General features: G+C 37.6%; 3 protein-coding genes across 3 annotated transcripts; 2 read left to right on the forward strand and 1 right to left on the reverse strand.

Annotated features, from left to right (window-relative positions):
- Positions 1–23,230: 23,230 nt before the first annotated feature.
- LOC148851865 (auxilin-related protein 2-like) lies at positions 23,231–43,352 on the forward strand. Its single transcript, XM_088944067.1, has 8 exons — positions 23,231–24,437; positions 29,036–30,668; positions 30,759–30,894; positions 31,040–31,137; positions 31,313–31,378; positions 31,651–31,740; positions 39,021–39,197; positions 42,832–43,352. Exons 1-8 carry the CDS (start codon positions 23,746–23,748, stop codon positions 42,868–42,870), a joined length of 2,931 nt encoding a protein of 976 aa, XP_088800193.1. The 5' UTR covers positions 23,231–23,745; the 3' UTR covers positions 42,871–43,352.
- A 9,722-nt stretch (positions 43,353–53,074) lies between these two features.
- On the forward strand, positions 53,075–53,951 carry LOC148851866 (pathogenesis-related leaf protein 6-like). The gene has a single exon (XM_088946189.1). The coding sequence runs from the start codon at positions 53,136–53,138 to the stop codon at positions 53,637–53,639; it is 504 nt and encodes a 167-aa protein (XP_088802315.1). The 5' UTR covers positions 53,075–53,135; the 3' UTR covers positions 53,640–53,951.
- Positions 53,952–60,894: 6,943 nt separating this feature from the next.
- LOC148851867 (amino acid permease 3-like) lies at positions 60,895–62,760 on the reverse strand. Its single transcript, XM_088944068.1, has 4 exons — positions 62,514–62,760; positions 62,193–62,407; positions 61,961–62,100; positions 60,895–61,862 (listed from the first exon to the last, which is right to left on the reverse strand). Exons 1-4 carry the CDS (start codon positions 62,516–62,518, stop codon positions 61,209–61,211), a joined length of 1,014 nt encoding a protein of 337 aa, XP_088800194.1. The 5' UTR covers positions 62,519–62,760; the 3' UTR covers positions 60,895–61,208.
- Positions 62,761–72,089: the final 9,329 nt, after the last annotated feature.

A 72,089-nucleotide genomic window follows, 5' to 3' on the forward strand; every position in this document is an offset into this window, starting at 1 on the left:
TTTTCATATTTAAATATTAAAATATATGTATATATTTTATATATGTTTATATTTTAATTTTTCTATGAAGGTTAAAATGGTAATATATTAACAGCCGTTAGTGTCTTTAACATCAAGTTAGTAACATGGTGAGTTTTAGACATTTTGAAAAAGTTGTGAGTTTAAGAGATACTGAAAACTCATGGTGAGTTTTTTACATTTGCCCTTTAAATTATTATTATTGTTGATAACTATAAGTACTAAGTATAATCAGGTCTAATTAGGTCAGACCCGATTGTCCTGATTACTGATTGGTTCAGTTTTGGTTCCTTCATATTGTCCCGATCATGGTTTTTAAAACCGGACCGGACTAGACGGCTGGACCGGAAAACCGGGAACTAGTCAGGTGACCAATTCTGTTTTTTCCCAAAACCGGATTTTTGCCAAAAAAATATTGATTTAATCAACAAACCACTAACCCGGGTGGTTAAACAATTCGAACAATTCAATCCAAGAACCGGACCCCTAACCGGTTCATTATCCAGGTTGGTTTTAAAAACCTTGTCCCGATTAATAATCGAAACAGGACTTTAACACTCTTAACAAGAATACGGAAGAGACATAAACACCCTTTATGCGTGAGAGAGGCCTAAAAAAATTATATGAGGGAGGTTCCCCAAAGGATAGGAGGATCCACTCTCATGGCGTCTAGTTTATGTTTGCTTTTGCTTTTGCTTTAAGAAATATTTCTTTAAAGAAAGAAACCATGTAACGTCCACTGTGAAGCTTTTTGATAGAGATATAATGAAAAGACAAATAGTTTGTATTATCTCAAAAGAAAGGTGGCTCAGGAATGTCATTCTCAAGGTTACAGAGACATGAGGAGAAAGATCTCCCACCTACTCATCTCTGCTACCTCTCTCTCTCTCCATTACTTTAAAAGGAAAAGGTAGAGAGCTATTGGACATGCGACTTTGTATTGACATTGATCTTACCACCATAAGCAATTTGATTGCTACTTAAAAGCATATTCAACTAATAAAAGTGCACTACTCGAACTTTCAAGGAAAAAAGAAACTCCTCATATATATAAATGGTCAAGATTGTCTGCTCACCAATGAGGGGCGTTTGGATGGTGCAAGTTGTTTTTTTTTTTCTTTTTGTTAAAATTATAAAGATCCCACCATATTATGGGGTTAGTGCATGATAAATACCTCCTAAATTTTTATTTGTGATAAAGACCCCTTAAACTTTCACTATTCAGTTGTTTAATTTTGTTAATCCTCAAATTACACTTTTCTTATTTTTTTAAATGATTTATGATTCGATTAATTCTAAATATAGCATTGAAGTCCACTCAATTGCTCCAATAGATTCTTGCATGCATATTCCTGGTTAGATTCAATATTCAAACGAAATGGTGGAGGTTTCTTTCTAATAGATATAAATTTATTAATTTATCATCTTCGTCCTCATAAATTAAGATTGAACCATAGCAATTCTGAACAACCCCATACCTGATGGGTTTGGGTTGCATTTGAAACTTTCCAACAATTGAGTCATGTCTCTGTGCGACCAATGACAACCATCTCAGCATTGTCCAACATACATGAAGACATCTGCACCAGCGCAGAAAGAAAGAGAGCAGCAATGGTGATTCTTCCATTCCACAAGCATTAGAGCCCCCAATAGTGCAATGGAGACAACACGAACGGACTTTAGGTGGGTCAACCAAAGGGTCCTTGATCCTGCTTTTTCGTTATGCTTGGTCTTTTCTGTAGTTGTGATTCAAGAAAGATGATACCTGAAAGACATTTGTGTTTTTTCATATGCCACTTAACAGTTGATTAATGATAAGTATTGGATTGGAACATTTTGAAAGTTAAGATACTGAATTGTCATATTTTAAAGTTTTGGGACCAAAGTGTCACTAGGCCCAAAGTATAGGGTACTAAGTGGGAATTTTCCCATTTTTCTATGTAAATGAAACGAGTCTTATTATTTTAGTTGGTTTCATTTGGAGATGGAGGTATTTTTGGTCAATTAGGGCTTAAGGCTATGTTTGGTTTGAAGGAAAAGAAAGGGAAACGTGTACATGGTTTGTATAGGTTTCCTTACTTTTCCCTTCCTTTCCTTACCTTTCCTTCAAACCAAACATAGCAAGAAAAAAGGACAAGGAAAAGAAAAATAAGGAAAGTTTAGGTGGGCATTTTGATAATTTAATACATTTTGTCACTATTTTAATTAATGTTTTCAAAACTAGATTGGACCGGATGGTCAGACCAAAAAACCAAGAACCGGTTCCGTTTTATCCCAAAATCGTCTTTTGGCCAAAAATCGTTGATTTGGTTAGCAAACAACTGACCCAGGTGGTCGAACCATTCAAACCATCCAATGTTTTTTGTTCGCTTTTTTAATTTTTTTTTGTCAAAACGAACTGATCATTCAGTTCAAACGGTCGGACCGTTTGACCCGAGAACTAGACCACTAAACGGTTTGTTGTTCAATTTGATTTTAAAAACCTTGGCTTTAATGGCTAGGGGGTATTTGTTGCAAAATAAAAGTTTAAGAGGTTTTTGTTGCAAATGAATGCTAGGGGGGTTTGTCATTTACCCTTTTTATTTGGGGGGGTGGTAAGGTTGTTCACGGGTCGAGTTGGGTCGGTTTACTGAGATTTTTCCAACCGACCCGACCTGGTCGGGTTACCTAAAATTGAAATCGACCTTGTGTTAAGCAAAACCGACCTAGTCGATTTGAGTCGAGTTGGGTCAGTTTTGACTCTAAGTTCAACCATGCTTGAGAGTCAAATTGTATTAGAGATTGTGCTTGAGTTGAGGAAAAGTCAAACTGTATTAGAAAAAGAAGACTGAAATTTGTATATTTCAAGAAACCTTCTAATTTAAATAAAAAATGACATCTAATTATAATTGTAATTGGTTGCCTATTTGGTGTAAAAGACCATAGAAACTAGGATCCTTTGATTATTTTCTTTAAACTTTTCCAAAAAAATTCATTGTCTATTTGTCTTACAATACTTGCCATTAATGTCATTCCTAACTAGAATACTATAAATTAAGTTAGGTTGTAACTAGGATAGAGACAACTTAGTTAAGTAGGAACTAAGTAGGTTGTAACTACTAATTAGGAACTAACTACTAACTACTAAGTCGATTTGGTTCGGGTAATGAAAACCGAAACCGACTTGAACCATCAGTTTATAATTTTTTACAACCCGAAACCGACCAGTATTAAAGAAAATCCAGCTAAATCGGGTTGGGTCAGTCCGAATCAGTCGATTTGGTCAGGTTGAGTATTCTTATGAACAGCCCTACGGGGGTGAGATTTATACAATAGTAGAATGTTGAATCTTGTTTTTAAACCCACGGTTGATCTAGCAGTTTTTTGGCCCATTTGGCCCACAAACCATTTACTTACCAAAAAATCAATTGTTGGCAATTTCAGTATTGGGAGTGTAAAATGTATTGCTATTTACTTGGCTCAATCTAGATTTCAGTTCAGTAATTATGAGGGTCTCTATCATTTAAACCCTAAAACCCCCAAACTGTTTAAGTCGGTAGATTTAAAAGCCAATCCGTATCATACATATGTACTGCTACGTTCAATATTTAACTTTACCTCCCTGGTCAGAGGAAGATCATAAGTCAGGCTTCTACTCTCGTTTTCTCTTTTTGTATTTTTAGTCATTTTCATTATTAATAAAAAAAATTATTTGTCATGTTTATGTTTGTTTAATATAAAAAAATATAATACTATATTAATTATTTTCAATATTAATAATAGTAATTCTTATTTATCATGTCTATTTTTTGTTTAATATAAATAAAAATGTATTATTAGAGATGCATCTAACTTTTAAAAACATTATTCTAAAATTGCTATTATTTTGATTAAGATTGTAAGATTAATTTACATTATAGTAAACTTCTCAAAGATAATATGCCTAGTTTATTCCTATAGATGTATTTATAATTAAGCTTTTGGGAGTGAATGGAGAAGAATTTATGAGACAAAACTATAGCTTGTTGAATTTCTTTTAATCCAAGTACAAGAACAATCTCCATCATGGTTTTTAAAACCAAACCGAAAAAAACCAGAAACCGGTCATCTGACTTGTTCCATTTTTCCTCAAAACCGTTGCTTTTGGTCAGCAAACCGCTGAATTGGTCGATTAACCATTCAAACCGTTTTTTAAATTTTTAATTTTTTTTAGAACAGGCCAGTCGTTCAGGTTAAACGGCTGGACCGTTCAAACAGATAACCGGACCCTTGACCAGTTCGATCACCGATTCAATTTTAAAAATCATGACAAATAAGGAATCTATTGGACATTAAGGGGTCATAAAAACGAGCCTAGATCTCCTGCACATTGTGCACACGAAATCCAACAGCACATTGGGAATATCTCTTGTAGATGTTTCTAAATTCATAAGTAGATGTTCCCAATGTTTGGTTGAATGCCCCTACTTGCAGAGTGCATGCAGAGTTTTGGCATGCAAGAGATCCCATTGTCATAAAAACAATCTTTTCATATTTTATATAGCACAATAAGCCCATAAGAATCATCATGGGGTATCTCTAAATATTAAGAAACCATCCAGTAAGCTACAAGTGAATTACTTGATACTTAATTAGATAGGACTTCCTCCGGCTAAACCAACCATTCAACTAACTCAAGATCTATCTATCTATCTATTTATTCAAAACATAAAAGCAGAAGTATCTATTGGCCTGTTTGGTTTATGAAAATAGGGGTTTAGAATTAAAATGATATATTCTAATTCTAACTGTTTCCCCCTCCCTTAGGAATGAAATTCCATTCCAACATATTCTAATTCCAATTCCAGTTTCCATCTGAGCCAAATAGGCTGTGGGATTCTAATTCCGACTCCAATTGCGAATCACATAGATTCTAAGAATGTTCCCCTTTTCACTAATTTCTCTAAGTTTTCTTTTTTTTAGAAAAATCCCAATACGGCAATATCACACTGTCAGATAGAATCAAAATAGGATAGGAATATATCAATCTTTAGTCTTTTTATATTAGTTTTAAATTAAAACTGGCACCTTTTTTATTTAAATAGCCTTCTAATAATGTGAAATTGTTTTGATATTGTTGCCCCTTACAGGTTGTATTTGGTTGCAGTACAATTTTATTTGCACTAGTACAAAAGCATGGGAGTGCAAATGAAAATGCAAATTCTGGTTTAATTTTGTTTTGGGCCTTACTTTATTCGGGTTCAGATCTTATTTTACTTAATTTGTACTTCAATCAAACAATATAAGGTAGAATTTGAAAAAAATAAATAAATGAAATCCAAATTTGCACAACAACAAAAAAACAGCCTAAACAGCAATTTTCATCTTCTAATTGGATTTAATAAGTTCAATGAAAGTCTCATAACATAAAGCCAACCTTAAGGATAACATTGTCATGCTAAGCCCTAAGCTACTCAATCCTAAATTGAGACCGGATCAACTGCCTAAACAGCTTCCAACATGGTCTACAGGGCCCCAGATCTGCTGCCTACCAGTTGATCCCACATCTCCACCCAACAAGACGTTACAGCTGCACATTGGGAATATCTCCCTTGCCATTTATGGGGAGATGTTCCCAATATACACAAGGGTGTTCTGTGCTTAGAAATGTGGGAACAATTTGTGGGTAGTAGATCTAAAGTGGGCCTGGGACTAGATCTAGTAGGCATAATATAGTAAGCAAGTTCAATGAGCACTTGATAAATATTCTGACAGGAGTTAAAAAAATTTCTTATTGTTCATTGAACGTACTTACAACTTTGTGCCTAGTCTCATGTACATCTTACTGTTAGTTTCGTATGCCCTTAGCTTCAATCAGAATGATGTACTTTATGAGTTTATTGTAAATGAATAAAAATGCATATATGATTCATGTTCCCTTGGTATGTTTTTGTGTAATACCCTTAAACTGGACACTTAATGAAACTCATGTTAGTTTAGAATGTTCACAGCCAGTGAGTCAGTCTGGAGAGACCTATCCTAATAAGGCTGACACTGTAGTGCCACTAAGTCAGTTGGGGTGGCCTGTTTCAGCTGCTAGGGTGAGACCCTAGGCACATACAGTGTAGGATTAATTGAATCTTTGAACTGAACCAGATTTCCAGTATTGCCCTGGACCTTGGAGACTAATGGGCAAAACTGGAAAGTTACACCCGACCCCTAGACTCGATTATGATACTGCACTAGGTGTCGAATTGGGATGTCTTTGATGTACCAATCAGTGAGATCCTTAGCAGGGGTAACCTGGCTATGTTGGGACAGTCTGAGAATTCATGAGTGGGTGATCATAGTGACAGGATCAGCCCCTTTGTCGGACAAAGGTAATGACCGGGGATGCATTCTCACTGATGGAAACCAATACTGTCGGCAGTCGATTTCATTTGTTGAGATTTGTTTTGCAAAGTATATTTTATATGAGATATAAAAGTATATATATTATGGTTTCTAAAATGTTTGCAAGAAGGTTTTAATTCCCAAAATCCATATAAGCAGAGAGTGCAACACTGTTCCTTGCAGCCAAGGGAAAGGTCCTCTCTTGTCAGGCAGTGTATGATCATTATGGGCTGAGAGGTTAAGTGTAAGACCATTGAGGATAATACCTGATGGCTTGGCCCACAATCCCTGGGTGTTATAAGGTGGCTTGGCCTAGGGACCACTTAGGGTAAGTGTTGGGCCCATAGAGCCCATTTGATGGGTTTCAGGGGGTGCACTGTCCATAACAATGTATTCGGTCATGCCTTGTAACAAAGGCTGGGCCGGACTCATGTGGCTGATGTGTAGATCACTGCTTGGGTCCCACGCCATACAAGGAAGCCCAACTAGGCAGCAGTTATGAAGGTTAAGTGAGCACATAAGCTTAATGGGCCTAAAGCCCATTTCGAACCGGACTTATTTAATAAGTTAAATATGGGCGAATTCTGAGATGGATCAGCAGATAGGATAGAGTCTTAACTCTATCCACTAAGAGAGTCCAGATCTGAATATGATTCAGATCTAGAAACCTTCTAATGAAATTAGGAAAAAGCTGATCTAATATGCAGATAAGATAAGGGTTTATCCTTATCACCTAAAGAGAGGTCTGATCCAAATATGATTTGGATCAACAGCTCCTAATTGGATTAGGAGCTGATCTTTTAGGGTTACAAAAGAAGGATGGGGTGGCAGCCTTTAGATGAATCACATAATCAAATCCTCTTTAGAGCTGAAACCATAGAAGAAAGATTTCTGCAATCCCTGCAAATATCTTTCTTGCCGCCTCCTTCCTGTAGTCGCCAGACATCCAGTTCGATCTCCAGTTGTGGGAGAAGTCAAGATTTGATCTTGACATCAGTTCTTTGAGAAAGAATTGACAGGAAGTTGTGCTCACGTGCCATCCTACTGCTTCTTGTGAATGACAGGGTTCTTGGAAAAGAACACTGTTGATTCTACTCCATCCTACACTGTGCCATCTTCAGTGGGAGCAATCTTTGGATCCTTCCTTGGGCGTAAACACCTTCGTTGGGAGATATTGTTTCTCCGTATCAGGTATAATTCTCTCCTACTCCTTTTGGTTCAGACCTGGTTCAATTTATGGTTCAAGATTGATCCTTGAAAATATGATCTTATAAATATGGAATGTGATTCCCAGTTGAAAGGGAGGGAAAATTTTTTGAAATTTGCCCCTTTATTTCGCAAGATTTGGGCGTCCATACGATGGATCTCCCATCCCTTCAGTGGTATCAGAGCCATGGTTCAAATCTTGAACTAGTTTGTTTCAAATCTGAACCTGTGCAAATGGGCAGAAAGCGTTCTACCCAATTTGCGCAGATATGGGTTTTGGGAAATTTGCTCCCAAAATTATGGGCGAATAATCTGAAATTAATTTTATAAATCTGATTATTATTTAGAATTGTTCTTTATGATTTTCTTGATTTATGGGTTGTTCGTACAAGAGGATATTGAAATCTTGAGTTGCGTAGGGAACCTACGTTTTTTGCAGGTTATGGATTATTTTGTTACATTTGGTCTATAAAATATATTTTTTTATTTTTTAGACTGAATGTATAGGTATTCGATCTAATGTAATTATTAATAGAAATTTGGATTTCTAATTATTTTATTTTGGATCGAATAAGGCGGCACAAAGAAGGAGATTTCCCAGAAAAAGGAGATTTCGCAGATGAGAGAATTGAAATCTGCAATTTGTAGTTTATGAAACTGCAACCAGTGATCTAACCTTTGTTTTGCAAGAAGGATTGTGCGAACAGCCCGGATAGACTAATTCTTGATCGTTCTTTTATCAGTATTTAATTTCAGATTATTTTTCTTGAATTAAAGATTTAATTAAAGATTTATAAAGATCAAACACTAGACCCCCATTCAAACCAAGATTGGTTCAAATTGTTTGGACCAAATCTTGGGTTTAATAAAGGCTGAAAGTCATCCCTAATTTTCCCACTAATGGGCCTGAGGATTGATATTTAATTAAGTAATTAATTCAGCCCAATCTGTAAAGGCTTAGTTTTAAATAGTTAAAACTGCTAAAAGCCCACTTAACACATAAAGCTATATGGGTTGAATGTTCAGCCCATATACCTAGATAATATTAATGGTTAATATTATGGATTCAAAATGGGCTTCAAATGGGCTTTACAGATAATTAATTGATTGGATCAATTTATCCCTGCATGAGATGTATGGATGTGTGATGTGCTACGTACATGGGCCAAGGCCATAACTGTTTGGCCCATGCTCATTCGATAGTGGATCTTGCGCATACCATGGTTGAATGCACATCATTGCCATGGTGTCCCTTTTGGTCATTGGATGACCTCCCTCAGTGGTGGGCCCCACACCTCATGGAGAGGTTACGTGCGAAACCCTAGCCGATTAAGGCCCACCGAAATCTTACTTAATGAAAGTTAGTGGGAGCCACTTTGGTTTGACCTATATTAAACTAGGGCGTAATTAACTGTTCCCTCATGCTAATATGAGTGCATGTGATAGGGAGATTCATATGATAAACTCTCTAAAGGCCTTCCATCATTAGCATGAGAATGAGTCCTTCAGTAATGACGAAACGCACCAGAAAATGGGTTATTCATTTGCTGTTGGGCTTGTCTAAGTGTTTCATAAGATGATAGGGGCGTCATAGACCGATGTGGGAGGGGCTTCACCAGAAAATGGGAACTCTCTCACGGTACCTTGGCGTTCATGAATATGATGGGTAAGCACTCACTGGACAGAAAGGTTTACCTGAAAACGACTCTGAACCTTGTTTGATAGAGACCAAAGGGAAAACTCATATGATGAGTGGATATGATCCTTCACAAAAAAGTGGTGGGGTTATGCAGCTGAAACAGTTGGCTCCATGCACCCTATGTGATTTCCCACATTTCCAGAGACAACCCACAGTTTCCAAAATTATGGGCAGAAGGTGTTCTACCCAATTGCGCAGATATGGGTTTTGGGAAATTTGTTCCCAAAATTATGGGCGAATAATCTAAAATTAATTTTATATAAATCTGATTATTATTTAGAATTGTTCTTTATGATTTTCTTGATTTATGGGTTGTTCGTACAAGAGGAGATCGAAATCTTGATTTGCGTAGGGAACCTGCGTTTTTGCTGATTATGGATTATTTTGTTACATTTGGTCTATAAAATATATTTTTTTTTATTTTTTTAGATTGAATGTATAGGTATTCGATCTAATGTAATTATTAATAGAAATTAGGATTTCTATTTATTTTATTTTGGATAGAATAAGGCGGTGCAGAGAAGGAGATTTCGCAAAAAAAGGAGATTTCGCAGATGGGAGAATTGCAATCTGCGATTTGTAGTTTATGAAACTACAACCAATGATCTAACCTCTGTTTTGCAAGAAAGATTGTGCGAACAACCCTGATAGATTGATTCTTGATCGTTCTTTTATTAGTGTTTAATTTCATATTATTTTTCTTGAATTAAAGATTTAATTAAAGATAAAACCTTAGACCCAATTCGAACCAAGATTGGTTCAAATTGTTTGGACCAAATCTTGGGTTTAATAAAGGCTGAAAATCATCCCTAATTTTCCCACTAATGGGCCTGAGGATTGATATTTAATTAAGTAATTAATTCAGCCAATCTGTAAAGGCACAGTTTTAAATAGTTAAAACTGCTAAAAGCCCACTTAACACATAAAACTATATGGGTTGAATGTTCAGCCCATATACCTAGATAATATTAATGGTTAATATTATGGATTCAAAATGGGCTTCAAATGGGCTTTACAGATAATTAATTGATTGGATCAATTTATCCCTGCATGAGATGTATGGATGTGTGATGTGCTACGTACATGGGCCAAGGCCATAACTGTTTGGCCCATGCTCATTCGATAGTGGCTCTTGCGCACACCATGGCTGAATGCACATCATTGCCATAGTGTCCTTTTTGGTAATTGGATGACCTCCCTCAGTGGTGGGCCCCACACCTCATGGAGAGGTTACGTGCGAAACCCTAGCCGATTAAGGCCCACCGAAATCTTGCTTTATAAAAGTCAATGGGAGCCACTTTGGTTTGACCTAGATTAAACTAGGGCGTAATTAACTATTCCCTCATGCTAATATGAGTGCATGTGATAGGGAGATTCATATGATAAACTCTCTAAAGGCCTTCCATCATTAGCATGAGAATGGGTCCTTCAGTAATGATGAAACGCACCAGAAAATGGGCTATTCATTTGCTGTTGGGCTTGTCTAAGTGTTTCATAAGATGATAGGGGCGTCATAGACCGATGTGGGAGGGGCTTCACCAGAAAATGGGAACTCTCTCACAGTACCTTGGCGTTCACGAATATGATGGGTAAGCACTCACTGGACAGAAAGGTTTACCTGAAAATGGCTTTGAACTTTGTTTGACAAAGGCCAAAGGGAAAACTCATATGATAAGTGGATATGTTTCTTCATAGAAAGGTGGTGGGGTTATGCAGCTGAAACAGTTGGCTTCATGCACCCTATGTGATTTCCCACATTTCCAGAGACAACCCGTAGTTTCCAAAATTATGGGTAGAAGGCGTTCTACCCATTTTGCGCAGATATGGGTTTTGGAAAATTTGTTCCCAAAATTATGGGCAAATAATCTGAAATTAATTTTATATAAATCTGATTATTATTTAGAATTGTTCTTTATGATTTTCTTGATGTATGGGTTGTTCGTACAAGAGGAGATCGAAATCTTGATTTGCGTAGGGAACCTACGTTTTTGCAGATTATGGATTATTTTGTTACATTTGGTCTGTAAAATATTTTTTTTTTAGACTGAATGTATAGGTATTCGATCTAATGTAATTATTAATAGAAATTAGGATTTCTATTTATTTTATTTTGGATCGAATAAGGCGGCGTAGAGAAGGAGATTTCGTAGAAAAAGGAGATTTCGCAGATGGGAGAATTGCAATCTGTGATTTGCAGTTTATGAAACTGCAACCAGTGATCTAATCAAATATGGTTGTGGACTGATGTTTGCTCTTTTATCAGAAAATGGAAAACGGACAATTTGCAAAATTGCTTGATGACAACAAGTTGAAGGGCCCAAACTATGCCGACTGGTACAGAAACCTTATGCTAGTCCTAACTTCTGAAAAGTTAGACAAAATGACAAAGAATCCTGCCCCAAAGCATCCAAGTGATAGGGCTTCTGAGGCCCGAAGGAGAGACTATCAGGAATGGGAGGAGAAAAACTCCCTTGCCCGGTGTTGCATCATTGCCTCCTTAGACAACCCAATACAGAGGCAGTTCGATCAGATCGAACTTGCTAAGGACATATTGGATAGTCTCAAGATGATGTATGAAGAGCAGAATCGTTCTACTCAACAAAAGGTCTTGAAACAGTTCATGACCGCACAAATGTCCAAGGGCCAACAAGTTCATGACCATTGTCTTCGGATGATGGGATATACCAACAAACTAGAGGCTCTTGGATCCAGGCAAGACCTTGCGACCCAGATAGATGTTATCCTTAATTCTTTGCCTCCTTCCTTTAATCCGTTCATCATGAACTATAACATGAACAAGTGAATGTCAGCTTGCAAGAGCTCAGCAATATGTTGCAAAGATCTTGGAGAAACCTCCTATATACTGGGTTTTCGACTCTATAGAGATAGATTGAAGCGGATAATAGGATTATCCCAATCTGCTTACATTGACAAAATAGTCAAAAGATACAGCATGGAAAACTCCAAGAAAGGAAGTGTTTCTTTCAGGCACGGAGTCACTCTCTCCAATCTATTGAGGAGGCGAAGGCGAAAGCCGTTGAGGATTATATTGCCTCGCCACGCTTTGACGACATGATGGTGGGCTCATACAGACGGGGTTTTAAGTTGAGGAGATGGATGATAAGGAACACGTACACCGACCTCGATATCAGTGCCATAACCACCTAGCGCATCACTGAGGAGATGGTTGCCGCAGCTAATGATGCAGATTCCGAAGACGAAGCGGGTCCTTCGGGTGTTGTCGAAGTCCCTTCTAAAGGCGTTGAAGATTGACCTCTGGGCTTGTGAGCTCGTTCGTGTTTTTTGTTTTTTTTGTTTTTTGTTTTGTTTTTTTTTTTTTGCTTTTTCCTTTTAAACACTGTAAAGAAAACATTTAGCAATGAAGTACTTTTTGTTCAAAAGTTGTGCAAATATCCTCTTCTTGCTGAAGTGAGTATATACCTGAGCTGCTAGACTTAAGCCCCGAGGCGAGTTAACATAGTAAGGCTATGTGCCTAATCTGTTCTCCGCCCGGGCTATGTACTTTGGGTTCCATACTTGTGCAGATTGCTTTCGTTGATGACTCGGTATTCCGCCCCTTTCGTTGGTAGTGGCTCAGGGCCCGCTTAGTTTGATGATTTATAGGTAAAATCGTCTTAAGTTGATGATTTTCCAAGCCCGGGGTATCTGTTTACCCTCCAGGGTCTCGAGCTCGTATGCTCCCCCGAGTACTCTCTTTACTCAGTAGGGTCCTTCCCAGTTTGGGCCGAGTTTGCCAATGTCGGGCTCAAGTACCATGATTTTGCAGAGGACCAGGTCGCCAATGCGAAAGTTTCGTTTCTTAACTCTGGCGTTGTATTACCGAGCTACCCTTTGCTGGTATGTTGCGGTTCTGATGTATGCAAGGTCCCTCACCTTGTCAAGTAGGTCGAGGTTGGTATGTAGCTCAACGTTATTAGCATTGTCGCTTTATGCTTCCAACCGAAGTGAGGGGATTTCGATTTCGGCTGGGATGATTGCCTCTATGTCTTAGGTGAGGTTGAAGGGAGTTTCTCCAGTGGCGGTCTTTTCTGTAGTTCGGTATGCCCATAGGACATTGGGCATCTCATCTGCCCATAACCCTTTAGCTTGGTCTAGCCTAGCTTTTAGTCCGCAGAGGATAGCTCCGTTCATGACTTCTGCCTGACCGTTTGCTTGTGGGTGCACAACCGACGTGAAGTTTTGCCAGATCCCCATTTCTTGGCACCACTCTTGGAATTTGATGTCTTCGAACTGCTTTCCGTTATCAGAGATTAGCACCCGAGGTAGCTCGAATCAGCACACTATGTTCTTCCAGAAGACATTCTGGACGTTTCAAGCTATGATGGTTACAAGAGTCTCAGCTTCAACCCACTTGGTGAAGTAGTCTACTGCCACTACTAGGAACTTCCTTCCTCCTGTTGCTGGCGATAATGGCTTGAGTAGGTTGATACCCCATTTTGCAAAGGGCCATGGGTTGGTGAGGTACTTGAGGTCAAGGGCGGGTTGATAGTGAATATTGGTGTGCTTCTGGCACTTCTCGCACTTCCTGATTATCCCAACGACGTCTGCTTTCATTGTTGGTCAATAGTACCCCTGTCGTAGTGCCTTCTGAGCGATGGCCTTGCCCCCCAAGTGTCCACCACATAGTCCTTCATGAATGTCGCGGAGTACGAGCTTGGCTTCGGGAGGTCGCAAGCAGCGCAGGTAGGGAAGCATGTAGGATCTTCGGTACAACCGTCCGTCTATCATGACGTACTTGGCTGCCTTACACTTTACCCTCCTGGCGGCATTGCATTCCGCGGGGAGAGTTCCATGTAGTAGGAAGCTCGCGAGTGGATCAATCCAGCTCGGTTATGCTTGGGTGACAGGAGCGACCTCCTCTGCCCCCCGGAGTATGCTAGGCTAAGGTAAATCCTCTATGTACACAATTCTCATGGTGTTGTCACTGGTGTTGGCTAGCCGAGACAGGGCGTCGGCCTTAGTGTTCTCTGACCTTGGGATTTGCTTGATGAAGTGTGATTGAAAGCTAAGCAGTGCCTCTCTTACCTTTGCCAAGTAGGCGATCATAGCCAGCTCATAGGCTTCGTATTCCCCTGTAACTTGGTTGACCACAAGCTGGGAATCGCTGCAGATAACTATGTGTTTTGCCTTCACCTCTTGCGCCAGAGCTAGCCCTGCTATCAACTGCCAGTTCGGGTGTCATAACCTCCACTGCCAGTTGCCAAGGCCGCCTCTGTTCGTCTGGGATGGTGGTGGCAGGTGGCCATTGGATGGCGGCGGTCATGTGTCAGTCCTCTGATCGTTCAGGTGTGCTGCCTCCGTGTACGATCTCCTGGGCATCAGGTACGATTGCTCAGTCAGGCGATTTGGAGCCGAAGTGGTCTTTTAATGTGAAGTGTCGAGTTCGGATAGGAGTATGGCCCGAACTACCCCTAGGTGGGTAGTTTGGGTTTTCTGCCTTTGGTGCTCTTTGTAAGGCTCAGGAACTCGAAGGGAGGGCTCGGGACTCTTTAGTTCAGAGCTCGGTTTGCAGGTTCCTTCAAGGGAGCTCGACACTCTTTAGCTCGGAGCTCGGATTGCAGGTTTCATCGAGGGAGCTCGACTCTTTAGTTTGGAGCTCGGGTTGTGGGCTTGCAGCCGTGCCGAGATGGCGTTTCTGCCAGGTCACTCTCGGTTGCTTCCACGTGTCGCATGGCCAAGGGGTCGGGTCAAATCTTCCTCCATCACTTTCAACCATGATTCAGATACAATTTTGGTAAATTAGCTATTTGACTGAAAGTCAGAAACCCAAGAGGAGGTAGTTAAATAAGAAATAGTCGATAAGGGTAGCTTTTCGGCTCTAATAACAACAAAAATCACATTCTAGAAACCCTATATAAAAAGACGAGATCTAAGGCTGTGTTTGGTTTATTGGAAAATAAGATTTATGAATTATTTAGATTTTATTTGATTTTTCAGAAAGTAGGCAATTGGGATTTGGGAGTTAACCTTTGGATGATCAGTTATTCCCTTTATATAATAGATTGTCTGCATTGGCTATATCATTCATCTCCATCTCAACGTGCGAAAAGTAGGCAAATCTGTCTATATTGGCAATATTGCAATCTTTATATTGATTGAAAATTTCCAACTTTTTAATGAAATTAATCCCAAGAGAAAATGGCTTGAGTGGGCAGAATGGGATTAAAGCTTGATGAACTTACCCAAGTTTATGCCAGGCCGAAGTTTCTTGTTTAAAGCCCAAGAGCTGAGATCATCAGGAGACAGGCCATAGCCCACATAATCTACTTCATGGGCTGGTTTTCGAAGAGCCCAACCCATATTTACACCCCCACCCCACCTACTTTGAAATTTGAATTATTTAACTTGTCAATCTAAAAGTCTAAGGGAGTGTTTGATACAGTGGTATTGTGATGCGTTTGTATTTTGGGTTGATCAATATAAATTTGTGAGAGAGAATTTTTTCTACCTGAAATGTTTTGAAAACCTTCTGAATTGATCAACATAAATTGTTATTTTTATCTAAAAATCATTCTTTTTGGACGGGTGATCACCTTAAAAATTTATTAACTATTATAAAAAGTAAGAAAAATAATACAATTTATTTTTAGACCTAGTTTGCCTTGCCTCATGCCCGGAATACAAAATGCTCTCCCTGAGACTCTATCCAGCCCGTGGTTTAAGGAAAAAGGAAAATACAAATCAGAAACAATCATAGGCCAAATGCAAAACGGAAACAACTCCTACATGACAGAATATTATGAAAATCCTCAAAAAAGAGGCTGATGAAAATCCCTTGGACTATTATAGATGGACATGAATCAGATGAGATCGGCTTCAGTCAGTCCAGGAACATCTTCGTACTTCTATACTTTATTTCATGGAAAGATATTCCCAATGCAAAGGCTATAATAGATGTTTGAATGGGTTTTGCATCAACTGAATCTGGTTTCGAATTGAATGCATCTCATCAATACCTTTGTTGGTCAAGAAGTCCAAACATTCATTTCCTTACACATACAATTTTCTCAAGGTTTTTAAAACTGAATTGGACAACGAACCGGTCAGGGGTCCAGTTCTCAGGTTGAACGGTCCGACCATTTGAACCGAAAAGAATGGTCCATTCTGATAAAAAAATAAAAATTTAAAAAATTAATAAAAAACGGACAAGCCATTGGACAGTTCAATGCTCGAATCAACAATTTACTAACCAAATCAACGGTTTTTGGTAAAATAACAATTTTGGGGGAAAACAACCCTGACCGGTTCCCGATTTTTCTAGTCTGACTGTCTGGTCCGGCCCAATTTTGAAAACCATGATTTTTCTAGTTGAAAAGACACTTAGATGTGCCAACACGTATTTCTCACAAATTCACATTGACCAACCCAATACACTATTTCTTTCATCCGATTTCCAAAAGAAACCAATATACCCCTGCAATACAACGCCATTGTACCAAACATCCCCTTAACTTGTAAAGTGCAGCTTGGACGAGCATGGGCAACCTAGGTCCAATCCTTAGAACTAGCTTCCTGTCCTAATCTTAGAGCTATAATATCTCAGCTTGCCAACTTCTGAGCCCAATGTTCTGGATAGATACGAGACCAATTTAAAGCCCATGCTCAATAATTCACAATCTCATATTGGTCTGGGCGGTTAGGGGGTCCTACCGTCCTAGGTCTGGAGACAAAGGACTTTGTTGCCACCTCTCCTAAACGGCCGAACATTTCAGAACCATCAATCTAGCGGATATACCTGAAACAGTATTAAAATCAAATGTTTTTAATCATCTGATTTGCTCATTGTCATTAAGAGAATGCTAAACCTAGCTAAAACCAGTTGTCAAAGATTAAAATATTGATATATTTGATTCTCTAAGTAGGTATCGGTAAGGGTGTCAATGGACCAATTTTAGATTGGACCTCGTCCGGTCCAAAATCAATTTGAATGGATTGGACGAATCAACAACATATATTGGATTGGACCAATCCGGTTCAAAATATTTATTAGATTAGATTGGACCTGATCCGTCCGTAATAAATTTATATTGGATTGAGTTAGACTAAGCCAATATCTGGTCCATTGATATAAGATAAGAATATAGGTGTCAATGGACCAAGTTTGAATTAAACAAATCTAAATAAAAAATAATTAAATAGATTAGATTGTCCAAACATTAAATTGGACCAGTCCAAAATGGTCCAAAATATTCATTTGATTGGATTGGACTTGGTCCATTTATAATGGACTCACATTGGACTGGATCGGATTGAACCAAATCCAGTCCATTTGACACCCCTAGGTATCAGTGCATATTAATATGACTGGTACCCATTTTTTATTTTTTATTTTTACTTTTGTTTAGTTTTATAGGCATTAGAGGGTCCATCCAATATTTTAAAGTAGATATTTAAAAAACGGCCGTATTGGTATATAGGAATGGTAATGGGGCGGGGATCATATTCCCTGTCCCCGACCCCAATTATGAAATTAACCCTGTCCCCATCCCTGATCCCCATCGGGGATAAAACTTGTCCTTCATCCCTAATCCACGACAGAGATGGGTTCCCCGTGGGGACCCGAATCCCCAAAATTTTTTAGATAACAATATTTATTTGAAAAATAAGTTTACTTAAAATAAATAAAATTTTTAAATTATAAATAATTTTTAAATATGTTTCGATATATATATATATATATAATATTTAATATAAATAATATAATAATATAATAATATATACATAATCAGAGTCAGGGTGGGACGGGGACCTCAATCCCCGCCCCCGACCCAATGAGGTTGGGGAAGTCAGGTCCCGGTCGGGGATGGAGAAAATTGCCATCTCTATTGGTATATTCATACATCCAATATGGGGTGTATTGTATCAATATTTTAATCATTGATGCTAGGAATTGCATCCCATTTAATAAGAAAATTGTATAGCCATCACTCAATATTAGTCTCAGCTATTTGGGGTTTTGGAGACTGTCTATTGAAAGCAAAAAAGTGTGCAAACATGCTGAGAATAGGGCATCCAGTCTCACACCAAGAACAACTCCCTATGAATTCTAGTACAAATATGAGAGATATTCCCAATATGCAACCGGATGCTGTCACACACTTTTCACTTATAGCAGATTTCAATTGAGGGTTTTGTGAGGAGGCTCAATACAAACATAACATGGGATTTCTTATACTCAAACCTCCATTTTCATGCTTCGTTAGCATGGGATTTTACCATTGCACTGAGTAATAGTCCCTTCCGAGACACATAATAGCTCAAATCCGGAGCAGGTTAAACTTAGAATTTACACTATTATATTTCCTCTCAAGTCAGATTGCCTAAGAGGTAACCAATGATATTCATTGTCCAATTAAATCATTAAAAACCAGATGTCTCTAGTTTTAAAATTAGGGGGTGCAATTTGGGTCAGGTTGGGTTGGGAATTTATATAATGTTTTGTTCTACAACATATGTAATTGAAATTCTTCAAATTGGGCAACCCAACTTGCGACCCTGTTCGGCCGTTTTTACAGCAAAAACAAAAAGAATTGCAACCCTGTTCAATATATGGTACATTTGGCAAGATAGTGTTTGGCATAGTTGCTTTCTTTCCATTGCAGATTGACTATGTTTCTACCATAAGGCCATTTGGTAAAGGCAATGATGTTGTGGTGTTTGGTGTCTTCTTTCTTGTTTTTAAAAGACTTTGTTGCAATTGAGATCCGACAACTCAAGAAAAAAGTATTCTGCTTTTTTACTTCCAATGCGGCATGATAGAAGGGACATAGATGCACGCCCCATTGTTTTAATTAGGGGTGAGCAAAATAACGACCAAAAATGAATTGAAAAATCAGTTAATCGAACGGTTGGTTTAGTTTCGGTTTGATATTCTTAAAAAAACTGATAGTTTTGGTTAGCCATTTAATAAAAATTGGTGGTTAACCGAATCGACCGATATATACATAGTAATCTATACTTATATAATATATATATATATATATATATATATATTTGAAAATCAAAAATACACTTTGGGTAGTAGACTTTTTGGACTTTCTCTTTGAAAGTTTCAAAAAGATCTTTGAAAATAAAAAATGGAAAGTTTTAAAGAGAAACTTTAAAAGTTTCAAGGAGAAAGAGAAATTTTCGGCCTTGCTAGAGTACCAGATTGGAGATTGTTAGTTTGTCAGTCTTGAAAATCGAAAAGTTTCAAGCTTTAGCCCTTTCTTCTCTTTTGTCTCGGCGGTTTTCTTTCCACCAGCAGTTTCTTCGAATCACACTCTCAATCTCTCACAATCTCACTCTCTCAGACTCTTAGTTTCTTCCCCAACAGACCAACGACCTCCAGTGCTCTGCCCTCCGACCAAATCACCGACAGTTGGCATCTCCTCTCAGATTCAGCCTTCACTCTCTTGGGCTGGTATCTGGCGTCTTCTCTCAAATATGAAAACTCAATCTCTCATCTCTCATCTCTCAGTCTCTCTCTCTCATTCAACACTCACTCGACACTCAGACTCACTGATCTCTCTCAATCTTTTCTCTCTCAATCTTAGTCACTCATCTCTCTCACTCTCAGTTCACAGTTCGTTCACTCTCTTTAGACCATCGGCAAGGAAGGTTCCGCCCCCTTTTTTTTAATATTGAGGGCATAAAAAACTGAAAAACTGAACCATGGTTAACCTGTTGCATCGGTTCGATTTCGGTTTGATTAAATTGAAAAATTGAACAATTCGATTCGATATAGAAAATCACCCCACGATTCGGTTAACCGAACCGTGAACAACCCTAGTTTCAATCATCCTACATTTGCTATTATACATGAATGAATGGACCTTACATAGTATCAATACTTATCGTGGCATAACATATTAACATGTGTATCGATTTTCAAGCTCATCATAAATTAATAAATAATAGTTTGGGTACTTCAATTGTTTTATATGTTAAATAATGATCAAACCAAAATAAATAAATAATATATTAACCAACAAAAATTCTTGATACACTAATTTTTTCATATTAAGAGTATTCATATTTTGAACCTTTGTTTCATTAAAAATGTGTTTTTAGGGTCTGTTTGGTTCATAATCAGAATCAAAATTGAAATAAGCTAGATCGGGATTTCATTCCCAAGGGAGGGGGCATTTCTTCAAATGAGGGAATGTCATTCCAGCAGGAATGGGAATAGAGTTCCAATTCTACCCAACCAAACAGTTAAGAATCGGAATGGGCCCTTAGTTTTATTCCAATTCTATACCCCTATTCCCTTGAACCAAATGGGCCCTAGTTTTTACTTCTTCTTTTTTTGTGTATGTGTGAAAATGCTGATGCAGCAAGTTCTTTAGACTCTGTTTGGAAAGAGTACAAATACAAATATATACAAATACAAGGTTTTGACTCGGCATATTTGTATTTTTCCAAATTGACTGTAGGTTGTGTTTGGTTGCAGTGCAATTTTATTTAAACTAGTACAAATGATAAAAATGCAAATTCTCATTTAATTTTGTTTTGGCTTTTACTTTATTTTGATTTATGTGTTAATTTACTTTATTTATACTGCAATAAAACAAAATAAGCTAAAATTTAAAACAAAAATAAGTGAGAATTTACACTCAAATATTTTGTACTGCCATAGTTTTGCATTAGTGCAAATTTATTTACATCACAACCAAACACAGCCTTAAGCATAAGAGAAAGTGCAAGTCATGCTGTGTTGGGTTGGGTTGACTAGCCTATCTAAGATCTTTCAAACTTGACTAACCCGACCAGGCCTCCTCATCAAACCCAAGCTCAGCCTGATTTAACAAGCCAGGAGGGAAGAACAGTCCAGTAAGTGGTTTTCCTATCATATACTTTCATAATTTGAACAATGGCACGTTTAGCCCTATTAAGGGATCTATTAACATGAACATAAGTTACAGAAGAGAAATTGGCTGATAAAGGTCCAGATTTGATACAAAATATAGTTACAATCCCTGGAGATAGAAGATATATAATCTATTGATTGCATTTGTGGGTAACATGGAATCAGATTCATAGTTATGATCCTAATTCCACTGCTCTTTAGGTTGCATTTGGTTTGAAAGAAAAAGGTAGGAAACCATTCAAACCTTGTACACAAGTTCCAAAGCTTTTATAATCATGATAATAATGTAAAATGAATAGAGACAAGTTTGATAAGAGTCAAAGATGGTTCTTATGCCCCAAGGAGAAGAGAACCAAACACTTATAGCATAAAAACATTGGTATAAAACATGCAAAAGATTCTCCTTCTGACTACCACAAAAAAGAACACAAATAGAGAAAGCAATAAAACCTCTAGCCAATAAAACATTAGAGGTTCCAACTTCCAACCCATTTATCTTTCTGGCACCTTCAATTTCCAAACTTGTTTTTTTTGATAGAAAAGGTAGAATTAGCCAAAGTTAAACCCTATGAACTCATTTGTCTTTCTAGCACCTTCAAGTTCCAACACATTATTATTATTATTATTATTATTTTATATTATTTTTAATAATGTTATATGATATTTTTTATATATTTTTCATTTTTGCTATTGTTTTATTAATATCTTTTACTTTTTTACATTTTTATTATATTTATAATATTTTTTACTATTTTATCTTTTTAATTTTATTTTATTCTGTGATATTATTTATCAACCTTTTTATTATTTTTAATATTTTATTGTATCAATTCACAATATTTTCTTTTCTATTATTTTATAATATTTTCAATAAAATGCACAAATTTCAAATGTCACAACATTTGGATTATCAAACAACTCTGTCTGCAAAAGCAAAAAAGTACTTTTTCATTAAATGCTTTAGAACTCTTTTAAAAGACTTTTTATGTTTTAGATTTCAGACTTCAGATTATCAAACGCCACCTTAGACTTGGTCCGAAACTCCAAATTACTTTATTTCCTAAATCCTCATTAAAAGACCTTTCATGCAGAAGTTTTTTTGGTAGGCAAATTCAGACATGGCTTTAGGTTGGTTCAGGTGATCAGGTCCAACCCAACCTAACCCGCCCAGGTTACACAACCCTAATTATTAATTTATTACACACATGGACATGGGAGTGTTGTTCAAAATTCAAAAAAGATAAAATAATTATAAACTGAGAAATCTCATGCAAATGGCAGTCTTTAAACCATCCACGAAATCACCATGTCAGCTTTCTAACATGGCTCGTGCCACGAGAACACTTTTTGAGTGATTAACAAAGATAATGACCAAAATTGCCACGTGGCTAAAAGGTAATCAATAACAATTGCCACGTATTTCTCTGCGTTCTCCAGGTAAGCAATATGAACCACCCATGACCCAACTACAAAACAAAACATTTCGTGTACCATCCAAGGGGGCTATAGAACTTTGCCTGTGAAAATCAGGTTCTGATCCTGTTTGCAGACCCATTTCCAGGATACATCCAGATCCAGCTCTAGATATGGCCCACTATTCAAGCAATCAAGAACTTTTTTTTTTAAGCGCAAACCGGAAACCTTGTTGAGTGGGTCAATACACTATAATCGGGTCGGATCAATCCACATGCAAAATAATGAGATTATGTAAATGTTAGATTCGACACCGAATGAAACTCGACATATTGGATTCAGGACATATTCTGATTTAATCGAGTCCACTAAAAAATTTAAAATATTATAATAATATTCAATTGGATTTTAATTGGATTAATGGGTTAAATCCACATCTGTTCTAATTATTAATCGGATGCAATTTCTAACATCAACATTCGGATCAGGTATGTCGAATCCGGTTTTGGACTTTTCCGAGTTTATAGCCTTCTAAATCGTAAGGCAAATAAATGTTTCTTTTTTTTTTCATTTGTTAATTTATATAAAATAATTGTAATAAATAAATAATTTCCGAAATGATTTTCTTTTAATTTATGACTTTATAAGTTATGTAAGAGTTCCACCCCCTCAAAAAAAAAGTTAATTAAGAGAAACGCCGAAAGAACTAATCGTTTTCTGGTGTTTCCTGTAATTATTTTCAAGGAAATAATTCGTTTTCATTTTTACGTGAAAACAGACACGGCAAAGTAACAAAGAGAAGGAAAATGAAGGAAGAGAACACGGAATAAGGGGGGAGAGAGAGAGAGAGAGAGATTCAAAAGGGCAGCGCAGGCATTCCTCCATCACCACCGTCACCTTGGGTGCCACCCCCGGAAGCCCCAGAGGACGAGGACTTACACCCACAAAAGCCCTTTAACAGCCGTCGATCGATTCTCTCCTCCCTCTTTGATCTTCACATTCCCATTGTATCTTCTATTCTTTCCACCTTCATCTCAATCACATCACCTGAGATCGACTGTGGCTGCACAAATCCTCAACCCTGTTTCGTCCTAATTCGCTGCGAACAACAAAAACCTCTGCTTTTGGATCCTCTCTTTCCAGCTCAATTACGCCCGGATCTGGGGAAACAGGAATAAACTGACAAATCATGGATGAGTTTCCTGGACTGTTGGCGAGAGATTTTGGGTTCAGACCGCAGGGCAAATCGGCTCCAATGGCGGCATCCAAGGGAACTGGGAGCCTCGGAAGTGGTGGAACCCTAAATTTTGGGATCGGATCGGGGGGTGACATTAGATCCTCCTCATTTACGTCTCGGTCGAAATCCGGATGGAATTCGAATTCCGTTGGTGGGTCTTTCCTTGATGATCATGATGGGCTCTTTAGGCCTTCTGGGAATCAGAAAACCCAAGATTCTGGAGGTTTAGGGGGTTACGATGATGTCTTCGGTGGCCCTCCCAAGTACACCAATCGGTCGGACAGTCGTGGTGGTGCCTCTTCTGCTTCTACGTTTGATTATGATTCAATCTTTCAGGGTTCAAAGGATTCTGGTTCAAAGTCTTCATCTTTACCCGTTTTTGATAAGCCTGTGTATGATGATGATATATTCAACGGGTTACCGGGGACGAAGAGCTCGTCTTCTGTCAAGTATGATGATGTGTTCTCTTCGATGTCGTCGCCTCCTAAGCAGACTGCATTTGATGACTTGCTGGGAAATTTGACTGGAAAGGAGCCAGAATTCAAGAGCTCTAGTGGAAAGAGATCGGGAAAAGTGGAGAAGGATTTGCCTGGTTTTGATGATTTAATACCTGGGTTTGGTGGGAGCAGCCCCTCGAATAACAGGTATGGTCTGGGTCAATTGACTCAATTTTCAAGTTAACAAATTGATGATCCTTTTAAGATTTATGAATTCTGTTGTTTTTTCCTAGTGAGTGTAGTTTATTGCACGGTTGCACGAATTCTGTTATTGATCCCACTTACAGGATTAGAATTCCATTTGGTTGGTTTGGTATCTTGGGTGAATGCCCGGTTTGCATTATTATATAAAACGCAGGATTCTGGGGTCACAACACACTGATTCACAAATTATTCGACTTACCTAGTTCTGAATCCATATTTGAAAACATCAATGTAACTAAGATCCTTGTTGGAATCTGGATCGAGTAATTTCTAATAGAAATATATAGATATATGAGGTTCACCTGAATTTTGTTTTTTTGTTCTTTTGTTTTTTTGTTTTTTGTTTTACCTTGTTTGGTCATTTAGAACAAATAAATACTTATTCATGCTGACATTTGAAGTTGAGTGCATGTCTTTAATTTCATTTCATAGTATTGTTTAGAAGCAACTTAATATTGCTGGAATTGAAAAATATCACAAAACTGTTACTTCAACAGTAATATGATCTCAGGAGTTACGCAACCACATAAGTTTTTGTTCTCATCGCTTTTGTTCTTCTCCATGGTCATATTGGTTCATTTATACTCCTTGGGTTACTGGTTGTTTTTTCATTCACATCACTGTAAAAGAAAAGATTTTCTCATCAACTGTTTATGACGTCTTACAAGAGAACCATTCTTTTCCTCTTGCTTGTGTGCGGGTTTCTAATCCTTCCCCACCCTTGTCTCTTCCTTTGTCTTTTTGCTCTATTCTTGTTATTTTCCTGTATCTATCCCATGGATAGATGATGATGAATTGAGATCATCTTTGACTGCTGATGTTGTTGAGTGGTTTTTTTTCTATATTGCAAAAGGGGCAATATAATATCATTAAGGCTACAAAAGAAGATTATACATATCGTATGTGGTCTAGTGATATTGTCTTGCTTCTGGTTCTGGTTTGGTGAAAGCTTTGCTTGTAGAGGTTGTTGGAATCCCTCAAGTAGTGATAGAGGTTATTCATCCAAGACAGTGGGAACACCATATAAGTTTTGATGTTGCTAGAATAGGTTTGGAATCCCTCAAGTGGTGATAGAGGTTATTCATCCAAGACAGCAGGAACACCATATAAGTTTTGGTGTTGCTAGAGTAGGTTCGGAATCCCTTTTCCTCCGGTTCTCACCAATCAATGATTTGTGATTCTGATATCTTTAGTGAACAATGGTCGTGTCCTGTTTTTGGTCAGTTGATGCCCATGCTAGCTATCTGTTTCAACCCGTTTGGAAGGCTCCTTGGAGATGGTGTAAAATGGAGGATCACCCTGGAGTATTAACGTTTTCATTTTATCAAACACCAAAGGAAATTGTTGCGACTGATGCCAGAGCAGTAAAGGAGGAGTGCTTTGATTTGTCCAGTGTTCTTTGCAACATAGTGATGGGATTTTTTTGGGTGAGCCTCCGATGCATGCTCTATTGGTTTCGTTTATTGGTGGCATGATTTTAGGCACAATGTGAGCTCCTATAATCGATGTTTTTGATGTGGTTATTGGACATTTATGGGAGCTTATCCTTTAGAACATTGACAGTTTGTATCTTTTATGTGGGGTTATGGTTGGATGGGCATTCCAACCACCCCAATGACAGCCTTGTTCAGGATATGTTCTTTTGGATTTGAGGTAGTGAAGTACAGTTTTGTAGGAGAAGGTTTTGGGCTTCCCCTTCATCCACATAAGCTATTTTTGATTCATTTAGTGTTGTTAGATGGTGGGCCTTGGTGCAACGTGGGTTGCTCAATTATGACCTGGGTGATCAGGATTCAAATCTTGGAAAGGAACCTCTGTGTATCTGCAAGGGTAAGGCTGCATACATTTGTCCCTTCCCAGACCCTAAATCGGCAGGAGCCTCATGCACTGGGCTGCCCTTTTATATATAGCTTGGTGATTCTTTTTTTTGGTAACTTGGCATCTCAGGATTTTGTTGAGGAAATTTCATTAAATAGAAAAAGAATACAGAAGAAAGATGATAAGATATCACCCGAGAAGGGACACAATCACTGAAACCAACATTCAGACCTCAAAATCCCCTTAACAATTCAAAATTACAGCACAACTCACAAGCAGAAAGACACAACATACCAGACTGGCTCTTGGGGACTAGCTCATTACCTGTTCGAGGCCAGAGACATTCTGAACACCTTGTCTGTAAATCTAATCTGTATTCCCAGAGAACTAAATACTACAGCTGATGGTTTGGTTAAATTGGGTACCTTAAGGAAAAATCTGTATAGTGAAAGAAGTTTGCCTTTGTAATTTCTTTTTGCTGGTTTTATTGTAGTATGTATATCTCCTCATGTACCTCTCTTTTTATTTTTTAATTACAATCAGTTAACTCTTCTTCTTCTTCTTCTTCTTCTTCTTCTTCAAAAAAAAAAAAAAGACTAAAGCAAACACCAAAGGAGAACCCCCAAATGCCCCCATATCCTTAAGAACCCCCAACCTAACACCTGACCATGGACAGACCACTACTTGCAAAAAACGAGCCTCAATCTTCTTCCACAAACACATCCTCCTGGCCTGTATCATCCCCGTACCATACCTCACCTCCTTCCATAGAAACTTCTTTAATCAACTTTTCTGCCCTACTTTCAAACTCCTCAAAGGTCCTAGCAAACTCCTCACCACCCCAGAAAAACAGATTGAGATTTTACCAACTGTGACCTCTCTTTCCACTAATTTCTGAAGAGGCGCACATCCTAAAATGCTGTCCTTTTCTTCATTACTTTGCAACATCAACTTCTTGTCAAATTCAAGACCATCAACACTCACCTTGTTGTCCTGTTGCTCCTTCCTGAATGGAAGTCCAATCTGAACCTGCTTCGTTGTTCCCCTACGATCATTGCCAGATGGCAAATTGCCTGTCGGACTTTTTTCTCCTATAAACCCATTTGTAGTTTTTTGTAGGTCATGTCCCCACTAGACGAAGCTTCAACCTAGAAAATATTTTCGTCACATGCACACCATTAGGATTTCTTGAGCCACAAAATTTCTTACTGATGGCCCCATCAAATGACTCATCAATCTTCTCTTCAACCTTGCTTCTTCGACCCAAGTCAACACCCAACCTTCTGATTTTCACCTCTTCAAAACAAAGATAGTCACCAGCATGACTCACATCCTGACAATCCTCACTGCCACCTATGCCTATAGCCCTCTTTTCTCCAGTTTCACCTCCACTCCCACTTCAGCATCGCCATTGAGCAGTAATTCCTTATTTGTGTTCTGAGTGATCACCATGGCACTAATGGCTTTTTTGGCACCTAGAGGGAGATAGTTCCTTACTTGGTGCAGGCATTAACTCTTCTTTATAATTTGTGGTTTGCTAAAGAGCTTTACTACATATTCATCTAATGGAAGGAGGCTCAAGTGATATTTTAGGGGGCTGACAAGAATCAGTTGCTGTTTAGGTCATGCTATTTGAGATCTCAGAGCCTTAGCTAATGTTTTTTTTTCGATCAGTAACAGAAAGCTTGTTCATAGGCTCAGAGCCTAAGCTAATGCCTAGAACAGTTTGTTGATTTTTGCTGAAGGAGGCAAACCAGTTTGTGTATGAGTCTTCCAATTGGTCATGCCTTTTAAAGAATCCTCTTGGACTATTTTTGTGTTTGAACCTTCTTTTATTTTATGATCTTTTGTATTTTCTGTTTTTTACTTACTAAATTCTTTATCTGTCCAAAAAAAGGATAAAAAGAAAAAGAAAAAAGAAGTAAATAAATTTATTCCCTTTGCCTTTTATGCTTGCTTTGTATCCAACCCCCACTAAAAAAGAACAAGAAAAGAAAAAAACTTCATAGATATGCTACACGTCATCGCTTCTTACCACTTATCAAAAAAAAAATCAGTCTTACAAGCAGTATTTTAAAAGGCGTGGGAAGCGTACGCCTGGAGACGTGCCTCCAGGTGAGGCGCCCCCAAAACGCTCTGAGGCGTATGCCAGAGGCACTGAGCCGTTGATACCTCTGGAAAAGAAAGGGAAGGGAAGGGAAGAAAAGATAAGGGGAAGGAAAGTGGCCGGGGGCAAAGCTCCCGGGCCCCCTTGGCTGGGGGGCTTTGCCCCCCAGACCCTCCAGCCCCCCTTCCTCCTTATCCCACTCCTCTTAAGGAGGCTTATGCCTCCTTGTGTTTGGGAGGCTTATGACTCTTACATTTTGAACTACGCCTCACGCCTCTAGGTAGTGGAATGCCTTGCGTCACACCTCCACATTTTAAAACATTTCTTACAAGTAAGTTAGAATTCTATTTAACATCTATTCATTTTATCACTTGAGGTGCTGCCACTCTTGCTACTTTCTAGATGACTTTCAACCTGCCTTATATCCATTTTTGAAGCTTTGCCAGTGAGCCATGTGTTCCAAGAAGCTTTCATGTTTGTGTGTGGTTTTATTGGTTAAATGTTTATCATAGGTCTGGTCTTTTTTCTGTTTGAATATCTTATTATATGGTTGCTCAGATACATTAAAAAAGTGAATTGATATTTTAGTCTCAACTGCATCATATTTTCTGTTCAGGGGAACTTCGAAGGCCAGTCAGCGTCAGCAGTCTACTGTTCCTTCAAGTAAATCAACTGCCAGTATGATGGAAGACCCCTTTGTAGTTTTAGAATCAACTTCTACTACAGCTTACTCATCCTCAGACATGTTTACTGATCCATTGGAGCACATGAGTAAGACTAGTAATTCTGGAAGCACAAAGATTGATCCTTCTATTGGCAGGGGAGTATTTGACGATATGGATCCTCTTAATGGGCTGGGGAAATCAGTGCCATCATTTTCATCTGAGATGAATAATGTAGCAAGTGATAAAATCCCTATAAAGACAGGATCAAATATGACTGCTAGACATACTTCCGCTGGCAAAGAACCAACTGAAAAGCCTTCAGCAAAGGTTTCCTACAACACCTCCCAAAAGAAGGTTTCTGTCGATAATTATCAGGATTCTCATCAAACCCTATTTGACATGCCTACTGCATCATCAGACTCTCAGAAGCCAAGTTCTCATTCTTCACATGTACATACTAATTCCAATGACAAAAGTCAGGTAGATATGTCTCCACGATCTGAAGAAAATATGGAAGCAGCTGATGATATATGGCTCACTGTCTCTGAGGTTCCTCTTTTCACACAACCAACAAGTGCTCCACCACCCTCAAGGCCCCCTCCTTCTAGACCAGCTCAAGCTTCAAAGACAGATAGAGGTTCATTTACTGCTGTAAATACGAAAAAGAAGGTTAATGAGTCTTATTTCCCAAATTCTCCTCAAAACTTCCAAAGTAATGTCCCTGATTCAGTGAAGAATCAAGGTGTATCTTCAATAGATGAACTTGAAGACTTTGCCATGGGCAGGCCTCGAAGTAATGCTGATGAGAATGTAGATGTTTTTTCCAGTGAAGAAGACATGGAGAGAAATTCAGCTGCAGCTGCTATGAAAGAGGCTGTGGATAGAGCTGAGGCAAAATTTAAACATGCTAGAGAAGCAAGGGAGAGAGGATTTGCAAAGGCTAGAAGTAGAGAAGCTGCACATCTGGAGAAAGATGAAGCATATGAACGCGAACAGAGGGAAAGAGAGGAGAAAGAGCGAGAACTGAGAGATCGTGAACGGGAACAGAAGGAAAGAGAGGAGAAAGAGAGAGAACAAAGGAGACTGGAGAGGGAAAGGGAGAGACAACGGGAGATTGAGAGGGCCGCAGTTCTAAGGGCACAAGCAGAAGCACGTGAAAGGGCAGCAGCAGAAGCAAGGGAAAGAGCAGAAAAGGCAGCTGCTGAAGCTCGCCTAAAAGCTGAAAGGGCTGCTGTTGAAAAGGCTAATCAGGAAGCACGTGAGCGTGCTGAGCGAGCTGCAGTGCAGAGAGCACAAGCTGAAGCACGCGAAAGGGCAGCAGTGGAAGCCAGAGAAAGAGCAGAAAAGGCAGCCATTGCAAGGGCAGAAGCAGAAGCACGGGTTAGAGCAGAACGAGTTGCTGTTGAAAGGGCTTCTGCAGAGGCTCGTGAAAGGGCTGCTGCAGATGCTCGTGAAAGGGCTGCAGCAGCAGCAGCTGCTGCTGCTGCAAGGGAGAATCAGCAAAAGAATGGAAATGATCTGGAATCCTTTTTCAGTATGAGTGCTCGAGCAAACAGTGCTCCAAGGCCAAGGCCTACCACTTCGGTGAGAAGATGTAGTTGTCACATTACAGTCTTATTCTGAATATTGTTGCAAAGCTGACAGATGATATAATTTACTTACTGTATGTTTTAGGACCCTGTTTTTGATACCCAATTCCAAAACAAGGGAGGGCCAGATGGAACACGAAAGACATCATTTACTTCGTCCAGCATGAGGAAGGCATCTTCCACTACGAATATTGTTGATGATCTTACTTCGATTTTTGGAGGTAATTTTGATATTGATATGTGAATTTCACTTGTAAGATTAAGATTCTTCCTGGACATCGTGAATTTCACTTGTAAGATTTAAGATTCTTCCTAGACATCATGCCTCACTATTATAATTGGTTCAACTATTTTTGCTTGGAACAGGTTCCCCGTCATCTGGGGAATTTCAGGAAATTGAAGGTGAAAGTGAGGAAAGACGAAAAGCCAGATGGGAACGCCACCAAAGGACTCAGGAGCGCGCTGTATGGGCTTTTTACCTTTCTAATTTTGGATATTTTGTTACTGTCCTCATAATTGATGGATAGCAAGATACATGTTCTTTACATGCTATAAAAGTATTCATTTCTGACTTTGATCTGTGTCTTTTAAGAATTGTGATAAGACTGGAGGTTTTAATTATTTAGCTTTTTTGTTCAGGCAAAAGCACTAGCTGAGAAAAATCAGCGTGACCTTCAAACCCAAAGGGAGCAGGCAGAGAGACATGTAAGTCTTGCACATATGAAACTATTGTATGGTATCATGGGGATTAAGTATGATTTGGCTCCGCAAATTTTGAATTGGCTCAAAATCTTTATTCAGTTTTCTGTTATTTCTGAACTTACTCTTATGGTAAATTTATATATTTGTTTTGGATGTTGGCTTTGGGATGATCCTCTTTCTATTATCATTTTTATTGGGTTTAAACTTCTTGGTTTAACAAGTAAGTTGCTTTCTTTGCATTCATTGCCAAATTATTTTATCTTAATTTGTTTCAGAGGATTGCTGAAACACTGGATGTTGAAATAAAGCGTTGGGCTGCAGGGAAGGAGGGCAATTTACGTGCTTTGCTGTCAACATTACAATATGTAAGTTTCTTGTATTCTATATTTACTTCTGTTCTCATTAAATTGGATGCTTGCTAAGTGATTGTGGGAGTGGATTTGTGAATTTCTATTAATGTTCTGTTGTCATTCTTGTTGTTATTTTCTGACAACTCATTGGTTGGGATTTTCTAGAGTCATCCAACATGAAATCATAGTTTTTTTTAGATAAGTTCAACAGGAAACCATAGTACATATCATTGTTTCTCTCCGTTGTGTATTGAACACTGAAAGGTTTTATTTGGTGAAGGTTGTGTAAGAAGCAAGCCTGCATTTGTTATAAGCATAATTGGAGGGCCCATTCCCGGGTCGAACAGTCTGACCGTTCGAACCGAACGGATGGCCCGTTCTGGCAAAAAAATAAAAATAAAAAACGGCCAAACTGTTGGATAGTTCGAATGGTTCGACCGCCTGGGTCAGCGTTTTGCTGATCAAATCAACGGTTTTTGGTGAAATAACAGCTTTGGGGTAAAATCTCCCGGTTTTTCCAGTCCGACCGCCCGGTCCATTCTGGTTTTGAAAACCATGCAGCATATAACTAATACTAGTATATAGTATATTACATCACTCTCCCTCAAGTTGGGGCGTAAAATGTCAATTATCCCCAACTTGTCACAAATTATAATTCTGCAAGGAGTTTAATCCCTTAATATAAACATCTACAAGTTGTTCTTCCGAGCTAATGTATGGAGTGCACACTTCTCCTTTCTCAAGTTTCTCCCTAATAAAATGTTTGTCAACTTCAATGTACTTGGTTCTATCATGGAGAACTGTATTGTCTACAATGTTGATAGCAGCTTTATTGTGACAATAGAGTGACATAGGGTCATCAAAGTGAAAACCCAATTGACCTAATAGGTTCTTGATCCACAGTAGCTCAACAACTTCACGTGACATGGCCCTATATTCTGCTTCTGCACTAGATTTGGCTACCACATTTCATTTCTTACTTCTCCAAGTAACAAGATTTCCTCCTACAAAGGTACAATCAAGGTTCAAAGTATCGATATGATACACCCCGTATTGGGCGTATCGTATCATATCTTTTGGTCTTGATACACCTATTTACAGTTGTTTCGGGACCCTCATTTATTTTAGTAAAAAAACACTTAAAAAAACATCTTCAAAAATCAAAATTTGAACAAAAAAACTAAAAAAAAACATATTGAGCGGTGATTTTTTAGTACCGATACACCCGTGTTGATACACAGGGGCATATCGATACTTTGAACCTTGGATACAGTAGCCACTAGTGGATTTCCTATCATCCAAAGAGCCGATCCAATCAACATCAGTGTAGACCTCAACTTTCATGTGAACATGCTTCTTGAAAAGAAGACCTGTCCCTGGGAATTTCTTTAGATATCTAAGCACCATGTCTGCTGCTTCTACTGCCTTGGGAGCATGCATGAACTGGCTGAGAACTTCCACGGCATATGCAATGTCGGGCCTAGTCATAGATAAATAGAGAAGTCTACCCACAAGTCTTTGGTACTGTTTTGGATCTTTCAAGAGCTCACCATTACAATCCCCAAGTTTGTGATTCACATCTATAGGAATATCAGCTGGTTTGGCTCCAAGTTTTCCTATATCTTTTAGGAGATCTAGGGTGTACTTCCTTTGGGAAATGAAGATACCCTGTTGAGAGCGGGTGGCTTCAATTCCAAGGAAGTAACACAATGGTCCTAGATCCTTCACTTCAAACTGTGTAGCCAGAAACTTCTTTAACCTTTGTACCTTTGAGACCCAATCACTAGTGATAACAATGTCATCCACATAAACAATCAAGGCTGCTGTTCTCCCTTGTTCCTTATTTACAAAGAGAGTGTGATTAGATTGGCACTGCTTAAACCCCATTTGTTGCACTGCCTGGGAATCTACTAAGCCAAGCCCTCGGTGACAGTTTTAGGCCATATAAGGATTTCTTCAATTTGCAAACTTTTTGTTCACTGCTCTTGGCACTAAAGCCAGGAGGTTTATACTTCACCCTCTAAATCACCATCAAGAAGGCATTTTTAATGTCTAGTTGATGAAACTCCCAGTCAAGATTTTCTATTAAAGAGAGAAGAACCCAGATAGAATTCATTTTTGCCACTAGAGCAAAAGTCTCAGCATAATCAACCTCATACACCTGTGTAAAACCTTTTGCTACCAACCTAGCCTTGTATCTCTCAATTGTGCCATCTGTGCCCTTGTACCATATTTTCAGCCGAGTAGGGTGAAGAGAGAAGAGAGGAGAAGGAGAAAAGAGAGAAGAAAAGAAAAAAGAGTTGAGAGGGGCCAAAAGTCATGCTGGCGGCACCGGAATTTATTATTTATAGATTAGAGCTATCATACAATATAAAAGAAGAAAGACCAAAGTGCCCCTTGTGGCACATAACTAATATTACATCAGTGTGTATTGTTATTAGAGCATGTGTGTGACCAATAGAGCAATGAAAAAAATTGAAGTACTGGTTTCCAATGCCATGACCTGACATGCTTAATGCCATGCATGGTGTGAAACTGTGAAGGTCCTTTAGGAGATTGACTTGAAGAGCAGGCACCATCAACCCTGTATTTGAGAAGTGGATGAAAGGAAGTAATTTTTATTTTTTCTCTGTTTCCTTTGCTTTCTTGGCATGGTCTGAAATTGAGGTCCTGATATTGCTGATTTTGTCCTTGGCGGGTTTCTCTTAGCAAGTTTCTGTCATATATTAAATGCATACATGCATATATGTATAATGCCATAATTTACAACAACTATTTATAAACCTTCCAAATAAGCCTGGATCAAGGTACATCGCTGGTTTCCTTTTGTTCTTAGTCCTATATTTGGAATATTTTTCTAGTTCTTGTGGACTATCCTGAATTTTAATCGCTTTACAATTCCATAAGAAGATATAATCATTTGCTTTCATGTTAAAAATAAAAAAGGATCCGTCAAAAAATGTTATAAATAGAAAGAGTGATGCAGGACCTTTGTGATTTAGCACCACTCTTGCCACCAAAATCAGGTTAAAGGTGTGCAAATCAGAATCAAATGTCAAATGAAAGAAAGAAGAGAAGAGAAGAGAAGAGATGTAAGTTAAGAACCCTAGGAAATCACACCTAAGAGTGAGGGCAATCACACCCTAAACTTGGCAATAACATCAAATTCTGCAGAGAAGTTTTCTTTGTTCATTGTCCAAAAATTGTTCTCCAAAGGAGCCATAGTTTTGTTTTTTAAGGTAAAAATTTATTAAAGCAAATTAAGAACATGATACAATAGGGCCCAAAAAGGGCATCAACCTGGCTGGACCCAACCCCCACTACAACCAGCCACACTCCACACTACAACTCCTAAATAGGAATTGCAATGGGATGGGTTTGGGGTGGGCCACCCCCTCCCCATAGTCAAAATACCATACCCCTTCCCCATACTTGGTGGTGGGATGGGACATCCCCTCCCTCTCGGGAACAGGGAATCCTCAAATGTTCCCTGCCCCGAGGCAACCGCCTAAAATAAATCAAAATTTGGGGGTATTTTAGAAATAGGATTATGGGAATTTGGGGGTATCTCACAAATGGGATTATAAGATCCTAGGTTTTAGGAATTTGGGGAAAACTCAGGGTTATTTAGAAAAATTAATATTAAACTTAGGGGTATTTTAATAATTTATCATGTGGTTATCAATCAAAAAAATTACCATGTGGTTCAGGGTGGATTCAGGGAATTATATGCAAACCCCGGCCCCGATTTGGGGCAAAAATATTTTTCCCATCCTCGCTCGTCGCTCCATTCCTGTTTTAGATGGGGAAAACCCACTCCATTTGGGGCAGGACAGGGCAGGGCCTCGGTTTTATAGGGAAAATTGCCATCCCCACTCCCAAAGACTTTTGGAGCTCAGCAAGACATCTAAGTTCTGGTGCTGAAACTCCTTCAGAACTGAAACCCAAGATGCATCCCAACTTTTGAATTTATCAAAAAAAAAAAAAAAAACTGAAACCCAAGACACAAGCTTGATAAAGGACATGGAAATGAGCTCATCCACTTCCTTGGATATGTTTCTAAACCGTCTTCTATTTCTTTCCACGCACACAATCCCAAGCACAGCTGCAGGAATAGAAAGAAAACCAGACACACTTTCCCTCTCTTAATCAGGCCTGGAAAAGTCCAGCCCCACAAAATCTCCTTGATTGACCTTGACATAGTCCAGCACACCCCCACAGCTTTAAAGAAGTGCCGCAAGATTTTAGAGACAACAGGACAATGGATGAAAAGATGGTTAGTATCCTCTGTCACCTGCCCCCAAAAGTTACAGCTCAAGTCTTGTATCTGCACCCCTTTCTAACCAAATTATCCTTGGTCAGACACCTATTGAGCACTGCAGCTCAAACCAAGGCATTCATTTTTGATGGGGAGGAGGGATTCCAGATCCTTTTAGCTGGGAGGACCACTTTATTACAATCAGACAACTTGAGGGAGAACAATTTTACAGAAAAGAGACCATCAGCACTCCATCTCCACCACCAAATATCTCTTTGGTTGATCTCTGCTGTCCGGCTAGAGAGCAGAAGAAGCAGGTTAGCAAACCTCTCTGCCTCCCAATCTTGGAATCTCCTTCTAAATTTTGGTTTCCAGATCACACTATTCTCTAGGACCTCAAAACAATCAGCAACTGGGGCATCTTGGTTTCCTACAATTTGAAACAGCCGTGGGAAAGCCTCCTCCAGGGGGAGGTTAGCACACCAAGGATCTTTCCTGAAGTTCAGTCTAACTCTATTACCCACTTTAAACTTAATACCTCCACAAAAAGGGGGTGGTGCGATTCATAAACCTTTCCAAAGTGAACTTCCCAGAGATGGCAAGGAGGTTGTGGGAACCTATTCCCTTGTTCAAAGCATATTTTGCAGCAACTAGACCTCTCCACCAACTGTCCTCTTTTCACCCCAAACCTCCAAAGGAGCCCAACAATCTTAATAAGAAGGAAGCTTCCAAAGGAAGAAAATCACCCCACAAATAGTTTTGTTCATGGGTTGGGTAGCCTGCTGGCCTGGCCCGGTCCAGCCCATTCTATTGGACTTTGACATTATTTCAGGCCTGTGGGCTTGGGATTGGGTCCAAAACACTAGGCCCAACTTTTTTATGGGCTAGGCTCGGGCTTTCTCAAAAAAGCCCTACCTGAGCCCAATTATATACGCACACACATACATTCTTTGTTGCTATCCTCTTTTCTCAAGCCACAGTGAGATTTTTCGATATTTTTGGGTTCTAAGGTCATTTAATATAAATAAATAAGTTTTTTATTGGGTAAAAAATAAATAGAAACGTTTTCCTATTTTATAAGTCATGCTTTACGGGTGAGCAAGAAAAATTGAAAAGCCGAACCGAACCAAAAAAAACTGACCAAAATCGAACCAACCGGTTCAGTTTTGGTTAACCAATATAGAAAACTGACGGTTAATTGAACCAACCAGTATACATATATTTCTATATATTTTATGTATATTTATGTATATTATATATTATTTATATATATTATATATTATATATTATTTTGCATTATATATATATATATAAATATATATATTTATAATATATAAAATATTATTTATTGTTTTAAATATAATATCTTATATATATTTCTAGTTTTTTATTATATATTTATATATATTTTTATAATATATATTGTAAATATAAAAAACCGAAAAACCAACGAACCGAACCAGTCAACTGGTTAATCGATCGGTTTTGGTTTGGTTTCGGTTATTGTTTTTCCAGAAACTGATAATACTGGTTTGGTTTCAAATATAGGTCCATGGTTCAGTTAACTGTGAGCACCCCTATGACCTATCGGGCTCGGGCTCAAGATTTAGGATCGATGGGCTGGGATTGGGCCTGAATGTATTCTGTTAATAAAGAGGCAAAGCCCAGCCCAGCCCGTGAACAAGTCTATCCACAAGCCACTTACAAAAGAAGCTAAGTTAACTAAATCTGCTTTGAAGCAACTACAAACATAAAGCCAAATGGAGGAAAATTATCTTTGGGACGCTTGTAACAGACTTATGTTTTTGCTGATAATGAATTTTAATGAACTTTTATCTATCAAAAGAAATTATTAGGTTGAGACCTGTCCCCAAACATGCAAAATCACAAAAATACCCTTGCTTTCCAGAAATGTATGAAAGCCCACCTAGCATCAGTTCAACTACAAAAACAACATATTAAGGTGGATTTAAGATTCTAGGATCTTTGCAAGTTGATCCCACTGCTAACCTAGCTCCCATTGGGCCCCATGTCATCATAATGATGCCAATTAAGCACAGGAGCAGCTTTGGTTCTCTTTTAATACACCTTAAGTTTATCCCCATCTAAAGGGAACCTAGATATACAGCTCTGTCAACCCTAGATGAACTTTCTCAGTTCATCTTTATTCACCCAATCCAAACAAAAAGAAAAGAAATAATAAATGTAGCAAAGTCTAGAACTTGGGAAAATCTGAAAGGAGTTCACTCCTTTGGGAAAAACATTTTGATTTTGAATTTGCATCGTTAGAATGTAAGAAAAGACTGAGAAATTATACTTTGTAATTTTTGGAAACCGTGAAGAAAGAAAACAGTTTCCTCTGTAATTTTTGGATTTCTTTTCAATGCAGATCAATTTTAGTTTTCCTAGATCTGCTTTCCAATTTATTCTTGTTGACTGATTTAGAGTAAAAATAGTTTAAAGAGAACTTTCAGAGTTTAAAGAAATTATAATTGCACTTTCATCACTTTTCTTGCAGTCTATAAGAAGAGCTCCAGTTCCTTATGCTCTAGGTTGTCATTCTAACCGGAATTTGAAGGATAGAGTTTTTTTTTTTTTTTTTTTTTTTTGGGTTAATTTTACTGTTGGAGCTTGCTCCATGGAATCTTGTCTCCCATTCTCTCTTCTCATGTTACTTTCTTTCTTCTATTCTTTTTGTATTATCTTGATGTTTTCTCTTTAATACAACAACTATTCTTATTTTTTTTTTATCTTTGACTTTTATTTCAATTTTTATTGCTGAGGACTTTGTTCATCTTTGATATATACATTCTACTCAGTTTATTTCTTTCTATCTCAAATTTCTTTACATTAAATCATAAATTCCCATGTTTGGCTGCATATAAATTAGTCCTATAATTTTCCTAGTACTGTTATGTTCACCTAAAAAGTGGTGTTCTTTGTTGTTACTAAGTTTCTGGGTCAAAAGAGTAAATAATCATTTGTAGATTCATTATTTATTCCACAAGCTGACTCCTTTTGTCCATTGAATGAGCAGGTGCTTTGGCCTGAATGTGGTTGGCAGCCGGTTTCTTTGACTGATTTGATTACGTCTGCCTCAGTTAAAAAGGTGTATAGAAAGGCAACCTTGTGTATCCATCCTGATAAGGTGCAACAGAAAGGTGCCAATCTTCAACAAAAATATATAGCAGAGAAAGTGTTTGACCTTCTTAAGGTAGTTTATTAATCTAAGATTTATTAAAGTTTGTAATTTAGTATGCATACCCTGCATTTGTATGTTGTGTATCTTAGAAAATTGTGACATACAAGGTGTGCTTTGAGGTATTATTATTATTATTATTATCAAGTTTAAAATGCTATAGGTATACACACATAAAGTACTTTGGAAGAGGGAGAAAAATAAATAAACAAATATCAATTTAATGTGTTCAAGTTTTTAGTAGCTCAGAATAATAAAAAGAGGTGTTTAGAAATAATCAAGGAAGTAGACTTGGCTGAGGAATCTGGTCCCATAGTGGAAGAAGAAAGAGAAAGAAGAAAGGCAGCAAAATTGACCCTTGAAAACCTAGGTTTTAAAGATTGAACTGAGATGGAGGCAAAGATCCAAAGTCAAATGGCTTAAAGTGGGGGACAAAAACTCTAGTTTTTTTCACAAGATGGCAAATACAAGAAAAAGGTTTAATCAAATTGAGAGACTTGAATTTGAGGGTCAGGTGGGAGTGGATGGGGTTGAAATGAAACGTATTGCAACCAAGTATTTCTTAGACTTATTCAAGGAAAGTTGGGTTAGAAGACCCCTCCCGGTGGACCTAAGCTTTAAGAGGATTTCAGAGGTTCAGAAAAGGGAGCTGGAAGCCCCCTTCACAGAGGCAGAAATTTGGCAAGTGGTAAAGAATCTGGAAGTGGATAAATCCCCTGGGCCAGATGGTCTCACTAGCCTTTTCTATAAGAAGTGTTGGGAGGTGGTGAAAGTAGATCTGCTAAAAGTTTTTCAAGATTTCCATCAAAATGCTTTTCTGGAAGGAAAGCCTGAATTCTATTTCATCTCCTTAATTCCTAAGGTGGAAGGTGCAACAAACATCAAATATTTTAGACCCATTAGTTTGCTGAACAGCTTTTATAAAATCATGGCAAAGGTTCTAGAAGAGTTGTTAAAAAAAGTCCTTGTTCAGTGATAGCAATGAACCAATTTGCTTTTGTGCTGGGTAGACAAATGCTAGACAGTGTTTAGTGGCAAATGAGCTGATAGACTCAAGGAAAAGGGAGGGTAATCCAGGGCTGCTTTGCAAACTGGACCTGGAGAAGGCTTATGACAATGTCAACTGGAAATGTCTGGATTTTGTTCTGGAAAGGATGAATTTCGGCCAGAAATGGAGGAACTGGATCAAAGTATGTGTTTCTTCCCCAAAATTTGCAGTGCTAGTGGATGGAGAATTGATTGACTTCTTCAAGAGCTCTAGAGGTCTAAGGCAAGGGGATCCCCTATCCCCCCTTCTCTTCATTTGTGTTATGGAGATTTTATCTTTGTTTGTCAACCGAGTAGGGGAAGAGGGATTGTGGAAAGGGTTTGAGTCAATTCTGGGAGGAGAAAAGGTTCAATTGCTTCAGTTTGCTGATGGCACACTTTGTTTTGTTGATGCTGATGTAGATCAATTAGGGGTCTTTCGAGGGATGCTCAGCTGGTTTGAAATTGTGTCGGGTTTGAGAGTAAACTGGTCAAAGAGTAGAGTAATTCCAGTTGGGAGGGTAAAGAATCTTGAAGCTCTAGTGGGCTAAGTGCACCTCCTCTTTAGTGTGGGACCCGGTGGTGGAGTGGTTAGAAAGGAAATTGGCATCTTGGAAAGCCAAGTATCTGTCTTTGGGGGGTAGAATTACTCTCCTAAAGAACCCCCTTTCTAACTTACCCTCCTATTTCCTTTATTCCCTATCCCAACAAAAGTGGCTGGGAGGAGAAGAAAACCCATCTGGTCAATTGGGATCGGGTTTGTACTTCAAAAGAAAAAGGAGGTTTGGGGGTGAGGAGACTGAAAACTTTTAAGTTTTAACAGGGCTCTAATGGGGAAATGGATATGGAGATTTGGAAAAGAGACAGTTGGTGGAGGAAACTTTTAGAAGCCAAATATGATACTGACAGAGGGGACTAGTTAACCATTTTAAACCTCCCTTCTCTGGGATGTTCTCTTTGGATGAAAATTGTGGAATTTTTTCCTCTTCTAAACAATGGCTTGTTCCCTAAACTGGTTCTGGTCTTCGCCTGAAATTCTGGAAAGACAAATGGTGCAACAGCAGGTCTTTAGAAGAGCTGTTCCCTCAGCTGTACCAGCTTGCAGAGGATCAAGATGCAATGGTGGCTGATTGCTGTGAACTGATAGAAAATTTCTTTTCCCGGACTACCGGAGTCCTTTCAGAAGAGCTTTTCAAGATTGGGAAGTGGATCAGGTGGTGGGCCTGTTTGAACTGCTTTCGAATCAGACCTTAAACTTGTTGGAACTTGGAAGAAGATACTTGGACCTGGCAATGGTCTACAGATGGAATGTTCTCTGTGAACTCTTTTGCCAAAGTATTATCAGGTGGGAATAATGTGAACTTCCCTGTTGATAATGTTCGGAGCTAGATTCCCCTCCTAAAGTAAATGCTCTGCTTTGGGCTGTTGCCTTGGATAGAAACCTCACCAAACAGAACCTGGTCGGAAGGGGAATTCAGATTCAAAACCTGTTATGTGAGCTTTGTGGTCAAGCTAAAGAGGACAACCACCATCTATTTATCCATTTCCTGTTTCAGCAGCTTTATGGGGTCATTTCCTCCTATCTGTGGGCCTATCCTAGGTCATGCTAAGTAAGGTGCTGGATCTGTTATGTAGCTGGTAACTTCAAGGCCTCTTCAAGTTGGCAAAAAGTGTTTGGTTGGCTATTCCTGCAGTAGTGGTCAGTACCATTTGGGCAGAAAGAAACAGAAGAATTTTTCAAAACAAGTTAAAGGATGTAGACTGTCTTTTATCATGTATTATGAAAAAGTTAGTGTCTTGGACTGCAGCTATGAAAGGTCTCCAGACTAGGGCTCTTGGAGCACATCTGAGGTCTAGAAGTTTGTTTGAATTGTAATTTAGTATTGGGGCCTTGCTCTCTGTAATCTTGCTTCGTTTCTGGAGCCCCTCTGTATTCTTTGCTTCTTTTTTTTTTCAAAAAAAAAATACAAATATAAAAAAAATATTGCACAACGTTTGATGAATTTTAACCAACTTGTAGATTGGGTGATATTTGATTGATGCATTTAGAACAGTTTGCCTTCATTATTCATCTTTATTAATTATTATGTGTTTTTTTTTTTTCGAAATGCCAAGGCATAAATTATATGATTTATTATAAACACGTCCAAAGTATTTGTCATTAACAACTAAAAGATATTTCTATTTTTCTCTAAGGTTTCCAGTTATTTATTTAATTTTTTATGGAAAGACATTTATTTCTTAAACTTTCTCTTTAAATTATATTAGGACCTAAAGTTAAACTGTTCGGATGGTTTGTTGAAAGTTCTGCATTTTTGTGCTATTAATGTGATGTTTAATCTGCAATAATGCAATTATTCTTATCTAATAAAGTTTTATCTGGAATTATTTAGTGGAAATAAATCAAATTATGTTTAATTTCACTCTTCCCATTATTTTATTGCATTTTATATTGATTATTGACTTAAAATTTTTCATTATTCAATGAATCATTTTGATTAGTTAACAAATAAAAATTAATTACTTGTTAAATGTCATAAGTTCGCCTGAATGAATCAAGATTTGCACTAGTGATTTTTAAGTGGCAAAATTGGTGGTTAATTGTTTGATGTTATTACAACAGGAAGCATGGAACAAGTTCAATTCCGAAGAGCTGTTTTAAATTCCTTGACTATTCTTTCATTCCAAGCCACTTCTTTAGACAAATCGCATGAGTTTATTTGGAGAGAAATGTTCAACTTGCATCAGCTGAGATATTACTCTCCCAGTGCGTTTGTCTTGGTGTCGCTGAAGAGTTTCCTTCATAAACTGCCGTGGCGGCCCGAGGATAAAGACCTCTTGTTTGTTATGTTGCTGTAAATTGATGTTGCTCGGGCAATGTATGAGTTTTAATGCTACGTCTGTATTTGAAACTGGAATGACTGATTGGTGTAGAGTGTTGGCCATGCTGCTTCTCATATACACTTCTATGGCCAATTTTATCAGCCACCCATCTGAGTTGAGTTTCTTGTGTTAATTCTTTCTGTGAGCTGAATGAATGCCAATATTTTATTGGTGCCTTGCGATATCAAAACTGAATTTCATTTATGTTTCTTGAGTTGAAAATTCAAGTGTAATACAAACTTTTCATTTATTTGTTTTTTAGGTCTTGCTTGTTCTAATCTCATTAACAGTTTTTCATGATTTGAAGCTTTAGGCTGCGTTTGGAAACGATGCAAATAAGTGTGAATGCAAACATGTAGAGTGTAAAAGGGTCCATATAAATTGCAAAGTTGGATTAGTTTTGCACTGACATATTTAACTTCTTACCCAACAGACTTTTAGATGTAATAGGTGTAAACACGAATTCCAATAAAGCATATGCCTTTTTCTATCAAAAGCTCACTTGAATGCAAATTTATTTATTTTTCATTGATGTACTTTTACATTTTATTATCAATGTAAATATGCATTAGAAAATGTGTTTTCTATCATTTGTCATAAATATAATATTGCCAAACACAGGCTAAAGTGAAGAGAGTGCAAATTTGCCCTGAATCGGGATTTACACTCCATTTGCATCATTTCCAAATGCAGTCTTAGGTGCATTTGGTATGACGTAAATGCCAAATGAAGTAAATTTGCACTCCAATTCAATTTTGTAGGCATTTGCTAAGAATACATTTGTCTACAAAAAAAAAGTTTTTATATTTGAAAATGATAATAAATTTGTTTTTTCTGATTTTTTTTTTTTGCATTTAAAATGGGAGCAAAGCTCGCTTTCAAATATTGGAAGGAATTTTTTTGCACTCAAAGTATAAGGTAGGTAGGTTCTAGTCTTGAAATTTATGTATTGATACAAAAAAAGAAAGTCTTTATATCCATCACAACTAAACGTAACACAAAATTTATGAAAGTAAAAACAAATTAACTTGGCATTTTTTTTGAATTTTGAATTTGCATCATACATGTTCCATTTGCACTCTTGTCAAACGCAGCAACCAATTTTGATTGGCCAGTTTGGGCCTGCTAATCAGATGGGCTGTAATGGGCTGTAATGGCCTGTCATGAGTGTGAGGTAGGTCCAGCCTATCTTTGGTTTGGGTGTCCAAAATTCACTGCGGGCCCTGGTCCCACTTATTACTGTTGTATTTGGTCAGAAAAATCTTGTCTGAGCAGATGAGCAAGGAGCGGTGCTAGGGGAGCAACCCTATTAAGCACAAAATGGTGAAATTGTAAAGCAGGCCGAAACTCTATGGTGATTTTTTGGTTCCATTGCCCCTTGGAGCCACATCAATCACATTGTGAGAAAATGGCTAAAGTATACATTCGTCATATGCTGTTTGGTTAGCTGTATTTTCAAAAAAATTGTCAAAATGCCATTTTTTATGTCTGTTCTTTCCTCAAAGTGTTGTCTGGTATGGTGACTGATGTGATTCTTTATGTGGTGCCGTTTTCTCAAAAAAAAAAAAAAAAAGAAAAAAAAGAAAAAAAAAAGACATTAATGGAACCAAACATCACCATGCATAAAGTTTTCTCAAAATGGCAAAAAATGTAATGAAACCAGACCCTATGTTTTTGCACAAACTAGCTTAACGACTTTTCAACATTTCACGGTCAAGCCTGCAGAGATAGTTGGGCTATGGGCTATGGCTGCATGACTGTTTTTGAAGATGCTAAGAGAGTTATCCTTTTGGTTGGTTTTGAACTCATCTAGGCTATATTATTTGAATGTCAACTTTTTTTTTTGAATTATGGAATTTTCCTAATTTATCTTAGTGATAATTAATCTTGACTAGCTTCATGTGTTGGTATTATATACTATTAATTATTAAGTTTTTACTATTTTTACACATTTTTTATTAATTTAATATATTGACACGGCAGAGTTCAGAAATTGCAGTGGCGTAAGCTTGGGGACCATATTTTTCCATTTTTTGTCCCTAATTTCTAAATAACTCTCCATCTCCATTCCCAATCCTTGTTAGGGAGAAAAATGAACCTCCATCCTTGATGCTTCATTGGATACCCAAATCCCCGAATTCATTTACTTAAAAGTTTGTTTTAACTAAAAAAGATTTACTTAAAAAAAGAAAAAATTAATAATCTAAATTGATCTAACACTTAACTATCATCATTAATCATCAAGATAACATATAAATTGGAAATGCAACGACATTATTATAATTATAGATAACTATATTTTCAAAATTTGTCCCAAGGGTTCCCCATGGAGGCAAAAACTTCACTCCCCATCCTTGTCCTTGTCCCCAATTGAGCATCCTAGTTGTTCTTCAAACTCTGATGTGGATCCTATGTGGCACTGATTTCTGGGAAATCATCATCGATGCCAAACATCACCTGAATTAATTTAATTGATTAAATTAGGTTAATTAATTTATCATGGTAGATCAATTAAGTTAAATTAATAACTTAATTGAATTATGTTATAATTTACTTACTAATTTAGTAATTAATAACTTAACTTACTAATTTACCTAATTGAATTATGTTAAATACTATGAATTAGGTCCACTTAATTTAGTAATTAATTTTGGATACATTACATTTATTAAGAAAATAGCTAATAGAAGAGAAGGTGGGGGGAGGGGGGGGGCAATGGAGAAAGAGAGATGAGGGGATGGATGAGTGTATGGATTAAATTTATTTACTATTACTAAGTTTTATTAAATTTAAATAACTATTTTAAATATAACTTAAAATTGGCTTTAGTACAATAAAAATAATTTTAAAACTAAGATTTTTTTTTTTTATAAAGTTCATTGTTTTATTCATTAATTTATGTTTTTTTTATAATTTCTGAAGAAAATCTAAATGGATTGGACTTACCATTTTTATTAGTTATAATAACAAAAAATTATTAGAAGTTTATATAATTATTTTCAGTTATAATAAATTTTTATAATTTTTATTACTTTTTAAATTATTTAACTTATTTTATTGTCTATTTTTTCTTATAATACATTACATATTTGTTAGTTATCTTATTTTAATATTTAAAGTTTTACTTATACATGTATTTGGAAGGTTGAGAGAGAAAATATTGGGGATGTGAGATATTATTTAAAACTGCGTTTGAAAGAGGTGTAAATATACTTTTACACCATTGAATTCTGCACTAGTTGGTTTATCAATGTTTAAATAGGAACCGATGATTATCGATGTAAAGTTTTACATTGTTTTTAATGAAGGTAAGTTCCCCTTGATTATCGATATAAAACTTGGTGTACGTGGAGTTTTACATTGATTTTTTGTGGTTATTTACACTTTGCCGAAATGGTTACAAAATCGGACTAGTGTAATATAACTGGTTTAGTATTTACATCAAAACAAACACAACCTAAGGATCCGTTTGGTTTGTAGGATTATGGTCTGGAATCGGAATCGGAATGGGCTATTCCGGTTCCAACTGTTTGGTTGGACGGAATTGGAATCCCATTCCCATTCCTGCTGGAATGCCATTCTCCCATTTGAGGGAATGGCAATTCCTTGCCCATCTCTTGGGAATGGAATCTCATTCCTTCTGATTTTAATTCCCATTCTCATTCATGTCTGAACCAAATAGACTATGAGAATGGTCCATTTCAATTATAATTCCAGAGGATTTCGATTCCGATTTTGACTCTGATTCCAATTACGAACCAAATGGACCCTAAGAGATGTTTTAGGAAAAAAAAGTTTTACTTGGGGGAAATTTTAAGAAAGATAGTTGTTTTAGGAGGAGTAATTCATTGAGACAACAACAACAACAACAACAACAACAACAACAAATATAATAATAATAATAATAATAATAATAATAATAATAATAATAATAATATAATAGAATTAAAAATAAGAAAAAATCCAAAAAAGGAACAAATATAATGAGGATTTTGGAGCAAAAAAAAGGAAGACATGGCTTATTTTGTTTTGGTATATGGTAACTAATGGGGACTCATGCAATGCATGGGCTTTGTTAAGCGAAACCTAAACAATAGAAATACACAAGAATATGCAATTGTATATTTTAAATTTTCAAATAATTAATAATTATTTATATTTTATGTACTACTTTTAATAATTTTTTTTACAATACAAAAATAACAATAATTAATTTTAGCTAAGGCTGTTCGTCAAATTGATAAAATCGACCAACTTGACTTGAGTTGGTTGGTTTTCTAGTATTTTCAATCAACTTTTGTTCAATAGCTTCCGAACCCAACCAAGTTGGGTCAGTTTCAATTTAGCCATTTGTAAATTGACCAAAACTGAACCGAATCGATCATATATATATTTTAAATATCTATATTAATATATATATATATATATATTTAAAATATAATATATATTAATATTTTATATTTTAAATATTTTTTAATACGAGAAACTGGGAAATTTCCCATACTTATTAGTCTAAGATATTTTATAACATAAATTTAATTTTTAATTATTTTTTAATAATATACTATAATATTTTAAATTTAAATTTAAATTTTTAAGTTTAAATCTTTTAAACCAATCAACCAAACCAAAAATTGACCCAAACTGATAAAACTCAAGTTGGCCAATTTTCATTAGTGCTTAGTTAATTTTGGGTGACCAACTCCCTAACCTGACCAAGCCGATTTGATTGGCCAAATATTCCACAGTCGAATTGAATAGACCCATGAACACTCTTAATTCTAGCTAAATTAATAGTCTAGTATCTAATAAATAATAGTTTAATCTCAGTTAAAGTTTAGAAAAGAGAAAGACAAAATTCTAAAAGAAAAGGTCGAATTTCATTAACCTGATTTGAGTGTACAAGGAGTTATATACAAAACAATGACAAACTCCTAAGGAGAGAGATTCCTTTTTTAGTCTAATTGGTCTCTCTATATTAACTATTCTATCTTTAGCAGGAGCTCTATCTATTGTAACGACTCCATCTTTGGTAGGAGTTCTCTTTATAGTAACTTCTCTATCTTTGGTAGGAGGACTAGAGCTGTTTGATTCCTCAATACGCCCCCCTCAAGCGAAAATGGGTAGGAAGCACATGAAGTTTGGATTAAATCCACTCGAACTATTGAGAAGAGAGAGACTTAGTAAAAACATCGACAACTTGATCTTGAGTGGGAAGAAATCGAACCACCAAAGATTTCTTTAGAATAAGATCACGCTAAAAATGAAAATTGACCTCTATGTGCTTAGTACGAGCATGAAATATGGGATGAGCTACAAGATATGTAGCTCCAACATTATCACAATAGATCATAGGCGGTGGTTGGGAAACAATACCCATATCAGAGCAAAGAGACTGAAGCCACATTAGCTTTGTAGTAGCATTGGCCAAGGCCCGAAACAATCAATAGTTGGTTGCTTCTTAGCACTCTAGGAGATTACGTGAGAGCCAAGAAAAATTCCATAACCCCCAGTAGAGCGCTGATCATCAGGACATCTTACTCAATCAGTATTAGAGTAGGTGACCAAATACTCAGAGGACCGAATCGAGAAGTGCAGCTCATAATCAATAGTGCCTTTGAAATACCTCAAAAGTCGTTTAACAACCGCCCAATGTTCCTCAGTAAGAACATGTAAGAACCGACATGCTTTATTAACAGCAAAAGCTATGTTTGGATGTGTAAGAGTGACATACTGAAGTGCTCCCACAATATTGTGATATTGAGTGGGGTCAGATAATGGCTCTCCTTAAAATCTAGAGAGTCAAGAGGAGGTAGCTGTGAGATTGGAAACTGGTTTGGCAACAACAAGATTACTCTTCAACAAGAGGTCCAAAATATATTTGCACTGAGAGAGAAATAGCCATGTGGCATCCCGCTTCAATACCAAGAAAACAATGCAAAGACCCCAAATCTTTGAAAACAAACGATTGGGACAAGTCACTGATGAGAGGGAAAGGACTTCGATTATAATAATATCATCAACAAAAACCAAGACATAGAGGATAATCTAATCCTAAGTATAGATAAACACTGTGAACTACGAGAGCCAAGACCATAAATTTGTTGCTCAAACAAGAGAACCAAGCCCGAAGAACCTGTTTGAGACCATAGAGGGCCTTGTGAAGCTTGAAGACATGATGCAAATAGTTGTTATCCTCAAAACATTTTAGCTGGCGCATATATATAGTCTTTGTAATAAACCCATTGAGAAAAGCATTATGGACATCCTATTGTCGAATATCCCAACCACGAGACACTATCGGAGAAGAACATTACAAATAGTAATGGGTTTTATCATGGGACTGAAAGTATTTGTGAAGTCAACTCTAGGAATTTGAGCAAAGCCTAGAGCAATAAGACATGCTTTGTAATGATCAATCGAACCATCTGGGTGACGCTTTATTTTGAAAACCCACTTAAAACCAACAAGATTCATAGAGGAGTCATAAGGAACCAACTCCCAAGTAATAGTCTAGACTAAGGTATTAAACTTGGCAGCCATGGCTGAACGCCAATGAGCAAGCTTGGATGCTTGAACATAGGAAGACAACTCAACTTCATGAGTAGCAACATCATGAAGCAATGCAGACGAAAGAGGGTGGCGAGTGGCAGTTAAGACACGAGTCAAACAGGGTGTCATTGACCTTGTTTCCATGGAACGAGTGCGCTCCGCAGGAAGATGCACTACCGGAGTGGTGTCCAACAGTTCTTGAAAAGCCCTAGTGTGTCGAATTGGTAAGGAGTCCACACTTATAGAAATTGCCTGTTCTGAGTCAAGAGAAGAAGAAGCAGATTCCTCATTAATAACCTCAACATAAGGTAAAAGAGGGGGGGGGGGGATACCATCGTAGGATCCAAACAAGAGGTGGAGCCAATGGCGCCTAGAGAAGGAAGAACCATGCCAGTGGAGTCAGTAGATGGCAATGACTTAAGAGTTCGGGGAAGGAGTGCTCATAAAAAATATAACATGTTGGGCAATAATTTCTCTTCCTGTGTGCTATCCAGATGACGTTTCTATTTCTATAGAACAGAAATCTGTTCCTGAGGAACAAATCGCCAAACACCTCTATTATTCTTGAAGATCAAGAAACGAAATTCCTGTTCCTCCAGCTGCTACTTCTTTTTCTCATCATCCTCTTCCTCCTGCTGCTGCTAGCTTGCTGATAAAGTCTCTAATTCGTAGTAGAAAAGAAATGGGATCGAATCCCACCTTCCCCAGGGTTGGGGTGTCTTAGGGGTTTTGGGGATTTCTGCTTCCTTATAGCAGAGACCTTGGATCGAATGAAATTCCTCTAGGTTTCTAACCAACATGCCGATGAACACCTTGCCCAAGATGTTGTGGTGCAATGTAGAGTGGGCTTAAGCCCATGAAGACATTTTAAACGGTACTCAGGCTTAACTAAGATGTACTAAAATTTTGGGATGGTGGTCTTTACGTGAGGCTAAGCAAGTGTCCACATTATATATAAAGATTAGGGGCTATCCTAACCCAAGCCCCAGCACTTATGTTCAATTGATCAGACAGACCACTACTATGGGCTTTTTCTTAATCAATTCTGAGTTTCCCTAAGCTTGCTATTCTTCTCCCTTCTTTCCTTCTAAAACAAGACTAATCCAAATTTACCGATCTTGGATCAGATTGGAGTGGATCCATATTCAATTCAATTATGAATGATCAAATTTGGGTGTCCCAATCAGGGATTCGAATTCGAATTCAAACATATGGACATATCACCGAGTCATATTCATCTCCAATTTCTGGTATCTTCACCTTGCTAAAGCACATCTCTTCTTTTTTGCCACGTAGATGGATCAAAATGGTACAGAGGATTATGCAATAAAATATTTTCTGTTGGTACCGTAGTTGACAGTTCTGCTGCAATGACCTCTGGTCTGGGTTATACGAAAGATTCTAGGGGGCTGTTCGGTACCGTTGCTGTTTCATTTATAAACACCACTATATCAGTGCCACGCGGATGTTTTGAGAGTCAATTTTGTGTTTGGTTGGAGACTGTTTAGAGTTAAAGCAGCCATAAAATAGGGGGTGTTTCAGAAAAATGCCAATTTGGTGTTTTCTTCTCTCTAGAAAGTAAAATCTCAATACGAGTGGAAAACTCAAATTTCTCACCAACCAGGATCCAAGTACAAACAAAGGGTTTGTTTTTCAAGACTTTCAAGTATAAACAGTGTTTCAACTCAAAACATTGCAGGTTCAAGCAAGAAGGCACCAAACACAACCTAAGTTAATCAGCTCTAATTGTTATTATTTCTCTATATTTTAATGGTAACTGACCTAACAATTTACGTTAGGTATATCAAAATGGGGCTGCGCCACCTAGCTAGTTGGTTAATTAATGGTCAAATGGGCCCATGGAGCATAAAGTTCAATTTCTCTCTCTCTTTCTAGATAACTCTCAACCCTATGATTTTCAAAGTTCAACCCAGAATTTTTAAGCATTTGGAGAGTGTTTGTTTCACAAAAAATGGCATGATGCATGCCCAAATGATGCAATGATCATTAAGAAGAAACTTAGGTGCTTAGAATTATTCCATCTAAACTTTATACCATATACAGAGGAGTGGCCTGGCCACCCAATTTGCAAAGATCTATGTCAATAAATGTATTCATGATCTCTCTCTCTCTCAAGCAAATATATTTGACACATTCAATCATAGATCACAGCCATGACGTATGACCTTACAGTCCACAATTCATTTATTTACCAAGTCCAAAAGGCGATCCTTGGCTTAACTTTTCAAAGGGACCTCCCCCCCTCTCTCTCTCTCTCTCTCTCTCTCTCTCTCTCAAGCATCTCCATGGTTTCCAAAGTTCAGCCGAGCATTGTTTAATTTAAGGATTAGGGAAGTGCTTATTAAAAAAAGGGATGATGGCCAAACCATCTTGCAAAAGAGATTATTAAAAGACTTAGGAGCTTAGAATGTCTCCATCTAACCTTTGTGTAATTTAGAGGAAACAATAGGATAAGGAGTGGCCACACAATTTGGAATAATCTACATCAATAGATGTATTCATGATCTTTCTTAAAGCAAATGTGTTTGACACATTCAATAGCAGCCATGGCCTTTGGCCTCCTCCTATCATTTTATTAACAAAGTCCACAATCCATTTATTCACCAAAGTCCAAAATCTCTCTCTCTCTCTCTCTCAAGCATCTCCATGGTTTCCAAAGTTCAACCGAGCATTGTTTAATTTAAGGATTAGGGAAGTGCTTATTAAAAAAAGGGATGATGGCCAAATCATCTTGCAAAAGAGATTATTAAAAGACTTAGGAGCTTAGAATGACTCCATCTAACCTTTGTGTAATTTAGAGGAAACAATAGGATAGGGAGTGGCCACACAATTTGGAATAATCTACATCAATAAATGTATTCATGATCTTTCTTAAAGCAAATGTGTTTGACACATTCAATAGCAGCCATGGCCTTTGGCCTCCTCCTATCATTTTATTAACAAAGTCCACAATCCATTTATTCACCAAAGTCCAAAATCTCTCTCTCTCTCTCTCTCTCTCAAGCATCTCCATGGTTTCCAAAGTTCAACCGAGCATTGTTTAATTTAAGGATTAGGGAAGTGCTTATTAAAAAAAGGGATGATGGCCAAATCATCTTGCAAAAGAGATTATTAAAAGACTTAGGAGCTTAGAATGACTCCATCTAACCTTTGTGTAATTTAGAGGAAACAATAGGATAGGGAGTGGCCACACAATTTGGAATAATCTACATCAATAAATGTATTCATGATCTTTCTTAAAGCAAATGTGTTTGACACATTCAATAGCAGCCATGGCCTTTGGCCTCCTCCTATCATTTTATTAACAAAGTCCACAATCCATTTATTCACCAAAGTCCAAAATCTCTCTCTCTCTCTCTCTCTCTCTCTCTTTTAATGTTTATCCTTAGTTGAAATATCTTAGTTTTTGGGTATAAATAACTTCATTACAGACCCAACTTTTCAATCAAAAAGATCAATAGTATTGCTAGGATGGGATGGTGCAGGCTTGAACTGGCTCTGGTGCTTCTCATAAGCTTCGGCCTGTGGCATGTCTCCCAAGCCCAAAACTCCCCACAGGACTACTTAAACGCCCACAACGCAGCCCGTGCGCAGGTGGGCGTCGGCCCCATGAGGTGGGACAACAACGTCGCAGCCTACGCCCGAAACTATGCCAACCAGAGAATCCGAGACTGCAACCTGGTGCACTCAGGCGGCGGACTCTACGGCGAGAACCTGGCCAAAGGCAGCGGTGCATTTACAGGTGTAGATGCTGTCAACTTGTGGGTTAAGGAGAAACCCTTCTACGATTACAATTCCAACTCCTGCATTGGAGGCCAGTGCCTGCACTACACTCAGGTGGTTTGGCGCGATTCTGTTCGTCTGGGATGTGCTAGAGTGAGATGCAACAATGGATGGTTCTTCGTCACCTGCAACTATGATCCCCCTGGCAACTTCATTGGGGAACGTCCTTATTCCTTTGTAGAGAGTTCTTGATGGGAGAGCTCTTCACTTGGCATAACTGCTTATAAATTCATCTAAGGTCTCACATATATAAAATAAGTTGTGGATTTTGTATTTTGGATAGATCATCAGATAGTGATCAAGAGGATCATTATTAGTCCATACTGTGGTTAATAAGTGAAGACACCGGTGGCTGTGGTTAATCTTCAACCAGCCCATCTTGTGCAGTATGAATAAGAGTTCGGATTAATCAATCTTTCTTTAGGCTGCCTTTGTTTCTCCATAGAATGGAAAATAATGTTTTTAAATGAAATATTTGGACTATTATGTTGATAGTTTCAGCCACTTTTGATGCAAAATGACAGTGGATCAGTAAAAACATATAGCTCAAATATTCTTTTTTTTTTTTAATAACAAGTTAAGTTTTATTGATGCAATTGAATAAAAAAGGGGGCAAGGTAGATAGGGATTAAAAAATTAAGAAGTATACCTTGAGTGATAACCCTTGTTTTTCAAAAAAAATTCTTTTTCTCTACTATTACCAACCTGCATTTGGGTCATTGTTTTCCTTTGAAATATCATTCTGAACCGACTCGCGCTTCCAAATTATCTCTGCACTTTAAGTTTCGTAAATAGCTAAAGAGGTTTTGTAGTCATTTGTTAATTCTAATCTCCATGTCATTCAGGCTCTATTGATTTACTATAGGGACAAAGAAATTCTACTTTCACCACTGCACTTAGATGATGTCTCATTATCTTGAACTTCACGTTCTTTCCCAAACTCTATAACAAAATTTTGTCAAACCCCATTTCCGCCATCCTTCTGGATCCTATGTGGATTGAGATGTCTGGTTCAAAATTGTTTCTTTTTATTTAGTATAGCAAACCCTTTTAGGCAAAACATCAAACACCTTTCGCACTAAAACTTTTTCATTGATCCAAATGCTCCTCTTCCACCATTATTTCTCTATTGGCACAGTCACCACACCTGTTGCATGGGTAGTATCTTGCCCCCATTTTTACATTGAAAAGGTAGCCTTCTTGTCAAATTTGCAATTGTCTATGGCTTGGGTCTAGATCCTAGCTTGAATGTATAGAACACCTCTGGGTAGGGGTGCAACTTGGGCCGGTTCAGGTTGAAAATTTGTTAAAATTTGAATTGGCTTGGGCCCAATTCGATGTAAAAATTGGGCGCCCAATTTGCACTCCTACCTCTAACCAATGATCTTTGTTAGTCAGATTTTTTATTTATCAGGTCTGACCTAATGAGACTCAATTATAATTAGCAGGCCTTAATCCTGTAAGTGTGTGGCTTGATAGAAACAAGAGACAAAGAGGAAGTTGAGGGAAAGTTATTAAAGGAATTTTGTAAAGTTTTTTATTTCTCTCTTATTTTATATGAAGCCAAATAAAGACTTAAGCTTCTAATTCTCTTGTTCTTTCTTCTCAAAATATCTTATATACCCCTATAAAATGACAATTTTAGACGTTTTATATTAAATTATTTCAAATAAACTATGAGAAAGATATATAGAATGTTGGGACTTTTTTATAGGAATATATTTTGAGAATTAGAAGCTTGAGGCTTTGTTCGGCTTCATATAAAATAAGAGAGAAACATAAACATATTTATATATCCCTATAAAATGACAATTTTAGACGTTATATATTAAATTATTTCTCACAAACTATGAGAAAGATATATAAAATGTTGGGGCTTTTCTTTTATAGGAATATATAAATATATATTAGCTGAAATCTACATATTGTTCGAGCCATTAGGGAGGTCTTTGCCACCATGAAACAAAAGAAGTTTTAGCACATTGAGGTGTTACCAAAAAACAAGAAGCTTTTTTCCTTCTAAATTTTTTTTTCTCTTCATTCTGTTTTCTGTTTCTTCTGTTGCTAATTGCAATCATGGAGTGCTTGGGCCTTAACAGATTGGATTGCACATTGTGAAATCAGATCCATGGGCTTATTCTAACCCTTCACTTGAGTGGAGTCTTTTGGGTATTTAGGAGGACTATTAAACAGAATGGCAGCTATTCTTAATTTGCTTGCTAGCTTATGGGATTCTGTAGATTATGTCAAGTGTTGGTGGTTCTAACTTTTGAAATTCTACAAATGCTATAGGGTCTATTTGGTTTGCAGTCGAAACCGGAATCAGAATTGTCTATTCACCCACCTGTTTGGAATTAGAATTGGCTGAAATGGATTTTCATTCCCATGAGAGGGGGAGGGAATGCCCATTCCTTCAAATGGGGAAATGCCATTCCAACAGAAATGGAAATCCATCAAAATAGATCCTTATGTTCTGGTCGAAAGAACACATCAACCAGTTGTTGACTGCGATTCCTCTGCTTAGTTTAATTCATACTATAATTTGTAAGTATAATGAATCCATAATTCAGTTATTTGATAACTGCTCTCATTGTTATACAACAACAACAAATTGCTATTTGTTTCAGAGTATTAAAAAAATCTTTTGTTATCTTTTCAAAGTTCATGTTGTAAAAACTATGAAAACTTTTACTGTTCCAAAGTGTTCAGTTAGTAATCCATATATTGAAGAGTCTTTTCACAGGAAAAAAAAAAGAAAAAAAAAACTAATTCAACTGAATAAATTGATTAACTATAGGATTGATTAAAAGGGAGCTGGTCTGGTTTCCATGGGGCTTCGAAATGGACATCTGGATGCAGATATTGTGGCTTCTTGAGCTTACAAGGTAAGATACTTTGAAAAAGTGTCTATTTGTTTGAGACTTGAGATTGACATGAATTTCAGAAATGGGTCCGGGAGAAAATCCAGATGGGTTGTTAACTATTCAGCCATTCTACCTTGGCCTAGTTTTCTACTGGAGTAAAGAAGAAACATGCTTGAAGGGGAGACTGAAAGGTAGAAGCCCAAGTCCCAACAGAAGATCTATAGTCGAACTGTAACTGGGATCTTAGGCTTGACTCCATAACAGGAGTCCGAATTAATGGCGGCCCAGGATTGGTGTTAAACTTGGGAACTTAGTGATTGGTAGCTTGGGTTATGAGAAATGGGCTTTAGCAGATCCAGTCCAGATTAACTCATTTTCAATACGGTTGTCTTAAGGGATGGCAATTTCTACCCTACCCGGTGGGTATCTGCCCTGGCAGGGTAGTTTTTTTTGGCTTCAAAGATGGATTTTGGGATGTGGACAGGTTTTGGGATTCTACAACCCCTACGGTTATGGGTAGGGTACGGTATTAGGCTAAAATGACCCTCCCCGACTCGTAGATTGTTGGAAAGCATATGAAGTTTTATGTTTGTTTTTAGAATATGAATTTTTATGTATTAGGTGTTGAATTTAATAATATTTTGAATTTATATAAAGAATACTTATATTATTTTATTTATTTATTGCTTGTATTTAACAAGAAATAATAGAAAATTAGATGTGAGTTCTAAACCCAATCTGCCCTACCCATGATAAAGTTAGAGAGAGTTTTGTATTTTTATGTACAAAAAGAGATTAAATTCTCAAAATCTAATCCACTTTGAGTTTCAAGACAAATACAGATTGGGAGGTTTAATTTAGGGAGAAGGGTAGGATTTAGAATTTCTAAAACCCTCTCCAAATCCACCCGTTCCCATCCTTGCCCCTCTAGTCGTGTAAATCTTTTCAATGTTAAGGTGGGCTGAGTTATATGATAAAAAAAAAATTATCAATTCAATAATAATAATAATAATTTACTGCTTGGGTTTCTCCACATGGATGGTCCTCTTTATCATCATGAAGGGATGCTGTGACCTGTCTCAGACTGGAGATAGCTTCAGTCGACCATATATTCATTCTCACAATCCATGATTTCTCTGTACTGCAATAAGCATTTGACTTCTCTATAACATCGACTCAAATTTCAAGATTCGAATGTTTTTTTCTGAGTACTGCTTTATTTTGCCATGTGGCAAATTGTTATAAGCTCAATAACTATGCAAATCAGAATTTGTCAAGCCATTGATCAGCCAAATTCCTCTCTCTCTCTAAAATGTTTCCTGCAATACCACCACCAAGGAAGTGTACTGAAATATCTACTCTTTTCAAACTTATACTGATTGTCCCTGGAGAAATTTCCTCTGAACTTCCACTGAGACTTGACTCCTGAGGTTGGAAAATACTTGCAGAGTGCCCACCACCAAGCACCAAGCACCAACTCGCCCACTCACTCACCAGTCACCAAGCCAAGACAAATTAGAAAATTCACTTGGCGGAATCCTTTGATACTCAAAAGTGATAGACAGATAGAGTGCTCGCTTGCTTGCCTTACGTACATAGAGTTGGTCCATGGACCGAGTCTGCCGACTTGACAATATCAAGTGGGTTTGGCACTCGTCGCTTTACCACCACCACCACCACCGGCGGCACCACCCCTACACATGGCCAACCCAAGTACCATGCATAGACATGAACAACAGCATGTTGCATATATATATTCTCTGACATGAAAGAATCTCACCAGATAAAGCTATCCCATGTCCTTCCCATCCATCAAAAGTAATTGCTTTTCAGGCTTTTGGTCTCTACTTTTATCCTTTCTACTTCTCTACCGTCCAATACCAAGTTGGTGGAGGCCAATAATGTGATGTAACGCGTTATCAATGGATGCTAAAATTAACCTTTTTCATTGTTTTCTTCATTGCCCCCATGTCTTTGGTTCTTCCAAAAATACAGTCCAAACCTTCTTAGCCATCTGATCATGAACCCCACAAGATTGATCTCCTCCATTGTAATGGTTAATTGTAGCACTCGTCATGACCAATTGGATTGCCAATAACGTCTATAGGATTGATATTTTGTGCCTATGGTTGGTGGTGGTGGTGGTGAATTGGTGATAAAGCCAAAGCATTTTCTTTGGTGGGTCTAGGTAGAATAATTTTTTTGGATGGTCTCGATTATCCCATTTTGTGGGCCATTGCTTCATCAAGTGGCAATCAACCAATACCCATCACATTGGTGATAGGTGTACTTCTTTTAGTGATGGTGTTCATTTTATGATCAAAAGTTAATTGGCATCTTCCCAAATATTGAAAAGATATATGATATTGGAAAGGCTTTTCTATGATACTAGTTGATTAATTATAAGTTTTTTCAATATCATGTTTTTTTAGCATTATAGTCGAACCCGATTGAAAACAAGCATACATTAAAACTTAAAAGCAGCCCAAACATTTGGACCATTGATCAATTGGTCCAACTGTCCAACCCAATTTGGCTTGAATTAGACATACCCTTACATAAAAATCAAGCTAATCTAACACCAATCCACTGCACCAAGCAGCAAAAGACATAACTTGTTGAATATGAAAGTATATTTTATGAACTAAAGTAAAACTTAATTGATTGAGATCTGGATTTTATGCTTATTTAATATTAATGAATGCATCATAGTTAAACTCTTAACACGATATATATATAAATTATGTAAGAAGTTCAATTATGATGCACATCTCAAATATTCACTGCACGTTAAATTAAAATTTCAACTAATCATATTAAAGATATCACATTATCTACTTATTTTTCACTAATTCAGGTTTTACAAGATATATTTTTCATCTACATATGTAATATGTACGATTATATATGTTTGCATGGGTATGGTATTGTGTAAATTTGGTGAATATGGGTTTAACCAAAATCCAACCCATGGTCGTGATTAGGTCAGGTTAGGATTAAGGAGTTTGAGTTGAAAATCAATTTAATTGGATTAGAGTAACGGTACTAAGTTTATTTGGTATCACATAATACATTACAAAGAACTAGAGTTGGGACCGAGAAGGGTGCATATGAGGTCCAATAACCTTACCAACCTTACCATGGAGTGTCAGCATTTCGATCCTATGCTTCCACTTTTCCACTTTTGGAAGGACACTAACAACCATCTCAACGAGTAGTCATTTACATATATTAATCCTAAAGCTAGTTAATTTTAATTGGTTATTCTAAGTCTAATTTGAAGAGAAGACATTTCTTAATATCAAAAAGAAGCGAAGAATATAGGCCAACCTAAACACAGCCCAATCCCATCCCAACCCAATGTCATCGGATTGGGTCAGGTCAGTTTGCATCTTAGGGGTTCACTTGTTTTCAAAATAATGTCAATATAGAAAAAACACATGTTCTCTAACTGTTTCTTTTGAGAGATGGAAATAAGGTGGTTTGTTTCCAAAAACAAATCATATTTTTAAATCATCAAAATTATGTTTTCTAAAATAAATGGAAAATTTTCACTATTCAAACCAAGGTTTTTAAAATTGATCTGGATAACGAACTGGTTAGGGGTCTGGTTCCCGGGTTGAACGATCAACCCATTTTGACAAAAAAATTAAAAAATTAAAAAATGATTCAACCATCTGGATCAGTAGTTTGTTGACCAAATCAACAAATTTTTTTGGCAAAAATCCGGTTTTAGTGAAAAATAGAACCGGTCGCCCCAGTTTTTCCAATCCGACCATCCGGTCCAATCCGATTTTGAAAACCATTACTCGAACTTTTGAAAACAGAAAGCACATATGTTGCACAAAGCCCAAAAACACAGATTAGAATCACATACAAAAATGGAGTAAAGGAGAGATAAAAAGAAGAAAGAAATAGAACAAACACAGATTTACATAGTTCAACTTATGGCCTATATCAGCAAAATCTACTATAAAATCAACAATTAATGGAAATTATAGACTTGTGCATAACCTCTCTTACAAAAACCTTAAACCCCAAAATGCCTAAAACCTCTCAACATCGATCTCTCTTAAGCCAAAAGACATGCAAAAGAAAGCCTTCAAACTACATAACTCTTCGTATTTGAGTCAAACTCAAAAACTAGATATGGATCGAATCCGTGCCATCATCCCAAGTCCTACGCTTCCACCACAAACTACTATGAAACTTCGGTTTTTCTTAATTTAATTGGGAGTGTGTCATGAAGTGGGTCACAGTATAGAATTCGAGGCACAAACATAATATACAAAATCAAGAACATATTTTATGTATTATTATTATTATGTTGTATTATTATTATTATTATTTTATTATTATTTTGTTTGGAGAAACCATCTCTTTTTAAACCAAACCAAAATGGTTTTGATTTGATTTTAGAACTGATCATGTGAAACAAGAAATCATTTGAAGGTCTAGGGAATTAAAATCATTCCAAATCATTTAAGGGTTTATACATTGCTTCACTGGTTCAACGGGATGAACCATTCCAATTCCATAATCCACACAATTAGAAAGAAAAATAATTGAACAAGATTTGGAAGTAGAACACAACAAGATTGCAAAGCAATCCCAGCCTTGTTTCATTTTTTTTTCTTTGGATAAAGTAAAGAGTCGAGAGGAGACTAATACATTTGAATGGCACATAATTACATGGTCCCGCCCCCTTCTAAGAGTTTAAACAAAAACAGTGAAAGCAGCAGCGACAACAGCAACAGAAAAAACTAGCAGCCAACAACACCATTACTTAAGACTGTTATAGACATGGACAGGAATTGAAATCCTCTAATTCTTGCCTTAGAACCGTCAATTAATGGGGATCTTATGAAGATGAAGATGGTGATGGTGATCTAGTTTATTAGTAGCTGGTCTTGAAGGGCTTGTACACCTTGAGGTCGAGGGCAACGCCGGCGATGGAACCGGCAGCGGCGGCAATTGAGACGACGAGGCAAGCGAAACTGAGGATTTGGAGGCAGAGCCACCGGGTGCTCCACTTGGGTATCTTCTTCTGTGCAATATACATCTCCACAGGGAAGTAGACTGTGAGCGGCCAGAAGCCGAAGGCTCCTAGAATCCCAACAACGTCGTTGAAGAATGGGAGAAGCATGGAGATGACAGTGGTTGCCACAACGAATACGGATCTCCAGACCAGGCGGAAGAGGTTGAGCTTGTAAGGGCGGTATCCTGGAATCGGGACCTTGATTTCCTTGGTGATGAACTTGCTCTCCGACCATCTCTCTGATGCTGATTTCTCAATGAAGGCGAAGAGGGGCTGGCAGTAGACTTGGTAGGCACCGACCAGGTGGATCACTATAGCAGCATTGGCGATGTCCAGGAGCCAGAATGGGTTGTAGAAGCCAAAGCCAGTGAGGAGGTTACCGGGCGCCAGGTCTCCGAAGGCAGCGTAGCCCATGCAGCCACAGAGCATGTAGAAGAGTGTGGTCACGGCAACGCTGAGCAGGGTTGCCTTCTTCATTGTCTTGGCCTCAGATGGTGGAGATTTGATTGTGTCCTGTTTTTAGGAGCAGAATCAGTCAGTTCATCAATCGAAGTGATCTCATCGAAAATCTTGATGGGTGCAGGGTTGGTGGGATTGAATGTAATTAATACCTGAATTTCAATAAGGATGATTGAGTATGAGTAGGCAAAAGCTATGTCTCCCAGAGCTTGGAAGCTTCGCCATATCTTCTGGGTCTCAGTGACTGCGCCAATGCTTATTCCGGTGAGGCTGCCCTTGAAGCTCCCAGTCTCTGAAAATCAAAACCCAGGTGGTCAGCTTTCGAGAAACTGCTCGTTTCTTTGTTATAATAAGATCATCAGAACACAAGGAAGCAATTCACACCTGCAACTTTGGCGATTCCAAGTCCAAGACCAATGGAGGAGTAAGTAAAGGACATGACAGCAGCGACAATCGACAACCACCATATCTGATCGAAGTCTGGAATTTGAGAGAAGAGAATTTCGGTGACTCCAAAAATGATCATGTAAGGGTTGCTTGATATGTGGCATGGGTTATCTCCTCCACTTTCATGAAAGCAGTTAGACCTCTTGATTGCCCTGTTAATCAAAACCCAGAAGACCCATTAATCCAAATATCACTAAACAGCATTAAATCAGAGAATTAAAGACTGATAAGTACTGTTTCAGTCCAAATTCGACTCACATCATGCTTATAGATGCTGCAATAGTGTAGCCGATGGCGACTCCAAAAAGGTTCAAGTACTGGATTATCCCACAAATCTTTACCTTGACTCCACCTAAGAAAGATTTGAAAAGAGAGAATTAGCCTTAAGAGCTTTTTAAAAGAACCCATTTGTTAACTGAAAACTAACACACCACCCTAGAGTCACAAAATCCCAAACAAAGCAGAAACCTCGGCCAGTTCGGTATGCCCAACTCACTTCCACCACCTACCCACCCCCAGATGATACCCAATTAGAGAATAGAGAGAGGGTAGTGTGGTCAGGAAGAGAGAGGGAGAGAAAAGAAAGCTCAGACACCAGAAATCAAGGTGGTAGGAAGAGAAGTTGTTGGGGTGAGGGAGTGAGAAGGAGAAAGCTCCAATCCTATGAGTTATGACTGATCTGAATCTTGTTGGTGATGAGACTGTCAGCCAGAGAAAGCTTGGCACCAAGCAAGAGAAGAGGAGTACTGAATTTAATGGGTAACCTTGGAGAGAGGTATGGGTATATATAATACTTCTCCGTGAACAGAAAAGCTACACAGAGCAGATACGAAAGAAAGAACACGTGGTTCAAATTTCAATAGGACCCCAAGATGAAGGAGTAGTAGTCAACGACCGAGGCCATTGATTTTCAAGCACACCATCAAAGAAACTCACAACTGATGAGTCAATGGTCTCACAGTCTCAGTGCCTCTCTCTCTCTCTCTCTCTCCACTTTAGGAAACCAATTAAACAACACGTAAGTGCAACTGTGCAAGCGCAATAACAAACAGATGAACCGAACAAAGATTGTTAATTTACAGCTAAAAACTAAACGAAGCTTCTCAGTGTCTTACCGTCATTATTCACCAACTTCTCTTATTCGAAGAACAAAAAAGGAAGTAGATGAAGAAGAAGAAGAAGAAAAAAATTATAAACACTACTATACAGAGCGATGGGTTTGAGTGACTCGTCGCTGCGTCTCCCAACCGATCATCTCAAGCTTTATATAGAGGTTCAGGGGAGTACAAATGCAACTAAAGAATAAAGATCTCTGTAAGACCAGAGTTTACACTTTTCTGACCATCTTTTCACGTGTATCAACTTCCCTCCCTCCATTGTTACTGTGAGAGAGAGAGAGAGAGAGAGAGAGAGAATAAGGTTCCCTGTCCGTACTGTAATTTTAGTATCTTAATTTCTTTGGTCTGTATGTCTCCAAATTAAAAAATTAGACCACGCTGAGACCATTTGATCTTTTTTAATTAAACCCATCGAATCATTACTAAGTATGGATGGACGCAGAGGATCTAATTCTCATCTCTTTCTTCCCCAACACTAGGAATGCAGGATGATCATTTGAGTAAAAAAATTTGAGCTGTTTGTGCTTATTCCCAGTATCTTTGAACGTTGAATCATCTTAGTTATTGGGTTATTATTTTACTGTAAAGATCTATTCAATATGCAGTTTGTATACATTGTTTGGTGTTTGATGGGGCCCGATTGATTATGTCCATTGAAATGGAATCTACACGTGGATGAACATGCAGCGCAGACTGGTATTTCATGCCTTTAATTTGTTTAGGGCTTATAAATAGGTGGCATGATTAAAGGCACATTAGCTGGTTAGTGGTGTTAAATGTATATATATAAGAATTCAAAGAGCTAGAGAGGCCCAAAAGTGAGCTTCAGAAATGTAGCTTTAGTGTCCTAGGATTTAATATTTCTACAGATTTTTTTAATCCAAAATTGAACCCCTTTTCATGAGAGAGCTCCAATAAGTTTGTAAGATGCTTTCATGTAATCTTGGTCATTATGTGACGGAAAGTTGTCTTAGGGTTTCATTAAGTAGGAATTAGAAATTCTCCCTGTGACTCCCTTGCTTTGGCTCACTTAACTCAAATGATGAGTTGACTCAGCTGAACTAGCTAATTACAAATTTACAACCAAGTAATTTAAGGGATGTGTTGAATAAAAATCAGTCAGGAAATGTGCATATCAATGCATAGTATTGAATAAAAATTTCTAACAGAAAAATAGTAATTGATATGAACATCCACCCTCCCCCCAATAATGATAATAGCATCCCCATAAAACAAAAAGATAAATTTCCCTAAAAATATATTCTTATTCAATTGTTTTAGTATTTAATAAGTCAATAAACCCTAATTTTTTTTGAAGAACCAACTTGTTTGCACTGTTAAAAATTGATGACTTCCTCACCAAAATATTATTATTTTAAGATGTTTCACTACAGAGACTAACCAGTGGATGCATTTTCATTAATCTCTTCTCCAAAATCAGGAGATTTCTAACCATCAATTTGTACTTTTTTTTTGGCCCTTTGAGCTTTGAAATTATAATCAAAAACACAGTTGCAATCAATTATTTTAGGGGTTTTTTATTTCAAACCATTATTTTAGACATGATGGGTGGGCCCTGATGCTGTAGAAATGACTTGGGTGGAGAATTTATGTGGACCCAGATGATCTAGCGGTTGTCCTGTCCTAAGGCTCATACCCAAGATATATACTTTACTCAATCTATTTTATACGTATTCTACATATAAATTATTTATTTAATATGTAACGCCAACATTAGGAACCGCTTTGTTGAAAAAACAAAACAAAAAACCTATGGATTAATCTAATTTCATATTCGGTTACAGAGCCTTCACGGCAAATCAAAGTAAGACATGAACAAAACCATCAATTTCAGTCTGGTTCAGAGAGTAGTCAGCAGCATCTATGTCTTAATTTTTAAGACTTTATTAAGCATATACTAGTAATTAATTATATTATATGCTTTAAAAGTATATTTTATGTTGGACTTTATGGCTAATGAATTCGAACTTAAACTACAAAAACATTGAATCAGAATATTGATATGATGCTTGAACATTTGCATTTTATAACCCTTGGATCATGGTTTTGAGAACAGGATTAGATTGGACGGTCAAACCAGCTGACCCAGGAACCGGTCAGGTAACTGGTTCTGCTTCATCCTAAAATCATTTTTTGACAAAAAAAATGTTAATTTGGTTAGTCTTGTTGACCCGAGTGGTTGAACTGTCAACCTGTCAATCCGGATAACAGTTTTTGACCATTTTTATTTTATTTATTTTTTATTTTTAAAAGTTAAAATGAATTATTCATTCAAACTGGATAATCAAACCATTCAACCCAAAAATCGGTCCCAGAACAGTTCTATGTCCCGTCTGGTTTTTGAAGCCTTGCATTAATTGGATTGATATAAGCTTATAAACAGTGGAATAATTCTAATACACACTGGGGTTTGGCTCTTGTCTCTTGAGGGGGAATCCAATCACATACTAAAAAGGCAGCATCTACATGAATGAAACCCTAATTGAGTTTCAGAATTCAAATACCATTTAAAGAAACAGGGTCACAAGAGAGCAATGGTCCTGAAGAAAGCTTCACTTACATGGAACTAATGGGTCTGGATAATGAGATTCCTCATGGAATCAGTTCTTGTACACGTGTACGTTAATTATCTTTTTTTGGGTATTTTTAGATTTTTCTTATTATATTAATGTCACCTTAATGGCTTTAACAAGATTTGGACTCATCGAAGCTTTATCTATTAATGCACGTCTTATTCATCTCTTTATCATCCTGATGAATGAAGGGAACCTATTTATCTTCCATTAAGCACATTCCTACCAATTAGACAGCTTAATTCTCAGGCCACTTAGCTGATTCTAGCGGTGGCCGTTCTCAACACTCAACCAACTTAGTATCCTCCCACCACGTGTTATACAAGTTTGGATCTATCTGCTTATTTTGAACTGAATTCTGGGTAATATTATTTAGAATTTGTTATTGCTGATGTGGCAATCATTTTTGTTTTGAGAGCACCCCTTAAAAGGGTCCGAATTGGCTGGATCAGGCAAAAATCATACACAACGGGCTGGGCATGTCTGTTTTTCATACACGTAAGATGTGGATCCCATGTTGCCTCCAAGTGTACATAACACTGCTTGGTTTATTCACTCATTATAGGTTGTCCAGCCTCTTATGCATGATTTTGTGTCCCGCCCCCTGACTACTCGCAATGTTTGGTTTGAAGGAAAAAGTAGGGAAAGGAAGGAAAAAGTAAGAAAACTTAAAGCTTGTAAAGATTTTTCTACCTTCCCTTTCCTTTTCCTACTTTCTCCTTCAAATCAAACACAGCCTTAAAGTAGAGGTGCAAGTCAGATACTCAATTTGAAGAATTTGCACAGCATCCCGCTGAAGCCCTTGGGCCAGATCTATTCAAATTTTAACAAATGATCAATCCAAGCCTGACTAAGTTGCACCCCTAATGTTATTTTCGATCTGAATATTCGAGTGGGAGGGAAGACCGGATACGGACTTAACCTTCGGAGTTTGGGTATTTCATACAGAATGGCGGTCATCAGACTTGAATCCATGTTCTCATGCTTATCAAGTATCAACTGAAGATTTTTTGAATTTATTTTTATAGTACATGGCCATGTTTCTCTAGATTGTTAGGTTTTTGGCAAGATTTTTTGCAACTCTGTAGCCTTTTGGGGTTTTCTGCAATCGGAGTCACAGACTTGGTCGGACCTAACCCACCTCTGCGTCATTTGGGATATATTTAGATACATGTATTATAGCATTAGCAATTCAATATCTATTAGGTTAGCATGTGAGAGGTAGGTTTTCTCAAAGAAGAAGATCAGAATGGACCCGACAACAATGAAAAGTTCATCTAGGTACAGCTGAAATGTTTGAATGTGTGACTATTAGTAGTCTTTGAAGCAGAGAGGTAACCCTTCTCTCTTTCTCGCTCTTATTCCTTCACAACTAACAACCCTATAATACAAAGAGAAAAAAGTGTATAAAATAATAGCCCTAAATACCCATGTGAGATGACTATCTGCCCTTTTCCTTTTGGCCTTTGAGGAATTTTGATGCTAACTTTCTCCTTGGAGGCCTGATTCGGCCCGTCAGTGAAAGTGTAAAGAAAGAAACGGAAATATCTGAAATGGGATACTAAGTCTTAATTGCCTCTTAGAGACATATACATCCATCTCTGGTTCACTAGGTTTCTATGAAACTATCCTTGATATTATTATATTTTCTTGTTTTTTTTTTGTTTATTTTTTGTTTTTTTTTTGGGGGGGGGGGGCGGTTTATAGTTCAGTCCACCTCTACAAATCTTGGTGGGTGGTGGGGCGTATCCTGACCATGGATCGATGCCAAATCCATGGGCAGGATGCGATTATAGGGGGGACTACTAATAGACAAGGAGGGGGCCGTAATTTCAGATTTCTGAGGTAGAGTGCAGTCTACTTATCCCTTTATCTTTTGAAATAGATATGGTATAACTACTTTTAGACTTGATAATCCTTCAACATAGTTGTACCTAATTGCACTAGTTCTATTACATTAATATTTCACTGCATTTAAAAACAATCAATGCACATGGGTTATCGGCTGAAGTAGTTAATAATACACATGGTTTGACTAACCAGCTCATTGGCTCAGACAACAAGTATCAAAATCTTTAGAATTAATACAAAAAATCATACCAACACTAGTGCACCGAGTTCCATTACAAAACTCGTAATTAAGTATACTTGAACAAGAATAATTGAGGAATTCTTCTTGAATTGTTTCTATCCATCAATATTGTTCAGCAAGTACTGTTACATACACAAATTTGCTTGTATGGTTTGCACACGGATGTCAGACAAATTGTTCTTGATAGGGATGGTTGTCTCCTTGACTTTTCTCATCCCCATAAGGCATCCAATATATCTGAAGCCAAATTCCCTTGGATAACCCCAGCTTGGCATCAACTAAGACCCAAATTCCCTCGGATAAGTGTTCAAAAATTGATTGGTTGAAGCATTTATTTCCTCTCACTGTTAACAACAATTGGGAATCAAATGCCCTAACGATGACATGAAACATTGTTCACTGCCCTTCGATCTTTGATTGAACTTTTGTTCTATGAATGGGGACTGTTGCTTGATTCTGATGGTTTTGAAATTTGGGAATGCAAAGCAGCATTATTGAGTGAAGGTCCTTCTTACTATGACCTTGATGCCAACAAGCTTTGTATATGCATACACTGAATAAACCAGGGAATGTATTGCTTGTGGGTTCCATGAAGTGGACCTTCCAAACCCTTATCCAGAGCCCTGTTGACAGTGCAGCCAAAAAGTGGACTTGCTTAGTTCATGTTAGACATCATTCAATATCTCTTGCCATGTCATGCTCATTGAAAAACCCTAATTTGTCTTTGTGTAGTAGGTTTTACATGGACTATTGTTTTCAAATTCTAGAACTGCTACTTGACTCAATTAAACCAAAATAATTATAAAATCTTTATTGTTGTAGTTAGAAAGTTTAGAAAAAAAATGAACTAAATTATCAAATGTAAATTACCAAACTCACCGATTTGGCAAGTTTTCGAATCGATCCGTCCAAGTGGCAACTAAACTCGGTGGGTTCTTAGGTGGAGATCACAGTTTAACACATTCACAAGCTGAAATATGGAATCACAAAACCTTAAGACAAAACCATAGGCTCATTGAAAGCTGTAGGCACTGAAACACTTTGTCTTCTTAAATGACAGATGATAAAACATTGTTAGGGTATAGTTTAAGTTTAAGCTTGCATAGAAAAACAAAGATGAATCCAAAGGAATCATAGATGATGACAAAATTCACCTATTAATTATATATGAAACACATGGGGGCACTCTTTCCCATTGAATTTAGTAATCTTAAGTTTAGGGTTAGGGTTAGGTTAGGATGAATCATCTAAGATGATTTAGCTTGTAAGATAAATCACCAACTGATATTAATTTAAAAATCTAATGTCACTTGATTCAAAACCATAGAATTTAAGGGCTTCAAACTACCAAATCTGACCACAAGATTCACATAAGAAGAAAGTATTAGTTTATGGGTTCGGGGTTTTAATTCATTTAAAAAAAAAAATCATTTTAAGAAGTCATTTTGTACTTGATAGCATGGAAACTCCTACTTTTTGTCTTCTTGAGTTACGGTTAGAAGAGACAAGTAGGCAAGTGAACCAGACCCTAGAAACTAGGGTTAGGGTTTTGATTGTGAGAAGTAGGAGGAGGGGAGGTGGGTTATAAGGTGAGTGTGGATAATAATCTAAGGAGCATACTTTTGATGTCAACCGCTCGATTTTTCCTCCTCATTGGGCGGTAAACCGTCAAAAGTGACGTCGTGGTGGGCCCGCATTGCAGAGTGGGACCCGCGGTGGCCGGTTCGGCGCTTTCGATGCGCCGGTCAACCCCGGCTATCTCCGTTATCATTGCGCTGTTTTTCCCGCGCTTTTGGCCAAAAAAGTCGTTTTCCGTTGGCTCTGCCTCACCGGTCCAGAAATTTGGTCGGTTTTGGTTGACTAATTACGAGACTACCATTCCTGGACTCCCACCTGGTGAAGATCAGAAGACTCGGTTTTGACTCGCTACTCAACGCGGCGAACCGGGCCAATTATCAATTGTGTGACTGATCACCGACGCCTGACGGGTACTGATGCTTGTGACGTTGGCATCACTAGGGCTCCTCTGTCTCCGTATACGGTCAGACTCATCAATTGGGAATGTCTGGTTCTGTGATGTACGACGATACTAATCTTCAGAGCTGGACCATGACATCCTACCGTGCGTGGGCCCACCTAATTTTAATTAGACTCAACGGCTTGGTTTTAGTGCTAAGTCAAATATACAGTTTCAATTTAGACATGACAATCGAATCGGGTCGGGTCAAGGCATTTGTGTGGCCATTCGGGTTCGATTTGATAAAAGCTAGACCCTAATCCTAAAATGTTCATGTTAGGATTGATCCATGGGTCAGATGAGCTAATTAATCTTTGGCAATGTCAACAATTTTCATCAAAAACAAAGCTTTAGGTGGTGTTCGTTAGCGTATAAATATCATAGATGGGATCTTTTTGGTATTGTCCACGTAAGATATGGTGTTCTATTATGTGTGAATAGTCCCCATCTACAAAATAGCATGGACAATAACGGGCCATACCCCAATTTATCGTTCACATTATTTTCTTATGGATGAAGTTTGTGGGAAGGTTTTAGTTTAACACACTTGCGTTACATTGGTCGAATTATTCTCATTTTATTTACTTTTAATAATTTTTAAATTTTAATATTTTATCAATAAAATAATAATTTTTAATGGTAATTATAGCAAAGTCTGATGGTTTTCCTTCTTAACTCTTTTTTAATTATTTAAATATTAATTTTTTAATATTTTTATTAATAAAATATTATTTTTATTTTTTAATATATTTTAGTTATTTAAAAAATGCAATAGTTGTTTACATATTTATGCTTTTTCAATTTATTTATCATATAAAATACAAAAATTAGACATTTATGATCAATTGTGTAAATCACCCATAAAATGTATGAGATGTGGACAAGTCAACCCCACACCTACAGAACGCCATCATGGGTGTGGATTGGTCCGGTCCATACATTCTATCCATAGTTCAAAACAGTTGTGGGTTGTGGTGTGGTGTGGAATGGTCCCTGCCACAAAGTGTGGTGTGGACCTACACCCACTAATTTCTCATCCACACTATAAAACACCCCCTTAATTATGTAGTTCAAATGGTTTGAATCGTCCAAATATTTATGTCGATACTGGTTTAAAAATAGATGACTCATGAACCGGGCCAAATTATTTTCGTGTCAGGTTTTGTCAAGCCACCTTTTAGCTTGGGTGACTAGATAGGAGATAGTAACCCATTTTTTTCCAGGTTGGGTCAAGTCGGATTCGTTGGTCATAGAATGGGAGAATGACGATTCAGCCCAATGTTAGAATTTGTAGGCTCAAAATACATTTGGGGTAGGTGCCAGCTCGAAATTGATGCCAATTTATGGATGAATATGGATGCATAGAATGTAGGTTTTTGAACTTTTGAATGTTTATAGCTATTATGCATTGGGCTTGTCCATGCTTGTCCGTAGTTTCGTGGACTAGAAAAAAAAAAAAGAAAAAAGAAAAAAAGAATGTTGTGAAGGCTGCATTTCGATGGAATCTGGGTTCTCATTTTCCTCAATTATTTGACTTCATGGATTTTAGTGTTGGATCAGACTGCATTTGATCGATGGAATCTGGATTCTCAGTTTCCTCAATTATTTGAGTTCATGGATATCAGTGTAGGATAAGGATGCATTTGGATCGATGGAATCTGGGTTCTCGGTGAGTTCAGTGTTGGATCCGGTACCGAGACATCAAATGCATATTTTAGGGGTTTCAGAATCCCGAGGGGGTTTAATTTTTAGTCATTTATAATTCTATACAAAGGAGAAAATGTAATTTCATTCCCCAGAATGGATCACTAATCACTTTGTAAAACAGCTTGTAGTGGATTTGAATCATTGCTTGCTCCAATGTGCTGGCAAGTGTTTTTAGACTCGGACCAGACCGGGTGGTTGAACGGTATGAACGAGTTGATCGGGCTGCTGACTGCTAAAACCATGACAAAGTGAGTATTTGGGTTTTGTGTCTGGTCCAAGTCTCACTGGCACTACCAATGCTGACAG

This window comes from Nelumbo lutea, chromosome 5 (genome assembly GCF_056320005.1).
Source record: "Nelumbo lutea isolate HS-2025 chromosome 5, American lotus-T2T, whole genome shotgun sequence".
In the NCBI taxonomy this organism is placed as follows: Eukaryota; Viridiplantae; Streptophyta; class Magnoliopsida; order Proteales; family Nelumbonaceae; genus Nelumbo; species Nelumbo lutea.

Bases quoted from the DNA above. Each gene is read 5' to 3' on its own strand.
- LOC148851865 (XM_088944067.1), top strand. From the start codon at position 23,746: ATGGATGAGTTTCCTGGACTGTTGGCGAGAGATTTTGGGTTCAGACCG. The intron at 30,669-30,758 runs GTGAGAAGATGT...TGTATGTTTTAG, and splicing joins GGCCAAGGCCTACCACTTCG to GACCCTGTTTTTGATACCCA. The intron at 31,741-39,020 runs GTAAGTTTCTTG...TTGAATGAGCAG, and splicing joins TGCTGTCAACATTACAATAT to GTGCTTTGGCCTGAATGTGG.
- LOC148851866 (XM_088946189.1), top strand. From the start codon at position 53,136: ATGGGATGGTGCAGGCTTGAACTGGCTCTGGTGCTTCTCATAAGCTTC.
- LOC148851867 (XM_088944068.1), bottom strand. The intron at 62,101-62,192 runs GTGTGAATTGCT...TTTGATTTTCAG, and splicing joins TGGAATCGCCAAAGTTGCAG to AGACTGGGAGCTTCAAGGGC. The intron at 61,863-61,960 runs GTATTAATTACA...TCCTAAAAACAG, and splicing joins TCATCCTTATTGAAATTCAG to GACACAATCAAATCTCCACC.